Source organism: Lithobates pipiens, unplaced genomic scaffold, assembly GCF_037356315.1.
Source record: "Lithobates pipiens isolate NorthernLeopardFrog02 unplaced genomic scaffold, aLitPip1_a1.2 Scaffold_28, whole genome shotgun sequence".
Lineage (NCBI taxonomy): Eukaryota > Metazoa > Chordata > Amphibia > Anura > Ranidae > Lithobates > Lithobates pipiens.
The window spans coordinates 9,707,575-9,779,663 of NW_027507789.1; positions in this window are offsets into that span (position 1 = coordinate 9,707,575).

Below are 72,089 nucleotides of genomic sequence, written 5' to 3' on the forward strand. Positions count from 1 at the left end.
CCCCAGGAGGAAGTCAGCACAGCACAGGGATGGTGGGAGCCCCTCATAATAAGAACACCCAGGAGGAAGTCAGCACAGCACAGGGATGGTGGGAACCCCTCATAATAAGCAGCCCCAGTAGAAATATGACACCGCTCAACCTCTTCAAAGAGGAGGGTAGGGGCATATAGTACGGTGTGCTTTTTTGGGTCAGGGAAGTGAGCCAAATGAATTAAGAAGGTCTGTGTGCTTGATTCCAAAAATTGTTTATAGACATATACATGGTCTACTGATCACATGTGTTGAATTCCTCCGAGATCCATGCCTCATTCATTTTTAGAAATGTGAGGTAGTTAACACTGTGGTGAGCTAGGCGAGTACGCTTATCGGTCACAATCCCCCCTGCTGCGCTGAACGTCCTTTCGGACAGGACACTGGATGAGGGGCAAGCCAACAGTTCGATTGCAAATTGGGCAAGCTCTGGCCAGAGGTCAAGCCTGCCCACCCAGTAGTCTAGGGGTTCATCACTCCTCAGAGCGTCCACATCGGCCGTTAACCCAATGTAGTCGGACACCTGACGGTCTAGGCGTTCCCTGATGCTGGATCCGGATGACACCTGTCGATGGGTCGGCTGAAAGAATGACCTCATATCCGAAGTCACCAACACATCTTCAAACCGGCCTCTTCTTGCAGGCGCTGTTGGATTGGTACCCGCAAATCCTTCTCTGGGAGTGGGAATTGCTCCTCTGCCAGCGCACGCAAAAGCAGAATGCAGCATTTCTCGAAGCAAGGCCTGGAAGTGCTGCATTCTGACAGCCCTCTGCGACGGCGGTAACATTTCCGCCATTTTGTGTTTGTACCGGGGGTCTAAGTACGTTGCCACCCAGTACTGGTCCTTGACCCTCATGCTTTTTATACGGGGGTCCCTATTAAAACACTGGAGCATGAAGGCCCCCATTTGCACTAAAGTGGAAGCGGTGTGGTGGCCTGGCTCCTGCTCATCATCCAGGATAATGTCGTCCTCTTCATTCTCCTCTCCCCATCCTCGCACAACAGGGATCCCAGAAAGGTTTAAAGCATGCTCTTCTTGCTCCTGCTCATCCGCCCCGGCACCATCCTCCTCTGACTCCTCATCAGACTCCTGTTGTTGACTTGTCTCAGATAGAGTAGCCCCCCCTGGGAATTCATCCAGCATTGCGACTTCCTCATCTTCCCGCTCCTGCTCCTCCACAGCCTGATCAATGACACGACGCAATGCACGCTCCAGAAAGAAGGCATAAGGTACCATGTCACTGATGGCGCCATGGCTGCGACTGACCAGTTTGGTGATCTCCTCAAATGGCCGCAGAAGTCTGCATGTGTCGCGCATGAGCAGCCACTGGCGCGGTGAAAAAAAACCCAGCTCCCCAGAACCGTTTCTTTCGCAGAGTTCATACAGGTAGACGTTAACTGCACGTTTCTGCTGGAGCAGCCTATCAAGCATATAGAAGGTTGAGTTCCATCGCGTCGGGCAATCGCAAATAAGACGTCTGACCGGCAGATGGTGTCGCCGCTGAATGTCAGCAAGGCGAGCCATGGCCGTGTAAGATCTTCTGAAATGGGCCGAGATTTTCCTTGCCTGCCGCAAGATGTCCTGGACCCCAGGGTATTTGACAAGGAATCGCTGCACGACCAAGTTTAAGACGTGTGCCATGCACGGCACGTGCGTGATTTTGCCCTGTTTCAATGCGCTAAGCAGATTGGCACCGTTGTCACACACCACTTTACCAACTGTCAAATTGAGCGGTGTTAGCCACTCATCTGCCTGTGAACGCAAAGCTGAAAGGAGTGCCGGGCCAGTGTGGCTCTTTGCTTCCAGGCACAACAGACGCAGCACGGCATGGCAACGTCTCACCTGGCATGTGGAATAGGTTCTGGGGAGCTTGGGCGGTGCAGTGGAAGAGACGCTAGCAGCGGAAAAGGAGGAGGCAGCTGAGGAGGAGAGGGAGGAGGATGGAGTAGGAGGAGGAGAAGAAGAGTCAGGCCTGCATGCAATCCGTGGCGGTAAAACCAAATCTACACGGGTGCCACGGGTTACATGCTTGACGGCCGTCAGAAGGTTCACCCAGTGGGCAGTAAAACTGATATACCTTCCCTGCCCGTGTTTGCTAGACCACGTGTCTGTGGTCAGATGTATCTTGGCACCGACACTGTGTGCCAGAGATACATTCACTTGCCGCTGAACATGGCCATATAGCTCTGGGATGCCCTTCTCTGAGAAATACTTCCTTCCTGGGACCTTCCATTGTGGTGTTCCAATGGCCACAAATTTGCGAAAGGCCTCCGAGTCCACCAGTTTATATGGCAGTAGTTGGCGGGCTATGAGTTCTGACAAGCCAGCCGCCAACCGTTGGGCAAGAGGGTTATCCGGCGTCATCATTTTTTTACGCTCAAACATTAGGCCCACGGAAGCCTGCCTTTTTGCAGAAAAATGTGAGCTTGGCGTGATGGAAGGTGGAGTGGAGGACAATTGTGAGGAGAGAGGAGAAGGAGAAGTAGAAGACGAGGCTGGACGGTGAGAGCCTGCAGTGTGGCTTTGTGTGTTCCGTTGCTCCCACTGGGCTCGGTGATGGCTGCTCATGTGCCTTCTTAAGGCGGTCGTCCCTAGGTGAGTATTGGGCTTACCGCGACTAACGCGTTGACTGCAAAGATTGCAGATGGCAACGCTATTGTCAGCAGCGGACACGTTAAAAAAAGCCCACACTGCGGAGCCATGTGCCGGTGTCCTGGGAGCGCCAGATGTGACCGTACATGGTCGATGACTCGCTCCTGATACATTTGCAGTCTGCTTTGTCCCTGCTGTGCAATGTAAGTCATTGCTGCTTCTCCTCCCTATCTGCTGGTCCATATCTCCCTCTGAACTCCCCTCCTCTTCCTCTCTTGTGGGCACCCACGTGACATCACTAGACACGTCATCATCAACGTCACCTTCCCCACCGCTATAAGTAGAGTAGGCAGCAACACCGGGGACCAACCTCCTCCTTGGGCTGATCTGGGTACTGGCGTCAGACTGCTGAGTAGCGCTTGTTGCTACCTCCTCTTCCTGATCCAATACCAAGAGTGGCTGCGCATCAGAAATGTCCTCTTGATATGGATCGGAAAATAATTCCAGTGACTCAAGCGGAAGGTATGTGGTGGTGGTGGTGGTGGTCGTGTTGTTGGTGGTAGTGTCTTTGGGGGTGCACATAGCAGAGAGTGAAGAAGAGGGTGCAGATCGAGAGGATGAGGAGGGTGCAGAAGAGTAAGGCTGAGCGAGCCACTCAACCAAGTCTGGTGCATCCTTTAAAGTAATTGAACGCACCTTCTGCAACTTCCCACTTTGGCTCAAGCCTGTTGCTCCTGCCCTACCCCTACCACCCCTGCGGAAGGGCCTGCCTCTTCCTCTGCATGTCATTTTTTAAATGACCCTGTGACAAAACTCTTAGTCCCTATACCGCTGAAGGACTGCTGCAGTATAGGTGAGCGGTCAGCAGTGGTGCACGTCAACCCTATCTATTGTGGACCTATAGCGGTCCTTACAGAACAGCAGACTGTACCGCACTCAAGCCTATGTACCGTAGCACCCTATACCAAGTTACCAGTCCTTATAAGAACTTTTGTGGACCAAGCAGGTTGTGTGTTAGTGTTTAGCAGACTGTACGTCAGTCCCTATACCGCTGAAGGACTGCTGCAGTATAGGGCAGCGGTCAGCAGTGGTGCACGTCAACCCTATCTATTGTGGACCGATAGCGGTCCTTACAGAACAGCAGACTGTACCGCACTCAAGCCTATGTACCGTAGCACCCTATACCAAGTTACCAGTCCTTATAAGAACTTTTGTGGACCAAGCAGGTTGTGTGTTAGTGTTTAGCAGACTGTACGTCAGTCCCTATACCGCTGAAGGACTGCTGCAGTATAGGGCAGCGGTCAGCAGTGGTGCACGTCAACCCTATCTATTGTGGACCGATAGCGGTCCTTACAGAACAGCAGACTGTACCGCACTCAAGCCTATGTACCGTAGCACCCTATACCAAGTTACCAGTCCTTATAAGAACTTTTGTGGAACAAGCAGGTTGTGTGTTAGTGATTAGCAGACTGTACGTCAGTCCCTATACCGCTGAAGGACTGCTGCAGTATAGGTGAGCGGTCAGCAGTGGTGCACGTCAACCCTATCTATTGTGGACCGATAGCGGTCCTTACAGAACAGCAGACTGTACCGCACTCAAGCCTATGTACCGTAGCACCCTATACCAAGTTACCAGTCCTTATAAGAACTTTTGTGGACCAAGCAGGTTGTGTATTAGTGTTTAGCAGACTGTACGTCAGTCCCTATACCGCTGAAGGACTGCTGCAGTATAGGGCAGCGGTCAGCAGTAGTGCACGTCAACCCTATCTATTGTGGACCGATAGCGGTCCTTACAGAACAGCAGACTGTACCGCACTCAAGCCTATGTACCGTAGCACCCTATACCAAGTTACCAGTCCTTATAAGAACTTTTGTGGAACAAGCAGGTTGTGTGTTAGTGATTAGCAGACTGTACGTCAGTCCCTATACCGCTGAAGGACTGCTGCAGTATAGGGCAGCGGTCAGCAGTGGTGCACGTCAACCCTATCTATTGTGGACCGATAGCGGTCCTTACAGAACAGCAGACTGTACCGCACTCAAGCCTATGTACCGTAGCACCCTATACCAAGTTACCAGTCCTTATAAGAACTTTTGTGGAACAAGCAGGTTGTGTGTTAGTGATTAGCAGACTGTACGTCAGTCCCTATACCGCTGAAGGACTGCTGCAGTATAGGTGAGCGGTCAGCAGTGGTGCACGTCAACCCTATCTATTGTGGACCGATAGCGGTCCTTACAGAACAGCAGACTGTACCGCACTCAAGCCTATGTACCGTAGCACCCTATACCAAGTTACCAGTCCTTATAAGAACTTTTGTGGACCAAGCAGGTTGTGTATTAGTGTTTAGCAGACTGTACGTCAGTCCCTATACCGCTGAAGGACTGCTGCAGTATAGGGCAGCGGTCAGCAGTGGTGCACGTCAACCCTATCTATTGTGGACCGATAGCGGTCCTTACAGAACAGCAGACTGTACCGCACTCAAGCCTATGTACCGTAGCACCCTATACCAAGTTACCAGTCCTTATAAGAACTTTTGTGGACCAAGCAGGTTGTGTGTTAGTGTTTAGCAGACTGTACGTCAGTCCCTATACCGCTGAAGGACTGCTGCAGTATAGGGCAGCGGTCAGCAGTGGTGCACGTCAACCCTATCTATTGTGGACCGATAGCGGTCCTTACAGAACAGCAGACTGTACCGCACTCAAGCCTATGTACCGTAGCACCCTATACCAAGTTACCAGTCCTTATAAGAACTTTTGTGGAACAAGCAGGTTGTGTGTTAGTGATTAGCAGACTGTACGTCAGTCCCTATACCGCTGAAGGACTGCTGCAGTATAGGTGAGCGGTCAGCAGTGGTGCACGTCAACCCTATCTATTGTGGACCGATAGCGGTCCTTACAGAACAGCAGACTGTACCGCACTCAAGCCTATGTACCGTAGCACCCTATACCAAGTTACCAGTCCTTATAAGAACTTTTGTGGACCAAGCAGGTTGTGTATTAGTGTTTAGCAGACTGTACGTCAGTCCCTATACCGCTGAAGGACTGCTGCAGTATAGGGCAGCGGTCAGCAGTGGTGCACGTCAACCCTATCTATTGTGGACCGATAGCGGTCCTTACAGAACAGCAGACTGTACCGCACTCAAGCCTATGTACCGTAGCACCCTATACCAAGTTACCAGTCCTTATAAGAACTTTTGTGGACCAAGCAGGTTGTGTATTAGTGTTTAGCAGACTGTACGTCAGTCCCTATACCGCTGAAGGACTGCTGCAGTATAGGGCAGCGGTCAGCAGTGGTGCACGTCAACCCTATCTATTGTGGACCGATAGCGGTCCTTACAGAACAGCAGACTGTACCGCACTCAAGCCTATGTACCGTAGCACCCTATACCAAGTTACCAGTCCTTATAAGAACTTTTGTGGAACAAGCAGGTTGTGTGTTAGTGATTAGCAGACTGTACGTCAGTCCCTATACCGCTGAAGGACTGCTGCAGTATAGGGCAGCGGTCAGCAGTGGTGCACGTCAACCCTATCTATTGTGGACCGATAGCGGTCCTTACAGAACAGCAGACTGTACCGCACTCAAGCCTATGTACCGTAGCACCCTATACCAAGTTACCAGTCCTTATAAGAACTTTTGTGGAACAAGTGAGTTGTGAATGTTTAGCAGACTGCAGCAGAAGGGCAGCAGTCAAGTATAATATCCTTTCTATATTTGGAAGAAAGAATATTATACATGTACAAGCCTATTACTGTACCACTGATACCAGTCCTGAAAAGAACCTTTGTGGAACTAATAATAACAGCAAGTCTTTAAAATTACCCTCACTGCCTGACAACACTGCTTCCTTCCTGTCCCTATACAAATTGGCAAAAAAAGAGAACGATTAGTGGTTACTGGAACAGCTCTTTTGTGGACCTTGATAGTAACAGCTAATGATGATGATGATGATGATGATGATGAAAGACTAATCTGGCTGTCCCTGTAGCATACACCGTCCTTTCCCTTTCTCTAAACTAACAAAAGACACTCAGGCTGCTGCAAGAATCAGCAGCACAGCAAACCTATCAACACCTAACACCTATACCAGTCCTGAAAAGAACTTTTGTGTACCAAATAGCTAGTGGTTTATCTCTCCCTACTCCACACAGGAACCTGTCCCTATCTTAACAGAAGAAAGAATGTAAAATGGCCACCGGATCGGGTGTATTTATAGGTTAGGGGGAATGTACAAGTGTCCATGTGCTGTCATGTCTCAATTGGCTGTCCTGTATCACATGATAAACGTGTCACCAAAGGTTAAAGTTCTTGTATACATTAAACACGTAAGTCCGCCGCGGCGAACGACGGAAAAAGGCGTTCGAACGTGCGGACCGCGAATGTCGGAAATTCGCCGCGAAACGACCGCCGGGCGAACCGTTCGGCCATCACTACTGATGGCCATTTACTCCAAAATCTGTCCAGTCGTTTGTTAAGAGGGACAAGGTTTGGGAGGAGGCGGGTAAGCCGAGTTATGAAGGTTCCAGGTAATGTAAAACATAACACTGGGTTGAGTCCTACAGATGTCAAGGAAATCCATGTGATTGGACACAGCCGATCACAGCGGCCCTTTACCTCAATCACATAGCGTGCCCCATGCACACTCTGGGGGGGGGGGGGGGTTCTGGGAGGATGTCAATAGACACCTTCCCAGAACTGGACAACTACTCTGTAGCAGTCTTTTGGCTTTAGTGGTTGGCAAGATATCCACACACCAAAAGATATCCACACACCAATCAGGAAACAAGCAAACGTGAAGATACAAGTGAACTACAACCATAAAACCAAAAAATGCCTAACAGGAAGCCTAACAAACTATATATAATATGTACAATAGATATACAAGATGAGGAACCCGGGTAACAGGAAACACCAGGGATGCATAGAAGGGGGGGATCAAGACTGGGTACAGGAACAAAGGGAGAAAATGTAAGGCAGCCGGGTGCAGGGTACAGGATGCAGGACTAAAGCAAGGTCAAGATCAAAAACAGGATAAATGGCAACAGCATCAGACTAGCCCAAGAAAATCAAAACACTGACGCAAAGTGTAATGGGGGAGGAGGACTTATATACCCGCCCAGCAGCCAGCATCAGGTCAAAACTGCTGGCTGCTGGGAGACACCTGCTGGGTGTCTCCCAACAGTTTTGACCTGGGGGTTAACAGGAAACACCAGGGATACAAAGAAGGGGGGGGATCAAGACTGGGTACTGGAACAAAGGGAGCAAATGTAAGACAGCCGGGTGCAGGGTACAGGATGCAGGACTAAAGCAAGGTCAAGATCAGAAACAGGATAAATATCAACAGCATCAGACTAGCCCAAGAAAATCAAAACACTGACACAACAGGAAACAGTAGGGATGCAAAGAAGGGGGGATCAAGACTGGGTACAGGAACAAAGGGAGCAATGTAAGGCAGCCGGGTGCAGGGTACAGGATGCAGGACTAAAGCAAGGTCAAGATCAGAAACAGGATAAATGGCAACAGCATCAGACTAGCCCAAGAAAATAAAAACACTGACGCAAAGTGTAATGGGGGAGGAGGACTTATATACCTGCCCAGCAGCCAGCATCAGGTCAAAACTGCTGGCTGCTGGGAGACACCTGCTGGGGAACACTGGAACTACAACCATCCACTCTGGAAAGCGCCAGCAGGTGATTCAGGTCCTGACAGGTGTCCTCACATACTTTGGAGAGGAGGGTTATCACATACCTCCAGACTTTTTGAGATGGGAACGAGGGACACCTATTAGCAAAAGTATGTAGGCATAGGACACACCCCCTGCTATGCCCCCTCAAATGAGAATTCTACCAAAAAAGATTTGTTTAACCCACAAGTGCTTTTTGTTTTGCCACTACTATTTCTTTATACTGGCTATTGAAATTTACAAATGCAGAAATGTAGACATTGGATGAAAGGTTTAGCACTGGGAAACACCTTTTGAAGGATAAAGAGTGAATTTTATATACAACTTTATACATCAGACCAAAATGAGGGACAAATGAGGAGAAACGAGGGACAGAGGGACTTTGTTCTAACGCAGGGACAGTCCCTCGGAATCAGGGACAGTTGGGAGCTATGTTATCAGTATTTTCACCCTGTGCAGTGGCATTATGACATTTAGGAGGAGGGTTATCGTCATTACCCTGTACAGTGGCATCCTGACATACACAGAGGAGGGTTATTAGTGTTTTCACCCATATATTGTGAAGGAGGGTAATCAAGCATGGTGCCCGATGCCCTGTGCAGTGGCATCCTGACATGCATGGAGGAGGGTTATTTGTATTGTCGCCGTTGATGACGTTCCTGCCAGTCAGCACGGAACTGGCATCTAATAGGGCCTCCTCCTCCTCCATCTCAGGTCCAATGAAGTAAAGACCTTGACAACCCCAGAGATGACATCAGCAATGCAAAGGATTCCTTCACTTCATAAAGGAGATTTAAAAACAAAAATTAACAGCAAATTAGCATTATTGGGGGGGAGGGAGAGCTCTAGCACTGGCTCTAGAACTCTCTAGAACTGTCTCGCAGACTTTGGCTAAGCAATGAGATTACTCTCCAGCAGGGCTAGTGCAAAGATTTTTAACGCCCTAGGCGAAACCTCATTCCCCCCCCCCCCCGCCCCGGCTCCACCGCTGACTCCATCCCCTTTCCCTGCCCATGTAAACCCCACCTTTTTAATGAAGAACCCATCAAATGCAACCTACCAGCACCCATCAGATGCAGCCCCACCAGCGCCCATCAAATGCAGGCCCTCTTTGAAAAAAGTTTGGACACCCCTGCCCTACGCCAAAGTTTGGCATGGCTGTGAAGAGCAATCCCAATTAACTCTTTTTATGTGCATAGTCATAGGAGATGGCTTCCTATTATAAAGAACCACAAGGCAATGTTATATGGAGAGTTCTAAGCTATTGTGGATATTATAGAGACTGGATGTTAGCAGGTACAAGGAAATGGTTCTGGTAGCTGCCCAGGAATCTAGATAAAGGTGAGAGTGACACACGTGTGAATGTGGTTTAGCCATCTCTGCTTCGTTTTATCTTCAAGTATTAGGAAGCAGCTGCCTGCGATTATGAGGATTTGAAGGATCTAGCTGTGATTAACACTCAGCTGCTATTGGTTTGCCAAACTCCCAAATGGGGATTATCCTTCTGCTTCCCGCGAATGTAAGATTGTAGCAGATAGTGGAGGAATTGGGCCCACCCAGAAGGCAAGATGGCAGATGGCCTTATCAGCTGATCTTCGTTTTTTGTACTTGTAGTCTTGCCCCATGTAGAGAAATGGCTTTGAAGTGCTGAAGTGTAAGTAGATGTCGCTTTGCTTAGTTGCAGAGTAGGACCCCCCCTTTATCGCGCATGAGAACCTTCATATGTTTGGTGCTAATTATAGATAAAATTAGGCAGGGTCAGATTTCCATCTCCTGGATCCTGTAGGCACACAACGTTTGCCCCCCAAAGCAGCCCCCTTATAATGTAACTACGATTTCTACACCAAGAACTATCTTGTTGCACTGGTCTTAAGGCTTTCACACATGGGTGTTGTTTAGACAAGTGTTTGAAATGCCAATCTCAGATCAGCCCCAATGTGTGCACTTCAGATCTTGGATCAGCCCCATGCATGCACTTCAGATCCCAGATCAGTCCCAATGTGTCCACTTCAGATCTCAGATCAGCCCCATGCATGCACTTCAGATCCCAGATCAGTCCCAATGTGTCCACTTCAGATCTCAGATCAGCCCCATGCATGCACTTCAGATCCCAGATCAGTCCCAATGTGTCCACTTCAGATCTCAGATCAGCCCCATGCATGCACTTCAGATCCCAGATCAGTCCCAATGTGTCCACTTCAGATCTCAGATCAGCCCCATGCATGCACTTCAGATCCCAGATCAGTCCCAATGTGTCCACTTCAGATCTCAGATCAGCCCCATGCATGCACTTCAGATCCCAGATCAGTCCCAATGTGTCCACTTCAGATCTCAGATCAGCCCCATGCATGCACTTCAGATCCCAGATCAGTCCCAATGTGTCCACTTCAGATCTCAGATCAGCCCCATGCATGCACTTCAGATCCCAGATCAGTCCCAATGTGTGCACTTCAGATCTCGAATCAGCCCCATGCATGCACTTCAGATCCCAGATCAGTCCCAATGTGTCCACTTCAGATCTCAGATCAGCCCCATGCATGCACTTTAGATCCCAGATCAGTCCCAATATGTGCACTTCAGATCCCAGATCAGTCCCAATGTGTGCACTTCAGATCTCAGATCAGCCCCATGCATGCACTTCAGATCCCAGATCAGTCCCAATGTGTGCACTTCAGATCTCGGATCAGCCCCCTATCAGACTGCCACATTCAGCAGTCCTTCCCTTTGAAAGTCCCTGACAGTGTAGTAGCGCTCGCACTGTCCTCCTTGCTACCACTGCCTCTTGGGAAAGACTTCTTCCAAGCTGCTTCTGTGGTAGGATCCTTCCAGGCCAGCACCTGAGCCTCAGCCCGAGGCAGAGCACCCCCCCCCCCCCCCAGAGTAGGGGGTTCGCCTCAAAGTCTACCAACAGTCCTCTCAGCACTCCATCTCCATCTTTCCCCCAACTCCCCCTGCCAGCATGACTCATTCATATTAAGGCTGGGTTCACACTTGAGCGATGCGGGAACGCCGCGAATCCACTGCGTTTTCCCGCATCGCATGCCTCCCGCCGGCAGTTCACACTGCCCTATGCGGACTGCTGGGAGTGTCATTGTACCCTTAATGACACCCCCAGATCAGTTTGCATATCGCAGTGCGATCTGCAAACTCGGACAGGAATCGGATCGCATGGTGTGAACACCCATGCGATCCGATTCTGCTGCGGACCAAAAAAAGGGTCCCGTGCAAATTTGCGGCGGGTGCGATGCGAATTCAGCCATACTATCTATATGGCTGAACTCGCATCGCACAGAGATCGGATGTGATTTGCACTGCAGTGCGGTGCGAATCACATCCGGTTCTCGCTGCCACAGCAGTGTGAACCCAGCCTTAAGGGCTAGCCTGACCATCGTGCTATGCCTACCATCTGGGGATTGGTCAAGCTCCCCTAAGTATTCAGGACAGCCCTCCTAGCCTCTGCCCTCTATTTTCTAGAATGTTCTCCAACTTTTCAGATGCAGGGGGAGGCACCAGAGACCTGCCTGAATGAGTCACCCAGCCCTGACCTAAAGTAAACCCATGACCAGATTAAAGCTCACAGGTTTAAACATGAGCCAGCATAAATGGTCCTGCACTCACACTAGATGGATTTCTGATCTCAGTTCAGCTCCGACATGTGAACTTCAGTTCCCAAATCAGACCCAATGCACGCACTTCAGATCTTAGGTCAGCCCCAATGCATGCACTTCAGACCTCTGATCTGCTCCAATGAATGCATTTCAGATTCCAGATCAGCCCTGATGTGTGCACTTCAAATTTCAATTATGACCAAAATAATCTTTGTCCCTCCAGTATTAGGCTAAATGACCAACCCCGCTATCAAACACAATCATAGTAGGAGAGCGGGAGGGGGTTCTCTGCTGCCCCTGACAAGACTGGACCACAGGTGGTTTGGTAGGGCCCTAAATAGCTAACAGCTGTAATTTCAAAGGCCGTCATTTTTCATTAATCAGCACTAGCTGAGCGACTTGAATCTTCTGTCCACAGGTGGCCTTCAAAAACTAACATAACTAGTAGTCAATAAACCCCCCCCCCCCCTTCCGCTCATTTCATGGAGAGCTTTATGACCAGATCAGAGCCATCTCCATACTTAACCTCTCACCCAAAACTGCACACAACTACAATTCCCTATATGACCCCTAGGAAAAACCCATACTATTTGTAGTTGGAGATAAATTGCCTTTTATGAAACATAAGCTTATACAAACATAACAATAAACATATCAATCCAGGTAATAATGATTGCAGGTCCTTGATGGTACAATATAACTGAAACTTTGTGTCTGTGGTACCAGTTAGCTAAGTTATGGCCCCAGCCACCTAACACCGCCTTGGGGACTTACCCAGCTGACCTCAGACACCCACCAGTCTTACCACTACTTGGTCACTATAGATTGAACCGTACAACTTGAGAACGCCACACCTAGGATGGGTCCCTACCGTTTTACCAATAACACCAGATTTAGATCTCCATCAAGGACCCCCCAAACCGACAAAGAACAACGTCAAGAAGTGTAATGCCAGGTACACACGACCGGACATTACGTCAGACTAGGAATCAGTCCGTTGAACAATGCGTTCATGTTTGGGCTAATCCGATCGTTTTTCGAAAAAAAAAAAAAATCTGACGGATCTAGAAATAGAACATGTTTCAAATCTGTCTGACTGACTCAATTCCTATCGGGAAAACCGTTCATCCGTATGCTGGTCCAACGGACCAAATACGACGCAAGGGAAGCTTTTGGCTATTGGCTATTGAACTGCTTTTTTTAGTCCTGTCTTACGTCATCACGTTCAAAACTAACAGACTTTCAAACGGACTTAGTCCGTTCGTGTGTGGCCAAATCCATTCGGAAGTCCATCGAAAAGTCAGTCGGGAAGACCGTCGGACCTAGTCTGACGAAAAAGTCCGGTCATGTGTACGCGACATTACAGTACCACCCGAAAAAATAAGGCTGGAGGGAGGGACGTTCTTCTGACGATTTCTCTTCTCCAAGTGAACCTAAACCACTCCTCCTCAGCACTATACTCTACTGCTTCTCACAATCACATTATCTACTTGACCAATCAGATAAGTGTCAGTACATTTCATGTATGCCCTCTGCCTATATTGTTACTTATCAGCTCCAGACATACCTTTATTACTACAGCCCTTTCCATTGTTTTCCAAAGCAGGAGGAACCATCAAAGCCTACTAATTTCTCTCTTTGTAAGTTTCCTTTAAGGGTCCGGTGGCCTCAATTAATATTTGTTCCATCCTTTGCCAAGTTTGATGGCCACTTGAACCTTCTGTTCACACATGGTCTGCAAAAGCTAATACAACTACTAGCCAATGGCCCCTGTGCTCATCCCATGGAGGGCTTCCTTCATAGTATAGCCCTTTCCATTATTTTCCAAAGCAGGAGGCACAATAGAAGCCTACCCATTCCTCTCACTGTAAGTTTTCTTTAAGGTCCAGTTGCCTCAAATAATATTTTTTCTATCTTTTTCCAAGTTTGATGGCCACTTGGACCTTCTGTACGTACATGGTCTGCAAAAGCTAATATAACTAGTAGCCAATGGCCCCTGTGCTCGTCCCATGGAGGGCTTCATTATTACTACAGACCTTTCTATTATTTTCCAAAACAGGAAGAGCAATAGAAGCCTACCCATTTCTCTCACTGTAAGTTTTCTTTAAGGTCCAGTTGCTTCAAATAATATTTTTCTATCCTTTTCCAAGTTTGATGGCTACTTGAACCTTCTGTCCATACATGGTCTGCAAAAGCTAATATAACTAGTAGCCAATGGCTCCTGTGCTCGTTCCATTGAGGGTTTCATTATTACTATAGCCCTTTCAATTATTTTCCAAAGCAGGAGGAGCAATAGAAACCTACCCATTTCTCTCATTGTAAGTTTTCTTTAAGGTCCAGTTGCCTTAAATTATATTAGTTCCATCCTTTGCCAGGTTAGATGGCCACTTGAACCTTCTGTCCTCACATGGTCTGCAAAAGCTAATATAACTAGTATTCAATGGCCCCTGTGCTTGTCCCATTGAGGGTTTCATTATTACTATAGCCCTTTCCATTCTTTTCCAAAGCATGAGGAGCAGGTCCAGGTGCCTCAAATTATATTTGTGCCATCCTTTCCAAAGTTTGATGGCCACTTGAACCTTCTGTCCTCCCAATGTCTGCAAAAGCTAATATAACTAGTAGTCAATGGCCCCTGTGCTTGTCCCGTGGAGGGCTTCATTATTACTACAGCCCTTTCCATTATTTTCCAAAGCAGGAGGAGCAATAGAAACCTACCCATTTCTCTCATTGTAAGTTTTCTTTAAGGTCCAGTTGCCACAAATAATATATTTTCTATCCTTTTCCAAGTTTGATGGCTCCTCGAACCTTCTGTCCATACATGGTCTGCAAAAGCTAATATAACTAGTAGCCAATGGCCCTGTTCTCGTCCCATTGAGGGTTTCATTATTACTATAGCCCTTTCCATTATTTTTCAAAGCATGAGGAGCAGGTCCAGTTGTCTCAAATTATATTTGTTCCATCCTTTGCCAAGTTTGATGGCCACTTGAACCTTCTGTCCTCCCAATGTCTGCAAAAGCTTGTCCCGTGGAGGGCTTCATTATTACTACAGCCCTTTCCATTATTTTCCAAAGCAGGAGGAGCAATAGAAGCCTACCAATTTCTCTCACTGTAAGTTTCCTTTAAGGTCAAGTTGCCTCAAATAATATTTATTCCATCTTTTGCCAAGTTTGATGGCCACTTAAACCTTCTATCCACACATGGTCTGCAAAAGTTAATATAACTAGTAGCCAATGGCCCCTATGCTCATCTCGTGGAGGGCCTTGTTATTACTACAGCTCTTTCAATTGTTTTCTAAAGCAGGAGGGGCAATGGCAGCCTACATTTTGCTCTCTGCAGGTTCCCTTTCAGGTCCATGTGCCTTCAGATAATATTTGTTCCATTTTTTGCCAAGTTTGGTGTAGAAATTGATGACTTGGCTGGTATAGAGAAGAGATATTTAGAAGGTAGAATCCAGAAACCTTCCCTCAGGTCGGGTAATTTCAGTCCTTTTATCTCCGGCCACTTTTCGTGTCTGCAGCCTATAAATTATGCCTTGGAACCAAGCGTATATTCGTTTTATTTAATAAAGGCAAGAATAAACCAGTTATCTTCTGATAGCGTTACACATACGGGTGCACCAGTATCATTGAGAATTGGAGCGCCTCGGTCTGGCCCCCTGGAGTCTCTAAAACGTATTCTTAATCTTTAAACTACGAGGAACGTTTGAGATTTGGACGGCGCTAACGAGCCACTGAAAGGCAGCCAATAATTCGATACCCAAGGTAATGCGCAGGATAATTTAATTAAGAGTAACTCAAACTCTTTACACAAATGACTGGAGTCTAATGAAGCCAAGTTGAAAATGTAGCTGTGTTTTTCGCATAGCTCCTGCCCCACGTTTCGGTTATTTTGGACGGTCGTCAAGATTTAAAAGGAAGTTTTCTTAATTTTTTCGATTTTTTTTTTTTAAGAGGGAGAAGGTAGATACTGCGAAAGCAAAAAATGCAACACTTTATTTTTCTTAGTTTGTTGGATTACCGGAGAGATTTCAGGTCAACGTAAACAGCGAGAGTTCAAAGTGTCCTTATTTATGGCAACCGGAGTCAGAAACTGTATATTATCCTCCAATGGAAGGAAGTGGTAGTCTGCTGGAAGAGCCTGTGGGTGCGCTGGTCTCGATGCATGGACGTTTTTCGGTAATCCGTTTGCTGCGGGGTGAAGGGAGCATAGCGGGAAGTTGTGTAGGGTTCATTGTATCCCATGAAGAAGGGCAATAGGTAGTATGGTTGGGTTTTTGTATATAGATTAAGGCAAAGGTCAACCAGTTGGAACTACCCAGTCTAATGCCAGACAGGTAACGTAAACCTGCCATGGCATAACAAATATGGCATCCTACATATGTACACCTATCTCTACTTGGCTAACCCCTCCTGCTCTTCGAAGAGATCCTGTCATGCAGGTAAAAGAATAGAAAATTGAAGTATTTACCATGTTTTCCTTCCAATAAATGTTATATGTAGCTGCTAGGGAGGAGAGAAGGGGAATACTGTAGGACACTGGTCTCTAAACTGCGGCGTGGGGGCTAGATGTGGCCCTTTGCTTGCCTTTATCTGGCCCTTGGACACTATTCTTCCCACTGACACCAATGATGGGAAATTGTGCCTCTTGCTGAGACAACAATGTAGAACTTTTGCTCTCATTGATACCAATATTGGGGTACTCTTCCTCTCACTAAAACCAAAGATGGGGCACTATTCCTCCCACTGACACCAATAATGGGACAATATTCATTCCACTAATACCAATGCTGGGTCACTATTCCTCCCACTGACACCAATGCTGGGTCACTATTCCTCCCACTGACACCCATGATGGGGCATTATTCCTCTCAGTGATACCAATAATGGAGCACGATTCCTTCAACTGACACCAATGATGAGGCACTATTCCTCCCACTGATACCAGAAATGGGGCTAATTCATCCCACTGACACCATTGATGGGTTACCGTTCCTCCCACTGACACCAATGATGGGGCACTATTCCTCCCACTGACACCAATGATGAGGCACTATTCCTCCCACTGGCACCAATGATGGGGCACTATTCTTCCCACTGACACCAATGATGGGGCACTATTCCTCCCACTGACACGAATGATTGGACACAATTCATCTCAGCGATACCAATAATAGAGCACTATTCCTCCCAATGACACCAATGATAGTACACTGCTCCTTCCACTGACACCAATTATGGGGCAATATTCATTCCACTAATTCCAATGATGGGACACTTATTCCCACTGACACCAATGACTGGGCATAATACCTCTCAGTGATATCAATAATGGAGCACTATTACTCCCACTGATAGGGATGAGCCGAACACCCCCCCACAACCTTCGAACGGACCAAAAATTTGCACGAACTTTAGAACCCTATTAAAGTTTATGGGACCCGAACGTTCAAAATCAAAAGTGCTAATTTTAAAGGGTAATATGCAAGATTTGCAACAGACAACACCAGCAATAAGAGGTATTTTCAGGTGTATACTGTGCTGGAGGCACACAACACCCACTTTAATGCCTGCAGATGGCTGTATTAGAGAACACCAGCATAAAAGGGTATCTTCAGGTGTATACTGTGCTGGAGACACACAACACCCACTTTAACTCCTGCAGATGCCTGTATTAGAGAACACCAGCAGTAAAGGGTAGATACAGTTGTATACTGTGCTGTGCTGGAGGCACACAACACCCACTAACTCCTGCAGATGGCTGAGAAAAGAACACACTGTCCCTGCCTATCTTGCACTTTCCCTGCACGCCAGAACACACTACACAAGGCCGCCGCGCTGGCAGCCTTATATAGTGTGGGGCGTGTACTAAACCCCTTGAGCTATAATTGGCCACAGGCATCCTACCTGTGGCCAATTATGGCTCTCCTCGCTGCCGGCGCTGTGATTGGCCAAGCATGCGGGGTCACAGTGCATGCTTGGCCAATCATGAGCCAGCAATGCACTTCGATGGAGTAGTGCATTGTGGGCCAGTCGTGCCACACGAATTTGGTGTAAACGGTCCACAAAGTTCTGAATTCGCCGAACAGACGAACTGCCGATGTTCGAGTCGAACACCGAGCTCATCCCTACCCACTGATACCAATGATGGGACTATTTCATCCCACTGACACCATTGATGGGTTACCATTCCTTCCACTGACACCATTGATGGGTTACCATTCCTTCCACTGACACCAATGATGGGGCACTATTCCTCTCACTGACACCAATGATGGGGCACTATTCCTCGAACTGACACCAATGATGGGGCACTATTCCTCCTACTGACACCAATGATGGGGCACTATTCCTCCTACTGACACCAATGATGGGGCACTATTCCTCCCACTGACACCAATGATGGGGCACTATTCCTACCACTGACACCATTGATGGGTTACCATTCCTTCCACTGACACCATTGATGGGTTACCATTCCTTCCACTGACACCAATGATGGGGCACTATTCCTCTCACTGACACCAATGATGGGGCACTATTCCTCGAACTGACACCAATGATGGGGCACTATTCCTCCTACTGACACCAATGATGGGGCACTATTCCTCCTACTGACACCAATGATGGGGCACTATTCCTCCCACTGACACCAATGATGGGGCACTATTCCTCTCACTGAAACCAACGATGGGGCACTATTCCTCCCAATAACACCAATGATGGGACACTATTCCTCCCACTGACACCAATGATGGGACACTATTCCTCCCACTGACACCAATGATGGGGCACTATTCCTCCCACTGACACCAATGATGGGGTGCTATTCCATTATTAAAAACATAATAATAATAATTGGCTTATGCGCACACTTTAAACCAGCTCATCCAGCAATCTCTCATGTTCCGAGCAGGCATCGGTGCTGTTTTGTGGATGGTCATGGCAGGTTTTGTTTAGATTTACTGGTCCTTTAAGTCCTTGACATGCCGCATCAATGAAATTAAATGGAGCCGATCGATGGGAGTCTGGACCTCCCCCATGAAAATAATGGCCTATTAATTACACTGCTCATTTCATATATAATCTTTTATAGATTGTGGCAACGGCCCGGCAATTAGATTGCAATAACAACGTTAGCAGTTGAGAGCGACCCTGCTGATTGGCCCCCCTAATTAGTAAATGATTACCTGGGAAATGCTCGTTACGGGGGAACGACTGCATATTAATCATTGTCTGAGGCCATTGTAATTGGGCCGCCCAATCCGCGGCACATCCTGCTTGCTGACCGACAGCGCCATTATTTATGGCACGTGCTGCATTTTTTAAGACAATATTTACAGCGCCGACTGATGCCGCCAGGAAAGTAATGGCACAACGGGGAGGTAAAAGCCCTGATCTGCTTTCCATGTGGGGTTTATTTTTTTCACGCGTTTGCCAGGGAAAAAGAGAACCTGTGTCGCCAATTGTGGGGGCCGATTTTCATCTATTCAGTCCATCAGTTACATCAAGGAAGTCCTATTTATGATGAATGGTTTGCCGACAAACCTCAATGGCCGTGACCAATTTCCAGAGCACCGCGGTGCACCACAATGTACCGCTTGTGTGTTGTAGTACTCTGCGGTGCATTTTGCGTTGGTCCTTTGGCGCACTGCAATAGGGCAGGTGCATTAGTGCACATTTCGATAACTTGTGTTAAAGGGGAACTATGATAGGCAGGTTAGACTCTGTGGGGTCTATATATATATATATATATATATATATATATATATATATATATATATATAAAATTCTTAAGACCACTTTCAAAACTCCCCTCTCCATTGAAATGAATAGAAAGCGCTTCAAAAGCGCCTGAAAAGCTCTTCAAAAGCGCTCAGTGTTTTTACTGGCAGTTTAGAAGCGCCTCAGTGTGAAAGTGGCCCAACTTTGGCACAGCCGTTGCGAGAAAAAAAAAATCCAGCAATGTGTCTAATATGTGCATTTCCTATTATCGTCAACTCCATCTAGTGGCCATAATGCAGAATTTCCTTGATTGGTAGATATCATGTAAAATACTGTTTTATGGCCAGTAGATGGAGCTGATGATTCGAAAAAAAAAGAGAAAATATCCAGCGAGGCGGAAGTTGCGTGGAGGAAAATGCCTTGTTGATGTTAGAGGTCAGAGGAGAATGGGCAGATGATAGAGAGGCAACAGTAACACAAATAGCCACTCGTTACACCCAAGGTATGCAGAATACCATCTCTGAATGCACAACACATTGATCTTTGAAGTAGATTGGCTACAGCAGCAGAATACCACACTCCACTCCTGTCATCTAAGAACAGGAAACTGAGGCTACGATTCGCACAGGCTCACCAAAATTGGACAAAAGAATATTGGAAAAATTATGAGTTTCGATTTCAACTATGACATTCAGATGGTAGGGTCAAAATTTGGTGTAAACAACTTGAAACCGTGGATCCATCCTGCCTTGTATCACCGGTTCAGCCTGGAGGGGGTGTAATGGCGTCGAGGATATTTTCTTGACACACTTTGGGCCCCTTAGTACCAATTGAGCATGGTTTATACACCACGACCTACTTGAGTATTGTTGCTGACCATGTCCATCCCTTTATGACTACAGTGTCCCCATCTTCTGATGGCTCCTTCCAGCAGTATAATGCACCATATCACAAAGCTCCAATCATCTCACCACTGGACAATGAGGTCCCTGTCCTCCAATGGCCTCCACACTCACCACATCTCATCAAATAGATCACCTTTGGGATGCGGTAGAAGATTGGCATCATGGTGTCCCCATCTTCTGATAGCTCCTTCCAGCAGGATAATGCACCATGTCACAAAGCTCCAATCATCTCACCACTGGACAATGAGGTCCCTGTCCTCCAACGGCCTCCACACTCACCACATCTCATCCAATAGAGCGCCTTTGGGATGCGGTAGAAGATTGGCATCATGGTGTCCCCATCTTCTGATAGCTCCTTCCAGCAGGATAATGCACCATGTCACAAAGCTCCAATCATCTCACCACTGGACAATGAAGACACTGTACTCCAATGGCCTCCACACTCACCAGATCCACATGTATGGAAGACAAGTCACTCTAGGCCAGCCAGTCAAAGTGGCCGAGAACTCCGAACCTGGAAGAAGATCAATTCAAATGTTTTCGGGGACAACAACAGGATGACGAGGGGTATCATGGCTATTACAACACTGAAGCTGGACGCTTTGAAAGGTTCCGTGCAGATTTGCATATTTTTGGTAAATAGGCCAAAGAAGCCGAGGATGTTCACTAAGCCAAGGGAAAGTTAGTGAATATGGTGAAGCTTTGTTTAATCTGAATGTCCAAATGTACAAAATTGATAACAAAAAATACATTTATTTGAAGAGTATCAAAAAATTGGCATAAAGAATAACTGGCCTGATATTATCGATCAACGCACCACATCTTCAATTATTGATACATAGAAATATTGGTTACAAGTTGGGACAAGTTTGGACTTTACACGTGACAGTCAAATTCACACCACTTACACATTGGGGTGCAATGAAGGTAAAAAAAAAAAACTTCTGTGTGCAGCAGACCCCCTAATACTTACCTGAGCACCGTTGTGATCCAGTGATGTGCACAAGAGCCTCAGCTCTCCAGGGACTCTCCCTCCTCATTGGCTGAGACAGAAGCGGTGGGGCCAAGCTACGGCTCTGTGTGTGAATATACACGTAGAGCAACAGCTCGGGAGTGAGCCTGCTTGGGTGCCCCCCCCCCCACAGCAAGCTGAAAGGGGGGGCGTGCAGAGGTGAATTGTGGATAAGAGGTGCAGATATGATTTGCAGAAGGATGGGGGGTGCAGAGGAGAGCTGTAAAAGGGGGGTGCGTGGAGGCGGAGAGGGGCGTGCAGTGGTGAATTGTGGAAAGGGGGTGCAGAGGTAATTTACAGACAGGGGGTGCAGATGTGAGTTGCAAAAATGGGGTGCAGAGGTGAGTTGTGGACAGGGGGTGCAGAGGTAAATTGCAGACAGGGGGTGCAGATGTGAGTTCCAGACAGGGGGTGCAGATGTGTGTTGCAGAAAGGGGGTGCAGAGGTGAGTTGTGGACAGTGGGGGGTATAGAGGTAATTTATAGACAAGGGGTGCAGATGTGAGGTGCAGAAAGGGGGTGCAGAGGTGAGTTGCAGACAGGGGGTGCAGGGGTAATTTACAGACAAGGGATGCAGATGTGAATTGCAGAAAGGGGGTGCAGAGGTTATTTACAGACAGGGGGTGCAGAGGTGAGTTGTGGACAGGGGGTGCAGAGGTAGATTGCAGACAGGGGGTGCAGATGTGAGTTTCAGAAAGGGGGTGCAGAGGTGAGTTGTGAACAAGGGGTGCAGAATTAATTTATAGACAAGGGGTGCAGATGTGATTTGCGGACAGGGGGTGCAGAGGTGAATGGCAGACAGGGGGTGCAGATGTGTGATGCAGAAATGGGCTGCAGAGGTGAGTTGTGGACAGTGGGGGTGCAGAAGTAATTTATAAACAAGGGGTGCAGATGTGAGGTGCAGAAAGGGGGTGCAGAGGTGAGTTGCAAACAGGGGGTGCAGGGGTAATTTACAGACAAGGGGTGCAGATGTGAATTGCAGAAAGGGGGTGCAGAGGTAATTTACAGACGGGGGGGGGGCAGATGTGAGTTGCAGAAAGGGGGTGCAGAGGTGAGTTGCGGACAGGGGGTGTAGAGGTGAATTGCAGATGGGATGCAGATGTGTGTTGCAGAAAGGGGGTGCAGAGGTGAGTTGTGGACAGTGGTGGGTGCAGAGGTAATTTATAGACAAGGGGTGCAGATGTAAGGTGCAGAAAGGGGGTGCAGAGGTGAGTTGCAGACACGTGGTGTAGAGATGAGTTGCAGAACGGGGGTGAAGAGGTGAGTTGCGGACAGGGGGTGCAGAGGTGAATTGTAGACAGGGGGTACAGATGTGAGTTGCAGAAGGGTGGGAGTCCAGAGGTGAGTTGGAGAAGGGTAGGGGTGCAGGGGTGGGTTGTGGGTGGGTGGGAGTGCAGAGGGGAGTTGCACAAAGGGGGTGCAGAGGTAATTTACAGACAGGGGGTGCAGATGTGAGTTGCAAAAAGGGGGTGCAGATGTGAGTTGCAGAACGGGGGGGGGGGAGAGGTGAGTTGCGGACAGGGGGTGCAGAGGTGAGTTGCAGAAGGGTGGGAGTGCAGAGGTGAGTTGCAGAAGGGTGGGAGTGCAGAGGTGAGTTGCAGAAGGGTGGGGGTGCAGAGGTGAGTTGCGGACAGGGGATGCAGAGGTGGGTTGGGTGGTAGAGCAGATGTGAGTTATGGACAGAGGGTGCAGGTGAGTTGTGGATTGAGGTGTAGTAGTAAGTTGTGACTTGTGGCAGGGAGGTGCAAAGATGAGTTACGGACGTGAGTTGTAGATGGTGGGGTACAGAAGTGAGCTTAGGAAGGGGGGAGAGGTTTACAATGCCCCTTTATATATATATATATATATACACACACACACACACACATGCGTTTCAGCTTTAGGGTCCACACCCTAATGCAATAGGCTGCGCACACCCATGGTGTGCTCCATGGACGGGTGCTCCAAGGTTGGTGGTGGTGGTGGACACTCCTATAGGTCTGTCACATATGAAGTAGAGCTATAAAACGAGGATCTTGCCATAGGATACAATGTAACTATCATGGCGGCTCCCCATTAATTCCAGCAATCCCCAAGTCCAGTAATGCTACAAAATCTCTTTTTCTTTTCTCCCCTCTGAGGGAAACGTAATACAGAAATTCGACACGTTTTATCATTCGGAATTTTATCATTTCTTTGAGAGACGGAGGTTTCTGGCTGTGTGTGGCATTCATCCCTTAAGCTAGGTTTAGGAAAATCGCTACCTCCAGGCTCCGCGTTTCGACTTAATTTATGCATTAAAACTCTTAACCCCCTCCGCCCCGACCGTGTTGTCCCCGGGGGCGGCAGCATCGGCGCTGGGAAGGAAGCTTTTGTTAAGGCTTTGCGCACATTCTCACAGCTTGTTGTCCTTGGCTTCCTTCCTGGGTTTGGGAGGCCCATCTTACGTAACCTCTTGTAAGAAGTGAGGAGAAAGCAGCACACTCGCTCTGCCCCTGGCCCTTATCGATCGGTCTGTATTTTGATAGGTAGATTGAGTTGCCCCCCCCCCCCCCCCGTAGCCTATGTTGTTGTGATGGTCAGTTAGGTAAAAGCGTGTTTTGCTTGTGGTACTCGTGGTCGCCGTATTCAGCTCGTTGGGTCTCCTCATTGTGTTGCCCGTCTGATAACCCCCTCTGCATCCAGAGAGCTTGAGAAGTTTCCGGATGATAGATGTGGATAGGATTGTCACGTGTCCGGGATTCACCCGGACAGTTCGGGTTTTGTATCCCGTGTCCGGGTTTCAGACTGCCTGAAAGCCGGACACATTATTCAAACTGGACTATGGCTTCCCAGAAGGGTTACTATCTGCAGTTGTCTAAGCCGAGAGCGTCTGTTACACTTTTTCACACTGCCCAAAGCCGGCACTAACAATACTAACAATCCCCCCCCCCCACACTGACAGGAGAGGAGAGAGGGCTCGATCTGCTCCTCTTCCTCCCCCCTACCCCTCTGTGTCTGCCCACACACCAATCCCCGGGGAAGTGGGGGTCGGAAATCTGAAGTCCAGCAGCGAGACTGGAGTCTAACACCCCTTCTCTCTCCTTCCTCTGAGTGAGTACACTAAGGGAAATCAGGGTTCTCAGAGCACCCCTTACATTAGAGTTCCCCTTTACACCAGAGGCTGCAGTGTTCCCCCTTATATCAGGGTTCTCAGAGCTCCCTTAATGTCAGAGTCCCCTTACATCAGCGTCAGACTCTGCAAGTTAAGATATAAAGGGGGAACTCTGGATTCAGCGGTAAAAGGGGAACTCTGCGGATTCAGAGGTAAAAGGAGAACTCTGCGGATTCAGATGTAAAAGGGAAACTCTGGATTCAGCGGTAAAAGGGGAACTCTGTGGATTCAGATGTAAAAGGGGAACTCTGTGGATTCAGATGTAAAAGGGGAACTCTGTGGATTCAGATGTAAAAGGGGAACTCTGCAGATTCAGATGTAAAAGGGGAACTCTGGATTCAGATGTATAAGGGGAACTCTGTGGATTCAGAGGTAAAAGGGAAACTCTAGATTCAGCGGTAAAAGGGGAACTCTGCAGATTCAGATGTAAAAGGGGAACTCTGGATTTAGATGTAAAAAGGGAACTCTGCGGATTCAGAGATAAAAGGGGAACTCTGGATTTAGATATAAAAGGGGAATTCTGGATTCAGAGATAAAAGGGGAACTCTGGATTCAGATGTATAAGGGGAACTCTGGATTCAGATGTATAAGGGGAACTCTGTGGATTCAGAGGTAAAAGGGAAACTCTAGATTCAGCGGTAAAAGGGGAACTCTGCAGATTCAGATGTAAAAGGGGAACTCTGGATTTAGATGTAAAAAGGGAACTCTGCGGATTCAGAGATAAAAGGGGAACTCTGGATTTAGATATAAAAGGGGAATTCTGGATTCAGAGATAAAAGGGGAACTCTGGATTCAGATATAAAAGGGGAATTCTGGATTCAGAGACAAAAGGGGAACTCTACAGATTCAGATGTAAAAGGGGGATTCTGGATTCAGAGGTAAAAGGGGAACTCTGGATTCAGATATAAAAGGGGAACTCTGGATTCAGCGGTAAAAGGGGAACTCTGTGGATTCAGATGTAAAAGGGGAACTCTGTGGATTCAGATGTAAAAGGGGAACTCTGGATTCAGATGTATAAGGGGAACTCTGTGGATTCAGAGGTAAAAGGGAAACTCTAGATTCAGCGGTAAAAGGGGAACTCTGTAGATTCAGATGTAAAAGGAGAACTCTGGATTCAGAGATAAAAGGGGAACTCTGGATTCAGATGTATAAGGGGAATTCTGGATTCAGAGGTAAAAGGGGAACTCTGGATTCAGATATAAAAGGGGAACTCTGTGGACTCTGATGTAAATCAATTAATCACAAAACATATGTATAGTTTATACTATAAAAAAAATTGCTGCGCACCGCTAAAGTGTTCGGATTTAACTTGAAGCAAAGGCGGCAGCCCTAGGGGTGGAGCTATGCAGAGGTCAGCATGAATATTGATACAGCTCTGGCTAATCCCAGAGAGGCCGGCTCGGGTGGCATGCTGGGAGACTGGGTCTATGAGAAGATTGTCCTCACTTTTGTAGGATTTCCTATCACTTCCTGGTGTGTCTCTCGGACAGGAAGTGAAGGAACACAAATGTAAAAAAAAAAAAGAAGTCACTTTTAACCTATGCAGAGAGATTATAAAATGCTGCATGTCCTTCTATATCTGAAATCGATCGCAAATTTCTGGAGGTTTCATTAAAAAATGTAATATTTTTAGTGTTCTTTATAATGTTACATTTTGCGATAATAAGTCAAAGTTCTCCTGGATCTCCTGAACTTCTGGAAGCCCTCGGATCGTTTTTCTTTGGAGCTCCTCGTATCGATCAATCAGACATTTCCTAATGTGATTCCCGAGTGCCCATTACCGATTCCCCGGACTTTCTAAACTTAATGTCTTAATTGCCTGATTTGAATAAAATCCAGACGCCGATGGGGGTGGGGGGGGGACATCCGACACAAAGCAAGACAATCGGGACAAATACATCTCATACAACTTCTTTCCCTTTGTTACATTTTTTTTTTTCCCCCAGTTTCTTAAATATATACATTTGTTAAACTAAAATGCAACAGTTGCAACAATTTCCAGCTGCACTCGACATTCACACCTGACATTTCACCGACGTGTATTATTGTGCGCTATAAAGGGAAGTCCATTCATCTCAATGGGTTGTCCTATGAGTGACAAATGTGCCAAAGTAGCTCATGTACCGATTTGGGGGTGGAGCTTCACACGTTTGGGCGCACGCAAAAAAGTTTGAGGGACCGTCAACAGACAATACGCAACCGCGATACGCTTTTCTGTACGTTTCGTGGACGAAACACTCAGGTGGGAATGCCCCCCCTCCCCCCACCACCTACCAATCCCTTTTGATTTCACGACTGCCCCCCTGCACATCACCCCCCCTCAATATAGTGTCCTCCTTTGCTCCCCTTCACACGACCCCCCCAGAGTAGTTACCTTCTTTGCCTCCCTCACATCACTCCCCTTTCCCCAAAGTAGTGTCCTCCTTTTCCCCTTCATACCTCCACCAGTAATGGTCCCCTTCACACTATCCAAAGTAAAGACCTTAATTTCGCCATCACATTACCCCCTTGCCCCACCCTTAGTGGTCTCCTTTACCCCTTTACCCCCCCCCAACAGTAGTGTCCTCGTTTGCCCCCTTCACACACACCCCCACAGTCATGTCCCACTTTATCCCTTGACACCCTACCCACAGTTGTGTCCTTTGCCCCTTAAACCCCCCCAACCACAGTAGTGTCCTCCTTTGCCCCTTCTACCCTCCACAGTAGTGTCCTTCTTTGCCCCTCCACCCTCCCCCCACAATTGTGTCCTCCATTGCCCCTTCACCCCCCCTCCACAGTAGTGTTCTCCTTTACCCCTTGACACCCCCCACAATTGTGTCCTCCTTTGCCCCTTCACCCTCCCCACAGTAGTGTCCTCCTTTGCCCCTTCACCCCCCCTTCTCACAGTTGTGTCCTCCTTTGCCCCCGACCCCCCCACAGTTGTGTCCTTTGCCTCTTCACCCCCACAGAGTCCCCCCCCCTCCACCCACCCACAGTAATGTCCTCCTTTGCCCCTTCACCCCCCAGAATAGTGTCCTTCTTTCCCCCTCCACCCACCCACAGTAGTGTCCTCCTTTACCCCTTGACACCCTCCACAATTGTGTCCTCCTTTTCCCCCTCAACCCCCCCAGTATTGTCCTTGTTTCCCCCTCCACCCCCCCCCCCCCCCCACAGTAGTGTCCTCCTTTACCCCCTTGACACCACCCACAATTGTATCCTCCTTTGCCCCTTCCCCCCCACAGTAGTGTCCTTCTATCCCCCTCCACCCCCCCCCCACAGTAGTGTCCTTCTTTACCCCTTGACACCCGCACACATGTATACTTTGCCCTTAACCCCCCTCCCCACAGTTGTGTCTTTCTTCCCCCCCCCACAGTAGTGTTCTTCTTTTCCCCTACACACCCCCACAATTGTGTCCTCCTTTGCCCCCTAACCCCCCCCCCCCCACAGTTGTGTCCTTTGCCCCTTCACCCCCCCAGAGTAATGTCCTTCTTCCCCCCTCCACCCCCCCACAGTAGTGTCTTCCTTTGCCCCCTCACACCCCCCCCCCACAGTAGGGTCCTCTTTTGCCCCTTCACCCCCCCCCCAGAATAGTGTCCTCCTTTATCCCTTGACAACCCCAACAATTGTGTGCTCCTTTGCCCCCTCACCCCCCCCCACAGTAGTGTCCTCCTTTGTCCCTTCACCCCCCCCCCCAGAGTATTGTCTTTGTTTCCCCCTCCACCCCCCCCCCCCCCACAGTATTGTCCTCCTTTACCCCTTGACAGCCCTCACAATTGTATCCTCCTTTGTCCCTTCCCCCCACAGTAGTGTCCTTCATTACCCCTTGACACCCGCACAGATGTGTCCTTTTCCCCTTAACCCCCCTCCCCACAGTTGTGTCTTCCTTTGCCCCCCCCCCCCCCACAGTAGTGTCCTTCTTTCCCCCCTACACTCCCCCCTCCCTCAATTGTGTCCCCCTTTGCCCCATCCTTCACAGCTGTGTCCTAGCCACCTACATTCTCCTACCTTACAGGGGTACACAGCAGAGCAAGCAGCAGAAGGCACAGCATAATTGGATGGAGCTGCTGGAGTTAAGAATTCATTTATACAAAGTGGTGATTGGTTGCTAGGACCGCCCTGCATCCTAGCGCCAATCACCTGCCGGTTAACGTGAAAAATTAACTTGGGAAGCTCCCACTCCCACCCTCTGTCTGGTGCTGCTGTGCCTCCCCCTCTGCTGTGAGAATGACAGCGACAGAGGCCGGGGGGAAAGAACCGGCTCCTATGGTAGTGGTGCACCCACAGCGGTCCCAGCAGCAGTCTGAGATTTTGGATGTCTACACAAGGGAGGATTTTACATGAAAGTAACTAGAATAAAATACATGGTTTGCGCTGTGCCTCCATGTGGAGGCGGCCATCTTGGAAGAGGAAAGGCTTTGCTTTCTAATGTCAGAGCTGCTGATGACTGGAGGGGTAATGAACGATTGATGAAGAAGCAGGGAGATCCTTGCACTGCAGGTATAGCTTTCTCTCCAGCAAGGAGAACAGTGATCAGCACAGTATATCATCACCAAACCTCACGTTAAATCTGGTGAGACCGGCAGTCAGGGGCAGCAGTGCCTTAGATGATCTCACGCCTCAAATACAGTGCCTTGAAAAAGTATTCATACCCCTTGAAATTTTCCACATTTTGTCATGTTACAACCAAAAACGTAAATGTATTTTATTGAGATTTTATGTGATAGACCAACACAAAGTGGCACATAATTGTGAAGTGGAAGGAAAATTATAAATATTTTTCATATTTTGTTACAAATAAATATGTGAAAAGTGTGTGTGTGTGTGTGTGTGGGCATTTGTATTCAGACCCCTTTACTCTGATACCGCTAACTAAAATCTATTGGAACCAATTGCCTTCAGAAGTCGCCCAATTAGTAAATAGAGTCCACCTGTGTGTAATTTAATCTCTGTATAAATACAGCTGTTCTGTGAAGCCCTCGGAGGTTTGTTGGAGAACCTTAGTGAACAAACAGCATCATGAAGGCCAAGGAACACACCAGACAGGTCAGGGATGAAGTTGTGGAGAAGTATAAACAGGGATAGGTTATAAAAAAAATCTTCCAAGCACAGAGCTCTGTTCAATCCATCATTGGAAAATGGAAAGAGTATGGGCACAAATGCAAACCTACCAAGACATGGACGTCCACCTAAACTGACCGGGCCGGGCAAGGAGATCATTCTTTAGAGAAGCAGCCAAGAGGTCCATGGTAACTCTGGAGGAGCTGCAGAGATCCACAGCTCAGGGGGGAGAATCTGTCCACAGGACAACTATTAGTCGTCTCTCCACAAATCTGCGCTTTATGGAAGAGTGACAAGAAGAAAGACATTGGAGAAAGAAAGTCATAAGAAGTCCTGTTTGTAGTTTGTGAGAAGCCATGTGGAGGACACAGCAAACATGTGGAAGAAGGTGATCTGGTCAGATGAGACCAAAATTGAACAATTTAGCCTTAAAACAAAACGCTATGTGTGGGGAAAACTAACACTGCACATCACCCTGAGCACACCATCCCTACTGTGAAACATGGTGGTGGTGGCAGCATCATGTGGTGGGGATACTCTTCTTCAGCAGGGACAGGGAAGCTGGTCAGAGTTGATGGGAAGATGGATGGAGACAAATACAGGACAATCTTAGAAGAAAACCTGTAAGCCCCCGTACACACGGTTGGACATTCCGACAACAAAATCCGTCGGATTTTGTCTGACGGATTTTGTCCGAAACTGTTGCATACACACGGTTGGACAAAGTTGTCGGAAAATCTGATTGTTCAGAATGTGATGACGTTATTTCGTTATGACAGGACTACGTTCAGGCTAGTAGCCAATAGCTTTGGTGTAGGAATTAGATATGAGCATGCGTGGCACTTTGTCCGATCGGAACTCTCTACACATGATTGGACAAAGTCCGATCAGATCATGTTGTCGGAAAGTTTTATAGCCCAGCTCTAAAACTTTGTCGGTCGGATATTCCGACGAAAACAGTCCAATGGAGCCCACACATGGTCGGATTATCCGACAACACGGTCCGATCGGACATTTTCCATCGGAATGTCCGACCGTGTGTACAGAGTCTGCAAAAGACTTGAGACCGGGGCGGAGGTTCACCTTCCAGCAGGACAACGACCCGAAACATACAGCCAGAGCTACATTGAAATCCGGCGGCGGACTGATCATTGGGCTACTTGGGCACTGCCCAAGGGCCCCGAGCCACTAGGGGGCCCCATCAGGGTTGCCAGCCTCAGTAAAACCAGGGAAAGTATGTAAAAATCTGTGTGTTTTTTTTTACATCTGTCTCTGAAATGTCCCTTACTGACATCCTTTTGGTCTAAAAATCCTGAGATTATAGCTGCCCCACCTCTCCAGTACCTTCTCAACCAATAGAAACATGTCTGTGTATACTGTGTGATTGTATATTGTGTGTGTGTATACTGTGTGGCCCCATAATCTCAGATTGCCTGGGGGCTCTGTAATCTCCTATTGCCCGGGGGCCCCATGAGTTGTCAGTCCACCCCTGAATGGAATGGTTTAGATCACAGCATATTCATGTGTTAGAATGGCCCAGTCACAGTCCAGACCTAAATCCAATTGAGAATCTGTGGCAAGACTTGAAAATTGCTGCTCACAGACGCTCTCCATCCAATCTGACAGAGCTTGAGATATTTTACAAAGAAGAAGAATGGGCAGAAATGTCCTCTCTAGATGTGCAAAGCTGGTAGAGACACCCCCAAAAAGACTTGCAGCTGTAATTGCAGAGAAAGGGGGTTCTATAAAGTATTGACTCCGGGGGGCGCCATACAAATGTCCCCCCCCCCCCACACTTTTCACATATTTATTTGTAAAAAAAAAAATGAAAACCATTTATCATGTTCCTTCCACTTCACAATTATGAGCCACTGTGTGTTGGTCCATCACATAAAATCCCAATAAAATACATTTACGTCTTTGGCTGTAACATGACAAAACGTGCAAAATTTCGAGGGGTATGAATACTTTTTCAAGGCGCTGTATACAGCCATGAGAACAAGGAACAAGAGTGCCTAGGCACAGGAAGTGCTCTGATTTATTTATTTTTTTTCCAAGAGGGATTTAACCTCTAGCGATCCGCGCTATAGCCGAATGATGGCTACAGCGCGGACCTGCTTTGCTGGGACTACGTTTATTGACGTCGTCCCGTGCACGAGCGGCGCGCTCTGTGATCAGTGAGTCTATAAGACTCGCCTGATCACGGATCCGAGCAAGGGGTCGATCCCGACCCCTTACCACGTGATCAGCTGTCAGCCAATTACAGCTGATCATGTGACAAAACAGAGCCAGTAATCGGCTATTTTTCCTCCTTGCGCTGACAGCGCGAGGAGAAAAAAAAAAGCCGATCACCGGCGGCCGTGATCGGGACATCCGTCCCGATCACGGCCAGATCATCAGTGCCCACCTGCCCCCTGCCAGTGCCACCTAAGTAGGGGACAAAGTGAAACATTAGTGCCACCCATTAGTGCCCACAGTGCTACCTATCAGTGCCCACAGTGCCATCTATCAGTGCCCACAGTGCCATCTATCAGTGCCCACAGTGCCACCTATCAGTGCCCACAATCTGACGAAAAAACAGTGCTGCACCTCAGTGCCACATATCTGTGCCCATCAGTGTCATCTACCAGTGCCCATCAGTGCCCATCAGTGCCGCCCATCAGTGCCGCCCATCAGTGCCCAGCAGTGCCACCTATCAGTGTCCCCTATCAGTGCCACCTATCAGTGCCCATCAGTCCCATCTATCAGTGGTACCCATCAGTGCCCATCAGTGCCCATCCATGCCACTCATCCGTGCCACTCATCCATGCCATCCATCCACCTTATCATTGCCATCTTATCTGTGCCCATCTTTGCCCATCAGTGCCGCCTTATCTGTGCCCATCAGTACTGCCTTATCTTTGTCCATCAGTGCCACCTTATTTGTGCCTATTAGTGCCACCTTAACTGTGCCTATCAGTGCCCAACGGTGCAGCCTATCAGTGCCCACCAGCGCCGCCTCATCAGTGCATTTCAATGAAGGAGAAAAATGACCTGTTTGCAAAAAATTTTAACGAACTATTAAACATAATTTTTTTTTTTTGCATCTTTTTTTGTTTGTTTAGCAAAAAATAAAACTCCCAGCTGTAATTAAAAACCACCAAAAGAAATCTCTATTTGTGGGAAAAAAAAACGTAAAAATTTCATTTGGGTACAGTGTTGTATGACCGCGCAATTGTCATTCAAAGTGCGTCAGCGCTAAAAAGCTGAAAATTGGTCTGGGCAGGAGGGGGGTTTAAGTGCCCAGTAAGCAAGTGGTTAAGAAAGGGGTTGATTTGCTAAAACTAGGAGGTGCGAAATCGGGAGCAGCTCTGCATAGCAACCAATCAGCTTCCAGGTTTCATTTCCAAAGCCTAACTGAACAAGCCGCAGTTAGAAGCTGATTGGCCGCCATGCACAGCTGCACCAGATTTTTTTCACTCTCCAGATCGTTTTTCGGGGGGCGCGGCATTCATTTCTTGATGTTCCCCTATAACTGTGATGGCGAACCTTGGCACCCCAGATGTTTTGGAACTACATTTCCCATGATGCTCATGCACTCTGCAGTGTAGTGGAGCATCATGGGAAATGTAGTTCCAAAACATCTGGGGTGCCAAGGTTCGCCATCACTGCCCTATAACATAGTAAAACCCTCACATTTTACGTTCTGCTCCACTTTATGGTTGAATGTGGAAATCTGTATACTTTACGGAGACGGTCCCCTCCCCCCCTCCCCCCCCCCCAACCCTCCGCAGGTTTAATAATCGACCTCGTTCTCAGGACTGCGCTCCATACCTAGGAACGCCTTCCTGGGGCTCTGGCTCCTCTTTAGCTTTGCTCTTACGCCCTCCATCAGCCTAATCGTGCCCCGCGCAGAATTCTGCAGCCACTGACGGGTCTCAGCTAATAAAGCATGTCGTTAATTTCTGAGCCGTGCCCGACGTCTGCAGAACTTCCTCCCCGGGTCCCAGCGGCTAATGATTTAGGAAAAAATTATTTCAGATGATCGCTCAGGCACATCACAAATCAGCCGCAGTGTCATAACTCTTAAAGGAGCGCCGCAGCCGCCGTATCGTGTTCTGGTAACCGGATTATACCTGAGAGACGGCGACGGTGTTTGCTGTACTGGTCCCTGTTTGAATGTTTTCCGTATTTTTTTTAAAGGTGGGCCAAGCTGTCCGGATGCCGGTGACAGTGGTTGGCACAAACCGTCTTACGTTGGAGGTGTGCTTAGAGAGGGCTACCCCCACAGGTGCCGCTGGATAGGACGGGTCCTCTGGTTTTTGTTTTTTTTGCCTCGACCTCCCAAATGACTTCAGCCCCTCTGACACACCGGGTTAAGTGAACGGAGCCGGCAAAATCAGAGATATGGTCAGGGAAGGGACCGATGTGAGTGTGCAATGTACAGGGATAGGGACAATTGTAGACACTCACTCCGGTTAAACTGGATGGACTGGTGTCTTTATTCAACCTTACTAACTATGTAACTATATCACTGAAGGCAATTTAAAGCGTAATTCCACTTTTGTTGAGACAAAAAAAAATTCCCCTCTGGGCAGGGCCGGCCCTACCATGGGTCCATTGGACCCAGGCAGCATTTTGAGAGGGGCAATAAATTGAATCGCGGCCGCCTCTCCTTCTCTTCTACTTACCCAGTCAGCTGATTTTTTTTTCTGGTAGTTGTGTGTCACAACGACAACTGCCCCTCCGAGCCACCCCACCTGCCCATATACTGCCCTAGGCTGTCCATATACTGCCTTAGCCTGTCCATATACTGCCCTAGCATGTCCATATACTGCCCTAGCCTGTCCATCTACTGCCCTAGCCTGTCCATATACTACCCTAGCCTGGCCATATACTACCCTAGCCTGTCCATATATTACCCTAGCATGTCCATATACTGCCCTAGCCTGTCCATATACTACCCTAGCCTGTCCATATATTACCCTAGCATGTCCATATACTGCCCTAGCCTGTCCATATACTACCCTAGCATGTCCATATACTACCCTAGCCTGTCCATATATTACCCTAGCCTGTCCATATATTACCCTAGCATATCCATATACTGCCCTAGCCTGTCCATATACTACCCTAGCATGTCCATATACTGCCCTAGCCTGTCCATATACTACCCTAGCCTGTCCATATACTGCCCTAGCCTGTCCATATACTGCCCTAGCATGTTCATATACTACCCTAGCCTGTCTATATAGTGCCCTAGCCTGTCCATATACTACCCTAGCCTGTCTATATACTGCCCTAGCCTGTCCATATACTACCCTAGCCTGTCTATATACTGCCATAGCCTGACTATTTACTGCCCTAGCCTTTCTATATACTACCCTAGCCTGTCCATATACTACTCTAGACTGTCAATATACTGCCCTAGCCTGTCCATATACTACCTTAGCCTGTCCATATACTACCTTAGACTGTCCATATACTACCTTAGCCTGTCTATATACTGCCCTAGCCTGTCCATATACTACCTTAGCCTGTCCATATACTACCTTAGACTGTCCATATACTGCCCTAGCCTGTCTATATACTGCCCTAGCCTGTTTATATACTGTCCTAGCTTGTCCATATACTACCCTAGCCTGTCCTTATACTGCCCTAGCCTGTCCATATACTACCTTACCCTGTCTATATACTACCCTAGCCTGTCCATATACTGCCCTAGCCTGCCCTTGGGATTGAACATAATGGTATGTCATATAATCAAGGTGCTGTTACATGTAATTCTTCCTGATAAATTACATTTTAGTTTGAATTATCATGATATAAAATAATGGGGGGAGGGGGGGGCATTGTTGGACCCAGGCAGCACAATGTCTTAGGCCAGTCCTTCCTCTGGCTGATCTCTGTACATTGCAAGGATTTTAACAAACTTTGTAGCAGATTCCTACCTTTTTGTTATTCTGAAGAAATCCCAGTTTGTTCCTCTGTGCCCCTTTGCTGTGAGTGAGTGAGTCTAATGGGAGTGGTTTCATAATTATCAACCAGCTGTGCACCTGCAGGACACTAATGAGGAAAGTGGCAGGATCTGCATCCCTTTAGATGTGATTTCCAGTTGGGAGTATCTCACCAAAAATAACATTTTTGTTGCAGGGGATGCCTGAAATCTGACTTGCAGCATCTCACAAATGTGAGTACACCCCTCAGATTTTTGTAAATATTTTCTTCTATCTTTTCATGTGACAACACTGAAGAAATGTTCAAAGCGAATGGATAATATCCCGAAACAGTCCATCTTGAAAAAAAAAAAAAAATCTGAAGAAATGACACTTGTCTACAATGTAAAGTAGTGAGTGTGCAGCTTGTATAACAGTGTAAATTTGCCGTCCCCTCAAAATAACTCAACACACAGCCATTAATGTCTAAATTGCTGGCAACAAAAGTCAGTACACCCCTAAGTGAAAATGTCCAAATTGGACCCAATTAGCCATTTTCCCTCCCCGGTGTCATGTGACTCGTTAGTGTTACAAGGTCTCAGGTGTGAATGGGGAGCAGGTGTGTTAAATTTGGTGTTATGGCTCTCACTCTCTCATACTGGTCACTGGAAGTACAACATGGCACCTCATGGCAAAGAACTCTCTAAGGATCCAAAAAAAAAAAAAAGAATTGTTGCTCTACATAAAGATGGCCTAGGCTATAAGAAGATTGCCAAGACCCTGAAACTGAGCTGCAGCACGGTGGCCAAGACCATACAGCGGTATAACAGGACAGGTTCCACTCAGAACAGGTCTCGCCATGGTCCAGTCGAAGAAGGTGAGCGCACATGGCTCAGTAGACATGTACAATTCATTTAGTTCCAAATTCGTTTTTTAATTAATTTAGCCAAATTCAATAATTTGGAAAATATCCAAATTTCCGAATTTTTCCGAATATTTGGAAATTGAAAAAATTCGGATATGCGAAATTTTGACTTTTCGGGAATCAAAAAAATTCGGAAATTCGAAAAATAAGAATGAAAATCCGAGGATTCAAAAACGGGAAAATTCGAAAATCTGAAATAATAACTAGCTAATAATAACTTAAAGGGGTTGTAAAGGTTTTTTTTTTTTTTTTTCTAAATAGGTTCCTTTAAGCTAGTGCATTGTTGATTCACTTACCTTTTCCTTCCATTTCCATTTTAAATGTTTTTATTTTTTTCTTTGTTTTCTTTGTCTGAATTTCTCACTTCCTGTTCCTCCTCAGTAAGCTGTTCTGGCTGACTAAACACCGCTCGGATGATGGTGTGAAGTTTACTGAGGAGAAACAGGAAGTGAGAAATTCAGACAAAGAAAAAAAAAACATTTAGAAGGGAAATGGAAGGGAAAAGGTAAGTGAACCAACAATGCACTAGCTTAAAGGAACCTATTTAGAAAATAAAAAACAAAGCTTTACAACCCCTTTAACTATTACTAAACAAAACAAGGTGTACTATAACAGTAAACTTAGGTCGGACCTTAAAGGCATAGGAAACAACGAAGGGGTATGAAAATAAACACTATTTATTGAAAAATACACAACACAAGGGCTCACTGCACATTATGTATTAGTATACGTGATTTTTTATTTTTATGTACTGTTCTATTCATGTTGTGTATTTTTCAATAAATAGTGTTTATTTTCATACCCCTTCATTGTTTTCTATGCCTTTAAAGTCCGACCTAGGTTTACTGTTATAGTACACCTTTTTTTGTTTATTCCCTCAATTTAGGGATGTGGCTATGGAACTGCGCTTCTTTTCTGTTTATTAACTATTAATAACTATTAAATTATAGGTATTGGAATTTCCTTTCAAATTTGGCTGTTAGTGAATGTAACAAATACGAATTTATCCGAAGTTATGAATTATCCAAAATAACAAATTCCGTATTAAAACGAATGGAACATAACAAATTAATAATAATAATAAATAACAACAATAATAATAATGATATTAAAAACTTATTATTATAATATTTTATTATTATTTCGTTCCAATCCATTTGTTTAGATGCGGCATTCTTTATTTTGGACAATTCTTAACTTGGGATAACGAACAAAATAATAATAAAAAAATAATAATAATACGTTATTATTATTATTTTTATTTATTGTTATTAATTTGTTATGTTCCAATAACAAATTCTGTATTAAAACGAATGGAACATAACAAATTAATAATAATTATAACAACAACAATAATAATGATATTAAAAACTTATTATTATAATTATTATTTATTGTTATTAATTTGTTATGTTCCAATAACAAATTCTGTATTAAAACGAATGGAACATAACAAATTAATAATAATAATAACAACAATAATAATGATATTAAAAACGTATTATTATAATTTTTTATTATTATTTCGTTCCAATCCATTTGTTTAGATGCGGCATTCTTTATTTTGGACAATTCTTAACTTGGGATAACAAACAAAATAATAATAAAAAAATAATAATAATACGTTGTTATTATTATTATTTTTATTTATTGTTATTAATTTGTTATGTTCCAATAACAAATTCTGTATTAAAACGAATGGAACAAAACAAATTAATAATAATAAATAACAACAATAATAATGATATTAAAAACGTATTATTATAATTTTTTATTATTAATTCATTCCAATCTATTTGTTTAGATGCGGCATTCTTTATTTTGGACAATTCTTAACTTGGGATAACGAACAAAATAATAATAAAAAAATAATAATAATACGTTATTATTATTATTGTTATTTATTGTTATTAATTTGTTATGTTCCAATAACAAATTCTGTATTAAAACGAATGGAACATAACAAATTAATAATAATAAATAACAACAATAATAATAATAATGGTATTAAAAACGTATTATTATAATTTTTTATTATTATTTTGTTCCAATCCATTTGTTTAGATGCGGCATTCTTTATTTTGGACCATTCTTAACTTGGGATAATGAACAAAATAATAATAAAAAAAAAATAATAATACGTTATTATTATTATTATTATTATTATTATTATTATTATTATTATTATTATTATTATTTATTGTTATTAATTTGTTATGTTCCAATAACAAATTCTGTATTAAAACGAATGGAACATAACAAATTAATAATAATAAATAACACAACAATAATAATGATATTAAAAACGTATTATTATAATTTTTTATTATTATTTCGTTCCAATCTATTTGTTTAGATGCGGCATTCTTTATTTTGGACAATTCTTAACTTGGGATAACGAACAAAATAATAATAAAAAAATAATAATAATACGTTATTATTATTATTTTTATTTATTGTTATTAATTTGTTATGTTCCAATAACAAATTCTGTATTAAAACAAATGGAACATAACAAATTAATAATAATAAATAACAACAATAATAATAATAATAATAATGGTATTAAAAACGTATTATTATAATTTTTTATTATTATTTTGTTCCAATCCATTTGTTTAGATGCGGCATTCTTTATTTTGGACCATTCTTAACTTGGGATAATGAACAAAATAATAATAAAAAAAAAAAAATAATACGTTATTATTATTATTATTATTATTATTATTATTTATTGTTATTAATTTGTTATGTTCCAATAACAAATTCTGTATTAAAACGAATGGAACATAACAAATTAATAATAATAAATAACACAACAATAATAATGATATTAAAAACGTATTATTATAATTTTTTATTATTATTTTGTTCCAATCCATTTGTTTAGATGCGGCATTCTTTATTTTGGACCATTCTTAACTTGGGATAATGAACAAAATAATAATAAAAAATAATAATAATATGTTTTTAATATTATTAATATTATTTATTGTTATTAATTTGTTATGTTCCATTCGTTTTAATACAGCATTTGTTATTTTGGATAATTCATAACTTTGAATAAATTTGTATTTGTTACGTTCACTAACAGCCAAATTTGAAAGGAAATTACAATAACTATAATTTACTAGTTAGTTATTATTAGTCAGTTGGTTAGTTATTATTTTGAATTTTTGGATTTTCGTTCTTTTTAATTTTCCGATTTTCCTTTCCTTATTTTTGGATTTCCAAGTTTCCAAATTTATGAATTTTCAAATTTTCAAATTTCCAAATTTCCGAATTTCCGAAATCCGAAACTTTGAATTCACAAATTACGAATTTATGAATTTATGAATTTACGAATTTACAAATTCCGAAACTTCAAATTCATGAATTCCAAAATTTCGAATTCACGAATTTATGAATTCCAAAATTTTCGAATTCACGAATTCCGAATTTATGAATTTACGAATTCCGAATTTTGGAATTGACAAATATATGAATTTTCGAATTTACGAATTTTTCTAATTTTCAAATCTACAAATTTTCAAATTTACAAAAAAAAAATTAAAAATAATTTGGCAGTGCACATGTCCAGTGCTCATATTCAGAAGTTGTCTTTGGAAAACATCAGTGCCCATCATTGTTGCCTATCAGTGCAGCCTCATCAGCCCACATCAGTGGAGAAAAATTACTTATTTACAAAATTTTACAACAGAAACTTAAAAAAAAAAAAGTATTTTTTTTCAAAATGTTTGGTCTTTTTTCATTTTTTTTAAACAAACCCCCCCCCCCCCCCCCCCAAAAAACCCAGTAGTAGTTAAATACCACCAAAAGAAAGCTCTATTTGTCAAAAAAGACAAAAATGTCATATGGGTACAGTGTTTCATGACCGTGTAATTGTCATTCAAAGTGTGACAGCGCTGAAAGCTGAAAATTGGCCTGGGCAGGAAGCGGATGAGAGCGCCCTCTAGTTAAGTGGTTAAAGGAAGTGGAAAAATAAAGTACCTGGCAGGATCAACGGGTTATGTTTTGTGACTGATACTTGTATCCAGTGACAGACGACATCCTAAATGTCATTACAATGTTTCATTGTAGCGCTTTGCGGCGGGAAACTTCCGTTTTCTGGGCGCCGGGCATGGCACGAGCCAGAAAAGCCGTAGAAGATTGCACTGAGCGATTGTAGCGATTTTTGTCACTTTTTTTTTTTTTTTTTTAATGATGAAAATAAACTGCAATGATTTTTATAGGATGAGAATGTCAGAGCTCAGGGCGCGGAATCGCCGCCAGCGCACGGTCCGGGAACATTTTATAGTTGTAAATCAGAATGAACCAAATAAAAAATCCCGGGACTTTACCACCCAGCCCGTCCTTTTCCTACCTGCCATAAAACGCCGTGTTTGATCGCAGACCTGTTTTCATAGTCGGCTTTTCTCTAACGTTGTAAAACTGAAAGGTGTATTCATGGCGAAGGTTTGAACGTCATGTTGGGCCCCTTTAGACCTCGGCGTGCCAACGGACATTTTTTACAGTGTTGACGTGCCCGGCGCTATTATGAGGCTGGGACATCTTATACGGGTTCACCAACCTACTGAGCCTTCGATGTGAGGACGCACACATATCACGCCTCACACAACACGTATGTCATGCCAATCTCCGCCTGGTGCAGGCAGGGCTTTCTTCAATGGCAATGTGGGGGAACGCTGTTTCTACACCTCCAGCACTGAATGTATGTAATGGCGAAGGGTGCTGGGGTGTGCTTGAAGGTCTACCGATGCTTGCTGCTGGGGGATCTATTGTTGCTGCTGGGGAATGTATTGTTGCTGCTGGGGGATCTATTGTTGCTGCTGGGGGATCTATTGTTGATAGGGAGATCTTGATCTAATATTGCTGGGAATGTCTATTGTTGCTGGTGGGGAATCTATTGTTGCTAGGGGGGCTCTTATGTTGCTAAGGATCCATTGGGATCCATTGTCCACTGGGATCCATTGTTGCTGGGATATCTATTGTTGCTGGTGGGGGATCTTTTGTTGCTGGGGGAGGGTCTTATGTTGCTAGGGGCCAATTGTTGCTGGGAGGCATTTACTAATGAAGGATAGATATATTGTTGCTGGATGCTGGAGGGTCTATTAATGCTGGCTGCCGGAAGAAGTATTGTTGCTGGCAGGGAGTATGTTGTTGCTGATGGAGTCTATTGTTGCTGAGGGGATCTATTGTTGCAGGGGAGGTCTATTGTTTCTAAGGAGATCTATTGTTGCTGAGGGGCTTTACGTTGCTGAGGGGATCTATTGTTGCTGGGGAGTCTGTGGTTGCTGGCTGCAGGGGATCTATTTTACAGATTTTCTTGTTATCATTATCAAATTCCATACAAAATTATACTTCTGTGTTCTGTATTATCTGAAGGGGGGAGGGTGGGCACTGGAAGGTGGGTAGGGGGTGGAGCCCAGGGATGGTGCTCGGAGGTGGGTAGGGGGTGGAGCCCAGGGATGGTGCTCGGAGGTGGGTAGGGGTGGAGCCCAGGGATGGTGCTCAGAGATGGGTAGGGGGTGGAGCCCAGGGATGGTGCTCGGAGGTGGGTAGGGGTGGAGCCCAGGGATGGTGCTCAGTGGTGGGTAGGGAGTGGAGCCCAGGGATGGTGCTCAGAGGTGGGTAAGGAGTGGAGCCCAGGGATGGTGCTCAGAGGTGGGTAGAGAGTGGAGTCCAGGGATGGTGCTCAGAGGTGGGTAGGGAGTGGGGTCCAGGGATGGTGCTCAGAGGTGGGTAGGGGGTGGAGCCCAGGGATGGTGCTCAGAGCTGGGTAGAGGGTGGAGCCTAGGGATGGTGCTCAGAGGTGGGTAGAGGGTGGAGCCCAGGGATGGTGCTCGGAGGAGGGTAGAGGGTGGAGCCCAGGGATGGTGCTCGGAGGAGGGTAGGGGTGGAGCCCAGGGATGGTGCTCAGAGGTGGGTAGAGGGTGGAGCCTAGGGATGGTGCTTGGAGGAGGGTAGGGGGTGGAGCCCAGGGATGGTGCTCGGAGGTGGGTAGGGGGTGGAGCCCAGGGATGGTGCTCGGAGGTGGGTGGGGGGTGAAAACAAGAGACAGGGCAATTAGGTGGGCAGGGATAGAGACAAGGGACGAATTGGAAGGAGGGGGTACCTGTACCTATTCTCTAAGAACCTAAGTTGACCTAAAGCAAAACGAAACAAAAAATCAGCACAAGGGACATTACTTACCTTCAGTGTGAGGTGTCCCATGTGCTGTTGTGTTCTTCTTGTACTGAACTCTTACTCCTCTGATATCCCTACCCATAATCTTTCAGTGCAGCGGAGGTTAATACACCTGAGGGGCTCTCATCAAGAGTGCTAAAAACTCTGCCCCCCTTTCCACCCGGCTGCTCTGTTCATAGAACTCTAAGCCCTTGTACACACGGGTCGGACATTCCGACAACCAAATCCATCGGATTTTGTCCGTCGGATTTTGTCCGAAACTGTTGTATAAACACGGTCGGACAAAGTTGTCGGAAAATCCGACGTGATGACGTTATTTCGTTACGACGGGACTACGTTCAGGCTAGCAGCCAATAGCTTTGGTGTAGGAATTTGATCTGAGCATGCGTGGCACTTTGTCCGATCGGAATTCTCTACACATGATCGGAGTATGTCCGATAGGAGCATTTTGTCGGAAAATTTTACCAACAAGTTGGAAAACTTGGTCCGTCGGATACTCCGATGGAAACAGTCCGATGGAGACCACACACAGTCGGAATATCCAACAAAACTGTCCGATCGGACACATTCCGTCGGAATCTCCGACCCGTGTGTACAAGGGCTAGCACTACCCATGCAGGAGCTGCTGGTATGAAGGTTCCCGTATCCCCACTTGGATCAAACACAGCCAGGAACACAGCATTATCGTCTCTCTCTCTGTCTCAATACAACAGTCTAGGTCAGTGATGGCGAACCTCGGCACCCCAGATGTTTTGGAACTACATTTCCCATGATGCTCAACTACACTGCAGAGTGCATGAGCATCATGGGAAATGTAGTTCCAAAACATCTGGGGTGCCAAGGTTCGCCATCACTGGTCTAGGGGTATCGTATAGGGAGGCACCTGCGATTTGCCAAGCCCTGGTATCATGTATGGCCAGCCTTAGTGTTAGAAAATAAAGAAGACCAACTGAAGGTTCTGCTGAGAATGGCCATGTGGACCTGTCTACTGCCTTCTATCCATACCCCCCCCCCCCCCCACACTGAGTGGAGGTCTTCACGGTTTAAAAGTCCTCCTTTCTGAGAAGCTTCTCCTGGGCCTCCTCAGTCTCAGTGGTTCCTACGATTCCCCCCCCCCCAGCCCTTTAAATATTAAAGTAAAAATAAAAAAATCCACATTTCATTCTTTGTGGGCACGTTCCTGTGCAGCAGCTCCAAGCTTTGCGAGCTCGAAAAATTAGCATTCACGAGAAAAACCAGCTCGTAAGTTCCAGTAACCGCTGCGCAAACTTTGGCACGAGCGCCATGGGGCAAGTCTGCGACTCTTGAAAAGCCTCGGAAACAGAACACACATAGAAATTTTATCACTTCTCACCTTCCCGGGGTCTGCCCTTCCAAAGTGTGATGTGAAGACACTGGCGGGAACGTACGGCCCGGGCCAGAGGCTCTTCCCATGTCCCGTCTGGCCCCGGCGGCGCATAAAGGCCGCGTTTCTTTGCGGCTGCCAGATTTCTAACCTTTTTTTTTTTTTTTTTACAAAACCGCGTAGAGGAGAGATTAGAAAAAATAGGTGGTACTGGCACATGGAGTTCAGAGGGCTTCAATGGGCTCATTAGACCTCATGGAATTCCCTTGGACCCCTTCCTAATGATGGAGGTCTTGTTAGAGGGTTTGGCACCAGGGCGGCCATGTTCACTTAAAAAAAAAAAAGATGTGATGACCAGTAATATGTACTTAGCACCTCACTAATCTCCAAGGTGGTGGACGTCCCCCCCCCGTGAGTTTTGGAGGATCTGGTTTGCTACTCAGTGCCTGGAAAAAAGTTTTCCAAAAAATGTTTCTCTAGGATAAAGTTTAAGATTTCTTTTTTTTTCTCTTCGACTCACAGAGGGCGCCGTTCATTAATGTTAAGGCTTCAGCTCATTAACTTCCACAGGAGCAACCAAAGTCCGCGTGATGTTTGGGACCTTACCTGAAATAAGTCACGTGGAGATACACTGGCTGGTTATCTACTGTAGGTAATCATGAACCTCAATAGATATCCATGGCAGCACCTCTCCCCTACCCAGGGCCGTTTTTAAGGCAGGGCAAAAGGGGCAGCTGCCCTGGGCCCTGTCATTGTTGTGGGGCCCAAAGCAGCTGCCTCATACTTGCCAACTATCCCAGTTTAAATTCCCTTGTCCTTTGAAGTTTTAGTCCCGTGCTGTGTCCCGATATCTCAAGTGTGAAGTGCTGGTACTAATGCTGCCCAGCTCTGCCCTATTGTTGTGTACAGATGACTCACCTGCAGACCCTGTGTTTACATGTAAATAACAGACATTCATATGTAAATAGTGGTGGCATTCATAGGTAAATAGCTGTCGCTGGCGGCATTGATATGTAAATAAAGGCGGCATATGTATATCAGGCACCCCTGCATTGAGGAGATGATGTGCTCTAACCTCTAGCAACCAATCAGTGAGCGGTAATATTGTACAGTAATCTCTAGCAACTAATTAACAAGAAGAAATAATTTGCTGTAACCTCTAGCAACTAATCAATGAGCCGAAATGTGTGCTGTAACCTCCGGCAACCAGTCAGTAAGCAGTAATTATACGCTGTAACCGCTGGCAACCAATCGGTGAGCGGTAATATTGTACAGTAATCTCTAGCAACTAATTAACAAGAAGAAATCATTTTCTGTAACCTCTAGCAACTAATCAATGAGCCGAAATGTGTGCTGTAACCTCTGGCAACCAGTCAGTAAGCAGTAATTATATGCTGTAACCGCTGGCAACCAATCGCAATTGCTCCCTGATCTGATATAGTAAACTGATTTTAAGTCTAACTGCTATTTATTGTATGTCTCAGAGCAGGTGGAGAGTGAAATTGAATGGGGGGGGGGGGGGGGGCAAGAAATTTTTTGCCCAGGGTCCAATCAATATTAAAGATGGCCCTGCGCCCACCCAGCCTTTCACAGTACATCTGATTTCAGATAATGCCTCATATGCAACACAGCCCTCAGAGCTTCCATAGAAGATAAAGAGCAACTCTAAACCAAAAGGGAAACTAATTGGTCAACTGCTGGTGGCTGGAAAAGCCCTGGGGGGGCGCGCGGCGCGCTTTGTGATCGGCGAGTCTATGAGACTCGCCTGATCACGGATCCGAGCAAGGGGTCGATCCCGACCCCTTATCACGTGATCAGCTGTCAGCCAATGACAGCTGATCATGTGATACAACGGATCCGGTAATCGGCTATTATTCCTCCTCGCGCTGAAAAAAAAAGAGCCGATCACCGGCGCCCGTGATCGGGACATCAGTCCCGATCACAGCCAGCCCTGCCAGTGCCTACCTGCCCCCTGCCAGTGCCCACCTGCCCCCTGCCAGTGCCACCTCAATAAAAAGTAAGTGCCCCCCGTCAGTGCCACCCAGCAGTGCCCACAGTGCCACCCAGCAGTGCCCACAGTGCCACCCAGCAGTGCCCACAATCTGCCTCAACAAAGGTGCTGCACCCCAGTGCCACATATCCGTGCCCATCAGTGTCATCTACCAGTGCCCATCAGTGCCGTCCATCAGTGCCCAGCAGTGCCACCTATCAAAGCCACCTATCAGTGCCACCTATCAGTGCCCATCAGTCCCATCTATCAGTGGTACCTATCAGTGCCCCTTAGTGCCACCTATTCGTGCCACCCATCCATTCCACCCATTCGTGCCTTATCTGTGCCCATCTTTGCCCATCAGTGCCGCCTTATCTGTGCCCATCGGTGCCGCCTTATCTGTGCCTATTAGTGCCGCCTTAACTATGCCTATCAGTGCCCACCAGTGCAGCCTATCAGTGCCCACCAATGCAGCCTATCAGTGCCCACCAGTGCAGCCTATCAGTGCCACCTCATCAGCACATTTCAATGAAGGAGAAAAATGACCCGTTTGCAAAATTTTATAACAAACTATTAAACATGATTTTTTTTTTTTTTTTTGCATCTTTTTTGTTTGTTTAGCAAAAAATAAAACTCCGAGCTGTAACTAAATACCACCAAAAGAAATCTCTATTTGTGGAAAAAAAAAGATAAAAATTTCATTTGGGTACAGTGTTGTATGCCCGCGCAATTGTCATTCAAAGTGCATCAGCGCTGAAAGCTGAAAATTGGTCTGGGCAGGAGGGGGGTTTAAGTGCCCAGTAAGCAAGTGGTTAATGTTCAGGCTTCAGCTCATTAACTTTCACAGGAACAAACTAAAGGATGTGTGATGTTCGAGACCTTACCCAAAATTAGATACTCTGGCTGGTTATGTAGGTATTCATACAGCCGAATAGCCACCGGCTGGTTATGTAGGTACTCATAAACCCAAATAGACACCGGCTGGTTATGTAGGTACTCATAAACCCAAATAGACACCGGCTGGTTATGTAGGTACTCATAAACCCAAATAGACACCGGCTGGTTATGTAGGTACTCATAAAGCCGAATAGACACCGGCTGGTTATGTAGGTACTCATAAAGCCAAATAGACAACCGGCTGGTTCTGTAGGTACTCATAAAGCCGAATAGACACCGGCTGGTTATGTAGGTACTCATAAAGCCGAATAGACATCGGCTGGTTATGTAAGTACTCATAAAGCCGAATAGACACCGGCTGGTTCTGTAGGTACTCATAAAGCCGAATAGACACCGGCTGGTTATGTAGGTACTCATAAAGCCGAATAGACACCGGCTGGTTATGTAGGTACTCATAAAGCCGAATAGATACCCGGCTGGTTATGTAGGTACTCATAAAGCCGAATAGATATCTATGGCATCGCCTCACCCGCCAGCCAGCCTTTTACAGCGTGTCTGATTTCAGATAAAGCCTCAGAAGCCACACAGCCCTCAGAGCTTCCATAGAAGATCAAGGGTAACTCAAGACCAAAACGGAAACTGATCAGTCAACTGCTGGTGGCTTGAAAAGTTTTCCAAAAATGTTTTATTTTTAGGATAAAGTTTAGGATTTTTTTCTCTTTGACTCACAGAGGGCGCCATTCATTAATGTCCAGGCTTTAGCGGATTAACTTTCACAGGAACAACCAAAAGGGTTGTATGATGTTCGAGACCTTACATGAAATGAATGAGGTGGAGATGAACTGGCTGGTTATCTGGGTACTCACAAAGCTGAATGTGGCAGCATCGCCCCCCCCCCCCCCTCCCTCGCAGCCAGCGTTACACTGTGCCGCTGATTTCAGATAGTGCCTCAGAAGCCACAAAGCCCTCAGAGCTTCCATGGAAGATAAAGAGCAATGCTAGACCACAAGTCAGCTGGTGGTTGGAACTTTTTTTCCATAAATGTTTTTTTTTTTTGTATACATTTGAAGATTTTTTTTCTCTTTGACTCACAGAGGGCACCACTCATTAATGTTCAGGCTTCAGCTCATTAACTTTCACGGAAATGACCAAAGGCTGTGTGATGGTCGAGACCTTACCTTGAAATTATATACACTGGCTGGTTATCTAGGTACTCATAAAGCTGAATAGATATCTATGGTGACACCTCCCCTGGCCCCCAGCCTTTCACTGTGTGTCTGGGAGTTTTATTTTTTGATAAACAAACAAAAAAGATGCAAAATAAAAAAAAAAAAAAAAATCATGTTTAATAGTTTGTTCTAAAATTTAGCAAACAGGTCATTTTTCTTCTTCATTGAAATGCGCTGATGAGGCGGCACTGGTGGGCACTGATGGGCGGCACTGGTGGGCACTGATAGGTGGCACTGGTGGGCACTGATAGGCGGCACTGGTGGGCACTGATAGGCACAGTTAACGCGACACTAATAGGCACAGATAAGGTGGCACCGATAGGCACAGATAAGGCAGTACTGATGGGCACAGATAAGGCGGCACTGATGGGCACTGATAGGTGGCACGGATGGGTGGCACTAAGGGGCACTGATAGGTACCACTGATAGATGGGGCTGATGGGCACTGATAGGTGGCACTGATAGGTGGCTCTGATAGGTGGCACTGCTGGGCACTGAAGGGCGGCACTGATGGGCACTGGTAGATGACACTGATGGGCACGGATATGTGGCACTGAGGTGCAGCAATGTTGTTGAGGCAGATTGTGGGCACTGATAGGTGGCACTGTGGGCACTGATAGGTGGAACTGTGGGTACTGATGTATGGCACTGTGGGCACTGATGTATGGCACTGTGGGCACTGATGTATGGCACTGCTGGGTGGCATTATGGGCACTGATGGGTGGCACTGCTGGGTGGCACTTTTTTAATTCTCTGGGGGTCACTGGCAGGGGGCAGGTGGGCACTGATACACTGGCCGTGATGGGGACTGATGTCCCGATCACGGCCGCCGGTGATGGGCTTTTTTTTTTCTCTCCTCGCGCTGTCAGCGTGAGGAGGAAAAATAGCCCATTGGCTAACAGCTGATCACGTGGTAAGGGGTCGGGATCGACCCCTTGCTTGGATCGGTGATCAGGCGAGTCTCATTGACTCGCCGATCACAGAGCGCGCCGCGCGTGCACGGGACGACGTCAATAGACGTAGTCCCGGCAAAGGAGGTCTGCGCTGTAGCCGTCATTCGGCTATAGCGCGGATCTCAAGAGGTTAATGTTCAGGCTTCAGCTCATTTACTTTCACAGGAACAACCAAAGCCTGTGTGATGTTTCGAGACCTTACCTGACATGAGTTACATTGGCTGGTTATCTAGGTACTCATAAAGCTGAAGAGGTATCTATGGCAGTACCTCCCAGCCTTGATTTCCGATAAGGCCTCAGACATCACCACAGCCCTCGGTGCTTCCATAGAAATAAATAAGATGCACTGTAAGATTTTTATCGCTGTCTCTATTCCCATACGGGACATTTCCAGATGGACTATTGTCAGGGAAGGGAAATTAGGAATTTGTCACCAGACAGCTGGGAAATCTCCTTGTTCTGTAGACAATCATCAAGGCGAGGATGTTCCTGACTTTGAGGGAAAGTCCTCCTTCCTGGTGTGTCTCCTGGTACGGGAAGAAGAACAACATCTCATTCGAGGGGAGATGGCTCCCCCCGATGCACACTGCAGCAAGAACCCAGAGAGCACCCCACAGGGCCTCCCGGAGCGTACTTCCTAAATCCTGGGCTGTATTAGCTCTTTGTATGCTCACCGTTTTCCCAGTCATTTGTCACCAACTCCCAAGGAAAGTTTGGCTGAGCTGAAGGAAGTCATTGTGTGACCACACAACAAAAAATATTTAGCCCGTGGGACCTTTAAAGAGTCACACCTCAAACCTAATATATAAAAAAATATGAAAAATGTATTGACATACATTTAAAAACATAATTTTTTTTCTTTTTGATGAACCTCAATAAATGAATAATATTTCACTTGAAACGTGTAGGAAGAACCTTCCCATGGAACCTATATATACCATAGAATATCCGACCACTGAGCTACTAGTCTCGACTCGTTTCGCAACAAAAATCTTGCTTCTTCAGGAGAGGCACAGGTGAGTATAATTAGTTGCAAAGTGCTGGCCAAATCACAACATCATGGTGGTCGGGCTGCAAGGTACAGTGCCTTGCGATAAGTATTCGGCCCCCTTGAACTTTTCAACCTTTTGCCACATTTCAGGCTTCAAACATAAAGATATAAAATTTAAATTTTTTGTGAAGAATCACCAACAAGTGGGACACAATTGTGAAGTGGAACGAAATCTATTGGATTTTTGAAACTTTTTTAACTAATAAAAAAATGAAAAGTGGGGCGTGCAAGATTATTCGGCCCCCTTGCGTTAATACTTTGTAGAGTCACCTTTTGCTGCGATTACAGCTGCAAGTCGCTTGGGGTATGTCTCTATCAGTTTTGCACATCGAGAGACTGAAATTCTTGCCCATTCTTCCTTGCAAAACAGCTGGAGCTCAGTGAGGTTGGATGGAGAGCGTTTGTGAACAGCAGTTTTCAGCTCTTTCCACAGATTCTCGATTGGATTCAGGTCTGGACTTTGACTTTGGCCATTCTAACACCTGGATACGTTTATTTGTGAACCATTCCTTTGTAGATTTTGCTGTATGTTTGGGATCATTGTCTTGTTGGAAGATAAATCTCCGTCCCAGTTTCAGGTCTTTTGCAGACTCCAACAGGTTTTCATCCAGAATGGTCCTGTATTTGGCTACATCCATCTTCCCCTCAATTTTAACCATCTTCCCTGTCCCTGCTGAAGAAAAGCAGGCCCAAACCATGATGCTGCCACCACCATGTGTGACAGTGGGGATGGTGTGTTGAGGGTGATGAGCTGTGTTGCTTTTACGCCAAACATATCATTTTGCATTGTGGGCAAAAAGTTTGATTTTGGTTTCATCTGACCAGAGCACCTTCTTCCACATGTTTGGTGTGTCTCCCAGGTGGCTTGTGGCAAACTTTAGACCAGACTTTTTATGGATATCTTTGAGAAATGGCTTTCTTCTTCTTGCCACTCTTCCATAAAGGCCAGATTTGTGCAGTGTACGACTGATTGTTGTCCTATGGACAGACTCTACCACCTCAGCTGTAGTTCTCTGCAGTTCATCCAGAGTGATCATGGGCCTCTTGGCTGCATCTCTGATCAGTCTTCTCCTTGTCTGAGCTGAAAGTTTAGAGGGACGGCCAGGTCTTGGTAGATTTGCAGTGGTCTGATACTCCTTCCATTTCAAAATGATCGCTTGCACAGTGCTCCTTGGGATGTTTAAAGCTTGGGAAATCTTTTTGTATCCAAATCCAGCTTTAAACTTCTCCACAACAGTATTACGGACCTGCCTGGTGTGTTCCTTGGTCTTCATGATGCTCTCTGCGCTTTCAACAGAACCCTAAACTATCACAGAGCAGGTGCATTTATACAGAGACTTGATTACACACAGGTGGATTCTATTTATCACCATCAGTCATTTAGGACAACATTGGATCATTCAGAGATCCTCGCTGAACTTCTGGAGTGAGTTTGCTGCACTGAAAGTAAAGGGGCCGAATAATTTTGCACGCACCACTTTTCAGTTTTTTATTTGCTAAAAAAGTTTAAAATATCCAATAGATTTCGTTCCACTTCAGAATTGTGTCCCACTTGTTGGTGATTCTTCACAAAAAATTAAAATTTTATATCTTTGTGTTTGAAGCCTGAAAGGTGGCAAAAGTTTGAAAAGTTCAAGGGGGCCGAATACTTTCGCAAGGCACTGTAGATAAGGAGCTGGAATATGACCAAAAGAAAAAAACAAAAAGAAGAAAAAGAAATTGCCAAGAGGTCCACTATTCTTCTTCCCCGGGAGCTGTGAAGGGACGAGGGGGTGTAGAAAAAGTGATAAGCTCACAAACAGGAACTCTGGTAACGGATTTTGTATCCAGCACGGGATAAGGATACGCCACACACCCTTGGGGGAAGACAAACAAAGGTGGTCTTTTCACATAGCTTCTGTCAGAAACCATGAAATCAGACCGAGACGGGAAGTACGGTTAAATCACACCTGTTTACTAAATAAAGTAAAAAGAACAAACATAGTCAAAACATAGCCAAAGTTTAGTAACCGGAATGGATAGTCAGCCAAGCCAGAAGTCAGGGATCAAAGTAGTGGAACAGCAAGCAGGATCTGGAGCCAGAAGGGATGTCAGCAAAGCCAGTCTTTTTAACAGGAACGCAGGAGAGTTTCTTGTGATGTGACCAAGGCGAAAGCAGAGCTCCTCTGGACTGGACGGCTTAAGTAGGCAGGACTGACGAGCAGGATATCATCAACAGCTGAGTAACTGTGGAGAGATAGGGGCTGGCAATTAGCCGACAGCTGAGTGGCCAGACCAGCCCTGACAGCTTCACTTTCTATGTGAACAGACCACTGGGCACCTTTATCTTCCCCCAAGGGTGTATGGTGTAGCCTTATCCCTTGCTGGATTCAATATCCATTGTTTGTGATCTTATCATTTTTTCTACTCCTCCTCGCCCCTTCACAGCTCCCAGGGGAAGAATAGTGGACCTCTTGGCAATTCATTTTTCTTCTTTTTGTTTTTCCTTTTTTACTATATATATATATATATATATATATATATATATACATATACATAGTCATATACCAGCTCCTTATCTACCTTGCAGCCCAACCACCATGATGGTGCGAGTTGGCCAGCACTTAATTGCAACTAATTATACTTTCCTGTGCCTCTCCTGAAGAAGTGAGATTTTTCTTGCGAAATGCGTCAAAACTAGTATCTCAGTGGTCAGATTGATGGTTATTTCTATGGTATATATAGGTTCCACGGAAAGGTTCTTCCTACACGTTTCAAGTGAAATATTATTCATGTATTGATGTTCAGCCGACCTTAAAGTGGACCTCTGCTTTACCCGTACACGTTCATTCTCTCTGAGCCCCATCCAATAGCATAGACTTGCCTTCCTTCTGCTCCCCCCCCCCCCCTCATTGCTCCATTCAGTCACAGGAAGCAGAGCGCCTCACAAGAAGAAGTTCCATGTCATGGTCTCGGAGCGGTGGGACACTCAAGTTTATGTATTGATGTTCAGCTGACCTTAAAGTGGACCTCTGCTTTGCCCGTACAGGTTCATTCTCTCTGAGCCCCATTCTCTCTGAGCATAGACTTGCCTTCCTTCTGCTCCCCCCCCCCCCCATTGCTCCATTCAGTCACAGGAAGCAGAGTACCTTACAAGAAGAAGTTCCATGTCATGGTCTCGGAGCGGTGGGACACTCTATCTTCCTCTTTTTCTTTAATTTCACGTGTAATGTTGAGGTGTCAAACCGTACTCCATCTCACCCCCCTGGCTCCTCACCCATAATATTCCCTCCGTTTTAATATGTTAAAAGCAAAAAACTCTCTGAAAGCTGAAGCCTTGATTCGTCTTCCTCAGCCGTAATTACCGACGACGTATTGTTTTAAACTCGGATTCTTGGCAATGGCCCGGCGACGGTTATAATAATTGTTTGCTTTCGATTGGAAATGAATTGGCCGCTCTATGATGGATGTGATAAATGGAGGCGGCAATCCTAATGACACCGCCTCGCTGTCAGCTTGTTTTTACGCCGAAGTTCAGGTTACCTTTTTTTTTGTTTCCTGCGCAAAACACCGACCCTGGAGCGGCTAAATTAGAAACCAGCCGAGGCTTTAAACCCTTCTGCTGCTGGCAAGTATTATGTTATGTTCTTTTGGCCTGCAGAAGCAATCCCAACTGCTGAAGTGAAGAAGACAATGGTGGATGACGTTTAGTTTGCACGACTGTCCTGCAATTTTTATATTTATTTTTTTACACAATATTTCTGCATTTTTTTTTTTTTTGCACAATAATTCTGCATTTTTTTTTCTTTTTACACAACAATTCTGCAATTTTTTTTTTTTATTTTTTTATATTTTTACACAATAATTCTACAATTCTTTTTTATCTTTTTACACAACAATTCTGCAATTTTGTTTTCTTTTTACACAATATTTCTGCAATTTTTTTTTCTTTTTACACAATAATTCTGCATTATTTTATATATCTTTTTACACAAAAATTCAGCATTTTTTTTCTTTTTACACAATAATTCTACATTTTTTAAAAATCTTTTTACAGAATAATTCTGCATTTTTTTTCTTTTTACAGAATAATTCTACAATTTTTTTATCTTTTTACAAACAATTCTTCATTTTTTTCTTTTTACACAATATTTCTGCAATTTTTTTTTCTTTTTACACAATAATTCTGCATTATTTTATATATATATCTTTTTACACAACAGTTCTGAATTTTTTTTCTTTTTACACAATAATTCTACAATTTTTAAAAATCTTTTTACACAAAAAATCAATTTTTTTCTTTCTTTTTACACAATAATTCTACAATTTTTTAAAAATCTTTTTACACAATAATTCTGCATTTTATTTTTATTTTTACACAATATTTCTGCAATTCTTTTTTTTTATTTTTACACAATAATTCTGCATTATTTTATATATATCTTTTTACACAACAGTTCGCAATTTTTTTTTATTTTTACACAATAATTCTACAATTTTTTAAAATCTTTTTACACAGTAATTCTGATTTTTTTTTTTTTTTTTACACAATAATTCTGCAATATTTTTTTTATAATTTTTTTGCAGTTTGCAGTTCACCCATCCTTGAATTCGGAACATATTTTGCTTAATACATTGACCTCTCACCATCTTCAGCGCCATCTAGTGACCATAATCCAGTAGTGTTCCTGAAATACTGTATCTCAATCAGAAAAAAAAAAAAAAACACTTTATGGCCACTAGATGGAGCTAATGATCATAGGAAATCTTTGTATTAAGCAAAATATGGCCTAGATTCATCTTACATGGGTGCTCACCCTGTGGCCCTCCAGCTTTTTGTGGAACTACAAGTCCCATGAGGCATTGCAAGGCTGACAGTTATGTCTGCTGATATATTGACAAGCATGACTTCAAAAGGCAGAGGCATGATGGGACTTGTAGTTCTGAGACAGCTGGAGGGCCACAGGTTGAGCGCACCAATGACTGGAGGAGTGAATGCTTGTCACATTTGTCCGACAGATTTCCTATAAATAGACCCCTTTAACCACTTGCTTACTGGGCACTTAAAGAGGAAGTAAACCCTGATGAGTTTACTTCCTCTTTCATTCCCTGCAAAGGTAAAGCATAACGGACTACTATGCATCGCATCGCATCGCATCGCATAGTAGTCCATTATGTGTCACTTACCTGACACAGGAGCCAGCGAAGTCACCGCTGTCCCCTGTAGTCCGCCGCATCCATCTTGTTGGTGGGGTCTCGCAGCTCCGCCGCTGTCATTCGGTGAAGCCGCGATGACGTCACTCACGCGCATGCGCACGGGAGTTGACACGCGCGGCAGCTCCATTCTTGGAAATGCCGCGCTCAGTGCGCCTGCGCGCCGCTGTCTACGGCGCATGTGCCGTAGACAGCGGTGCCCGTTTTCGGGGAAATATCTCCTAAACCATATAGGTTTAGGTAAACCATATAGGGTAGCACTAAGGGGCACTGATAGGTACCACTGATAGATGGGACTGATGGGCACTGATAGGTGGCTCTGATAGGTGGCACTGCTGGGCACTGATGGGCGGCACTGCTGGGCACTGATGGGCACTGGTAGATGACACTGATGGGCACAGATTTGTGGCACTGGGGTGCAGCACCTTTGTTGAGGCAGATGGTGGGCACTGCTGGGTGGCACTGTGGGCACTGCTGGGTGGCACTGTGGGCACTGCTGGGTGGCACTATGGGCACTGCTGGGTGGCACTGATGGGGGGCACTTATTTTTTAATGAGGTGGCACTGGCAGGGGGCAGGTGGGAACTGGCAGGGCTGGCCGTGATCGGGACTGATGTCCCGATCACGGCCGCCGGTGATCGGCTGTTTTTTTTTCTCCTCGCGCTGTCAGCGCGAGGAGGAATAATAGCCGATTACCAGCTCTGTTGTATCACATGATCAGCTGTCATTGGCTGACAGCTGATCACGTGATAAGGGGTCGGGATCGACCCCTTGCTCGGATCAGTGATCATGCGAGTCTGATAGACTCGCCGATCACAGAGCGCATAGATCAATAGACGTAGTCCCGGCAAAGGAGGTCCGCGCTGTAGCCGTCATTCGGCTATAGCGCGGGTCTCAAGTGGTTAAGTAAAACTAAAGGAAATTTTTTTTTTCCCAAGGCGTCTTTCAGGACAGCACCTGATAGATAGTGACTCCTCCCACCGGACCTCAGGAAACACCTTCTTCCTCCAGAACTTTAAAGGGAGGCACCTCCCTACCACACCTCAGTTTTTGTGTTTCCTCCGGGTGGGAACATCTTTTGGAAGGGAGGCAGGATCTCTTGGGTGCTCCTGAGAGACAAGGTCTCCTCTCTTTTTCTTTTTCCTCTTTTCTAAGAGACCTTCAGCCCTCCCTTCTTACCAGGGCTTTGACAGTGGTAGATTCAGGCTCCTCTTACCCACTAGGTGCTCGGGGAGAGCTGCAGTAGATCTGGTGACCCATGCCAGTGTCCAGGCAGCGTCTTTTGCGTTGGCCGAGAGGAGTTCTCGGCCGTGCCCGGAAGTAACACTTCCTATTAGCAGGTCACCGGGTTTGATGTAATTTCCAGCGGCAGATGCAGGGGGAGGAGGCAGGGCAGAAGCTGGTGCCTATTTTGATCACTTTATCTCTGCTAGTACCAGGGCTTTGGCAGGTGAATCTCCCTAATGGGGACACTGACAGCAATAAAACCTGACAGGGGTTCTAATCCATCTCCACTCTATCCAAAACACACACAAAAAAAAAAAAGTTTCCTTTAGTTACAGTATACTTTAACTTCTCTTCCCTCCGATGTTCCGGGTTGTGGGCGGGCTCTCAGCATCCATTCTTACAATGCAGGTCTGCTGGTCCTGCACTGTACATGATGACATTAGAGGACAGCTCAGGATGGAGGGCTGATGAGAGGCATGTAGGCGGGGCCTAATGAGTGTATCCAAGAGTTCAGTAAACACACAGGGATGCTTAACCTTTGTCTATAATATAGAAATTGACTGTATGTTACAGGTCAGGCAGTAGGGGGGCGCTGTTTACCCACAAGGCATTTTCCAATAGTAATATTACAGCAATAGCACTGAATGGGCTGCTGGCCATACACTTCTTCAGGCAGAAGGCGGCGCTATTTGGCCACAAAGCGCTTTCCTATAGTAATATTACAGCACTAGCACTACATATGTTGCCAGTCATACACCTCTTCAGGCCGAAGGGGGCGCTGTTTATGCACAAGGCACTTTCCAATGGTAATATTACAGCAATATCACTATATATGTTGCAGGTCATACACTTTGTCAGACAGAAGGGGGCGCTGTTTATTCACAAGGCGCTTTCCAATAGTAATAGTACAGGTGGATGCTTAAACTTTGTCTATATTGTAGAAATTGACTGTTCACAGAAAAAAGACAACATAAAGCAATGGCACCACATACTGTGTGTTACAGATCAGGCAGAAGGGGGCGCTGTTTATCCACAAGGCACTTTCCAATGGTAATATTACAGCAATAGCACTATATAAGCTTCCAGTCATACACTTCATCAGGCAGAAGGGGGTGCTGTTCATGCACAAGGCACTTTCCAATAGTAATATAAACAGCAATATCACTACATATCTTGCAGGTCATACAGTTATTTAGGCAGAAGGGGGCGCTGTTTACCCACAAGGTGCTATTCTCTGCCGGTCATACACTTCTTCAGGCAGAAGGGGGCGCTGTTTATGCACAAGGCACTTTTCAATGGTAATATTACAGCAATAGCACTACATATGTTGCAGGTCATACACTTCTTCAGGCAGAAGGGGGTGCTGTTTATTCACAGGGCACTTTCCAATACTAATATTACAGGTGGATGCTTAAACTTTGTCTATATTGTAGAAATTGACTGTTCACAGAAATAAGGCAACATAAAGCAATGGCACCACATACTGGGTGTTACAGATCAGGCATAAGGGGACGCTGTTTACCCACAAGGCACTTTCCAATGGTAATATTACAGCAATAGCACTATACAAGCTTCCGGTCATACACTTCTTCAGTCAGAAGGGGGCGCTCTTTACACACAGGGCACTTTCCAATAGTAATATTACAGCAAAAGCACTACATTCTTTGCCAGTCATACACTTCTTCAGGCAGAAGGGGGCGCTGTTTATGCACAAGGCGCTTTCCAATACTAATATTACATTATTAAACTTTGTCTATATTGTAGAAATTGACTGTTCACAGAAATAAGGCAACGTAAAGCAATGGCACCACATACTGTGTGTTACAGGTCAGGCAGAAGGGGGCGCTGTTTACCCACAAGGCACTTTCCAATGGTAATATTACAGCAACAGCACTATATAAGCTTCCGGTCATACACTTCTTCAGGCAGAAGGGGGCGCTGTAGCTGCAGGCTAAGCAACGTACTGGTACATTGCTCAGCCCATGCGCACTGGCACGTGCCCCCCACCCCCCCATGGCTGCTATAATTAGGGGGCTGTGAGCGGCCAGGTATCATGTGAATGCTATGACCAATCATAGCGGTCACATGATTAAATGTAAGCAAAACTGTCACGAATGGCTTCCATTTTTGGTAGCTTGCTTACTATTGTGATGCTGTGATTGGCCCACAGCTATCACATGGTACCTGGGCCACTCACAAGGCCCTGTACCATGTGATAGCTGTGGGCCAATCACAGCATCACAATAGTAAGCAAGCTGTCATAAATGGAAGCCATTCATGACAGTAAAACTACTGCTTATAACAGTGATCATCATTGATATAAACAATACCAGTGTAAAAAAAATAAAAAATAATAATAATATAAAATAAAATAATTGTCAAAAAACGTAAAAAAAGGAAATACATCTTTAAAAATAAAAGAAATGTAAAAAAAAATTGAATAAAAAATTAATAATTTTTTTTTATTATTACATACGGTCAACAGTCAGTATCCCTGATCACCGCCACACCAGTCATATGATGAAGATGTACTGCACTGGTAAAGGTATTTAAAAAAATATATAAAAATTGGAGGGAAAAAAAAAAACTTAAAATGCATTTAATTCTATTTAAGCTCTATTTATGTGGAAAAAAAAAATAATACAAGTTTAATTTGGGTACAGTGTTGCATGATCGCGCAATTAACAGTTAAAGTAACGCAGTGCCGAATAGCAAAAAATGCTCTGCTCATGAAGACGGTAAAACCTTCCAGCGCTGAGGAGGTTAATATACACTTATTGATTGGGATTTTTTATTTTTTTTACCAAAGACATGAATCAGAAAACGTTTTGACCTAAATTTATAAAGAAATTCATTTTTTTTAATTATTTTAATTGGATATGTTTATAACTGAAAGTAGAAAAAAACAAAAATACAATAATATAAAATAAAATAATTGTCAAAAAACGTAAAAAAAGGAAATACATCTTTAAAAATAAAAGAAATGTAAAAAAAAAAAAAATTAAATAAAAAAATAATTTAGTTTTTTTTTAATTACATACTGTCACCTGTCAGTAAGTATCCCTGATCACCCCCACACCAGTCATATGATGAAGCTGTACTGCACTGGTAAAGGTATTTAAAAAATATATAAAAATTGGGGGAAAAAAAAAAAATTAAAATGCATTTAATTCTATTTAAGCTCTATTTGTGTGAAAAAAAATGATATAAATTTAATTTGGGTACAGTGTTGCATGATTGCGCAATTAACAGTTAAAGTAACGCAGTGCCGAATAGCAAAAAATGCTCTGCTCATGAAGACGGTAAAACCTTCCAGCGCTGAGGAGGTTAATATACACTTATTGGGATTTTTTTTTTTTTTTTTTTTTTTTTACCAAAGACATGAATCAGAAAACGTTTTGACCTACATTTATAAAGAAATTCATTTTTTTTAAATTATTTTTATTGCATATGTTTTATAACTGAAAGTAGAAAAAAAAAAAATATATATATATATATTTGGTCTTTTTTGTTTACAGAGCAAAAAATAAAAAAACCCAGTGGTGAATAAATACCACCAAAAGAAAGCTCTATTTGTGTGGGGAAAAAAAGTATATAATTTCATTTGGATACAGCATGAACAAATAATAAATAATAAAAAATAGCAAAAAAATGCCCTGGTCATGAAGGAGGGAGGGTTCCGGGTGCAATTGGTTATAGAATCTTTAGTCAAGCTGATTGGCAAAATCTCGCAGGACTTGGGTATTAAATAGGACTGCTGTCCTCTCCAAGATGGCTGCCTGGAGCCCATAGTAGGAGACAATTATTCCTCAATGGGTTCCCGCCAACCTAAAAAAAAATGGCACAGTGCCACCATCAGCTTGGAGGATATACTGCAGCCTCCACCTGCCCCACATTTAATATACGATTAACCACTTGCCGCCTGCCCACCATCAAATGACGGCGGAGCGGTGCGGCTCTTGTTCTGGGACAACGTCATATGACGGCACCCAGTTTAGCTGCGATCCTGTGCCCACGGGGGGGGGGGGGGGGGATGGGGGTGTTACTGGGACATGGCACGACCCCAATCCTGACAAAGAGCGACGGCCGCAGCTCCTTGCCCATGTGATCGGCTTTGTGTCCAATCACAGCTGGTCTGTCTGGCCAACTGGGGGGTCTCGCGGTCGTTCGGTCATCCAGCCCCACACTTACTCCATTTAGGTTGAGGGCGGGCAGAGCTCCTACAGGCGAAGGGCGCCGGCTTCTATCGCGTCTCCTCCTCCTCTGCATCATGGCGGCTTCCGCCATGCGTGTCCTCCCTTCTCCTCTTAGGCACCCAATAGGATCCCCCGTCCTTTTCAGCCAATTGGGTGACAGGTCTCAGGACCCGCTTTCTGATTGGCCGGGAGGAGGATCAGTGTGGCAATAGCAAATATTCATTCGCTATTGTCACACACCTGGGTGGGCTTGGATGGCAGTGCTCTGCGTCCCGAGCCCCCCCCCCCCCCATTTTTGAAGCATATTAGAGGCTCTGATCATGTGCTTAAAAAAGAACATCCCCCCCCCCATTAGAATCCATGCCTCCAGCACCCTGCATGTACATTAGTGGGCCTGACGGATGGATGGGGGGCAGCGCCCGTGCACCTCTAATGGATGGACCGACACTGGTGCCCCTCAGTAACACCAGTCTGTGCTCATCAGTGATACCAGTCTGTGCTCATCAGTGAGGCCAATCAGTGCTGCCTAACAGTGTCCATCAGTGCCACCTATCAGTATTGCATATTAGTGCCTCCTCATCAGTGCCCTTCAGTGCTGCCTCATCAGTGCCCATCAGTGCTGCCTATCAGTGCCCATCAGTGTCACTTATCAGTGCTGCATATTAGTGCATCCTTATTAGTGCCACCCCACCAGTGCCCTTCAGTGCTGCCCATCAGTGCCTGTTAGTGCTACCTATCAGTGCCCATCAGTGCCACCTATCAGTGCTGCATATTAGTGACTCCTCATAAGTTCCATCCCATCAGTGCCCTTCAGTGCCACCTCATTAGTGCCCGTCAGTGCTGCCTATCAGTGCCACCTATCGGTGCTGCATATTAGTGCCTCCTCATCAGTGCCAACCCAACAGTGCCCATCAGTGCTGCCTATCAGTGCCACCTATCAGTGCTGCATATTAGTGCCTCCTCATCGGTGCCACCCTTTCAGTGCTGCATATTAATGCCTCTTCATCAGTGCCACCCCTTTAGTGCCCTTCAGTGGCGCCCATCAGTGCCTGTCATTGCTGCCTATCAGTGCCCATCAATGCCACCTATCAGTGTTGCATATTAGTGCCTCCTCACCAGTGCCACCCCTTCAGTGCCCATCAGTGCTGCCTATCAGTGCCGCCTATCAGTGCTGTGTATTAGTGCCTCCTCATCAGTGCCACCCCATCAGTGCCCTTCAGTGCTGCCCATCAGTGCTGCCTATCAGTGCTGCCCATCAGTGCTGCCTATCAGTGCTGCATATTAGGTCCTCCTCACCAGTGCCAACCCTTCAGTGCCCATCAGTGCTGCCTATCAGTGCCGCCTATCAGTGCTGTGTATTAGTGCCTCCTCATCAGTGCCACCCCATCAGTGCTGATCAGTGCAGCCTATCAGAAACTAAGAAAAACATTTTTTTTTAGCAAACAATAAAAAATGCAGTGGTGATGAAATACCATCACATTTGTGTGAAGAAAGTACTAAAAATGTCCTATGTGTACAGTGTTGTCTGACCGCATAATTGTCATTCAAAGTGTGACAGCGCCGAAAGCTGAAAAATGGCCTGGGCAGGAAGGGGGTGAAAGTGCCCCCCCCCCCCCCCGGTATTGAAGCAGTTAAAAAAAAAAAAAAATTCACTTATTGATAATTGCATTTTTTTTTTTTTATAATTCACCCGCTTGGCGATTCTCCACATTCAGGCTCATCATTTAAAGACAGAACATTGATGGATAATAATTCTGGCTGGTCCTGATGCTGTCCAATCAGCAGGCTGAGGTCAGACGGGGACGCGCGCGGCGCTGAGGGGAGGGCGGTGTGCGCCCGTCGGATTTGCACTTCTCAGCTCAGGTTGGCATTGGGTGACTGGATGGCCTAAATCCTCCTCTGGGCCTGAATTTATGCCCCAGCACCTGTCATTAGCGGGTGAGGATCTTTACTTAACTTCTTATTTTAGGCTGCGGCCCAGAAAAACTTTTCAGAAAAACAACCAAAACGTAAAACGCGGAACGTTATAATTTAAATCCTCTTAAATAGAAATCGGTCTTTTTTTTATTATTTACAAGGATTTGTAGAAACCAAAAGTCTTCTCTGTGATGCCAAGTACCATCAAATACCCGCAGCAAAATATTCCCCTGTAATTAAACTACAGCAAAGACCGAGTCCGGCTTTACACACTTTAACCATTTGCCTTCCCGGGGGGCACTTTACTCCCCCTTCCTGCCCAGGCCATTTTTCAGCTTTCAGCACTTTGGATGACGATTGCGCGGTCGTGCTACATTATACTCTTATTACATTTTTATCATTTTCTTCACACAAATAGAGCTTTCTTTTGGGGGGATTTAATCACTGCTGGGTTTTTTATTTTTTTACATAAAATGAAAAAAAAAAAAATGTTGAAAAAAAAAATGTTTTTCACTTTTTTTCTGTCAGTAAATTTTGTAACTAAGTAATTTTTCACCTTCACTGATGTGCGCTGATGAGGCGGCACTGATGGGCACTGACAGGCTGAACTGGTGGGCATTGATTAGGTGGCACTTATGGGCACTGATTAGGTGAGACTGATGAGGAGGCACTAATATGCCACACTTATGGGCACTGATAGGTGGCACTAATGAGCACTGTTAGGCGGCACTTATGGGCACTGATTAGGTGGCACTAAAGAGGAGGCACTAATATGCCGCAATTATGGGCACTGGTAGGTGGCACTGATGAGCACTGTTAGGTGGCACTTATGGGCATTGATGAGGCAGCACTTATGGGTACTGATAAGGTGGCACTGATGAGGAGGCACTTTTATGCCACACTTATGGGCACTGATAGGTAGCACTGTTAGGTGGCACTGATGGACACTGATGAGGCGGTTATTATGGGCACTGATTAGGTGACACTGATGAGAAGGCACTAATATGCCACACTTATTGGCACTGATAGGTGGCACTGATGAGCACTGTTAGGTGGCGCTGATGAGCACTGTTAGGCGGCGCAGATAGGCGGCACTGGTGGGCACTAATAGGCGGCACAATGGACACTATTAGGCGGCACTGGTGGGCATTGATAGGCGGCATGAATAGGCGGTACTGATGGGCACTGATGGGTGGCACTGATGGGTGACACTGATGGGCATTGATTGACAGCAGTGATGGGCATTGTTAGGCAGCAATGATTGCTGGCACTGATTGGCATCACTAATGGGCACTGATTGGTGGCACTTGTGGGCAGTGGTGGGCACTGATTGCTGGCATTGGTGGGCATTGATTTATGACACTGTTTTTCACTATTGTAATCAGGGCACTGATGATCAGTGCCCTGATTACATTCCTAAATGTCCCCCTGTGTGGAGATGCCACTGATTGACTCTCCTCGCCACACACCTCCCCATCCCCCATCCCAAATTCAACCCCAACACCTTTCCCTTCGCTTCTTCCCCCTCTCCCCCCCCCCTTCTCTATCTTTCCCCCCTATCTCCTCCCTTTTCAACCCTCCTTCCCCACCCCCCCCCCCCTTTTATTCCTCTTCTTCCCATCACAACCTTCCTCTTCCTTTCCTCCTCCCCCTCCCCCCTTCAACTATCCCAACCCCCTCCCTCTTTTGCTTTTTCCCACCGTTTTTCCTTTCCCCTCCCCCTCCTTTTTTCATTTCTTCCCCCCTCTCTTCCCTCCCTTCTCTGTTTCCCTTCCTCTTTTCGTCCCTTTTTTCCTCCTCTTCCTTTTTTTTCCCTCTCCCCTTCTCCTTCTCTCTTCGTCTCCAACTGTCTTTCTACTACTATATTTTACTTATGTTATTATTCAATGTAGATATACGTCCATTTTTGCACGTCCCCAGTAGCCGCCGCGGCGGAACCCCAGTGACGCTCTTGCTCTGGGCTACGGGTAAGCAACACTGCTCAATCCCCCCCCTTTTTACTTTTTATTGTTAAATATATTCCCCATGTTTATAATGTTATGATATTTATTGTTTAATACTTTATTAATTCAATTGAATATTTTTTCTCCTGATAAAGCGGTGTTAAGGCCGCGAAACATGTTGAGAACAATGATATCCGTGGGCATTTATCATAGTGTGTCCCAATTTAGAGGACCATAATGCTCTATCTTCCCCCCCCCTTTTGCTTTTCATTGTTAAATACATTTTTTATGTTTATAATGTTATGACATTTATTGTTTAATACTTTATTAATTCATTTGCAGATTTTCTCCTGATGAAGCAGTGTTAAGGCCGTGAAACATGTTGAGAACAATGATATCCGTGGACATTTATCATAGTGTGCCCCAATTTTGGGGACCATAATGCTGGTGATACACGTGGATTGTTACTATGAATTTTTATAATGTACCCAACAATGTGTTTTTAATTATGTATTAATAAAATTATCTATTTACCTATTATAAAGGTTGAGATTATGCTGTTAAAGCCAGTACCGAGATAGTCCTTGTTATCTCCTTTAGGCGACTGGTTGGGGACTGATCTCCTAGTTTCCTTATAAATCTAAAAATTAAAAAAAAATGTAAAGTCTGAATCTAAAAATGTAAAAAAAAAAAAAAAAATATCAAATGTAAAGATAAAAAAAAAATATAAAGTCTATATTAAAAAATGAAAAATCTTAAGTCTTAATCTAAAAATGTAAAACATCGAAAGTCTAAATTTAAAAATGAAAAATCTTAAGTCTCAATCTAAAAATGAAAAACATCTAAAGTGTAAATCTGAAAAAAAAAATAATAAAGTCTAAAAAAATCTAGAAAAAAAATAAAAACCTCACACATATGCTTGTCCTGTCATTAAAACCTAACTGGGGAACCACATTTGAGAGTAGAATGTACTGGATTTGTACATGTGTTTGTTAATGTGGTGTATTTAAAAAAAATATATATATATTTTATTTAATTTATTTATTTATTTTCAGGTTTACTTTTACATTATTCAATCTGCATTTTGATTAGACTGTAAGCATGTTTTCATCCACAGTTTGCCTAAACTTTCTGATAAAGTAGAAGAACATTATAGAGATCTAAAATATATTATTTTTTTAAATATATGAACGTAATATTTTTCTTATACAGTAAGTGTTCTTTTGTTTGCCCTTCTATTTAATTCATAAATAAAAGTGATATTAAAACATAATTCATAAAAATAAAAAAAATCATAAAAAAGAGATATTAAAACATAAAAAAAATTTTTTGACAAAATACATTATAAAAATTTACTATTTTTAGATCCAAAAAGCAAACCTCTTACAAAAAAAAAAAAAAAAAAGATGTATAAAAACAGACATCCTTGGAACCGTTCCTACTATGAGCCATTTATTTTGAATTATGCAATTTTTCATTTTCGTTCAATATCGATTTGGTATTTTGCAGAACCCTTCAGATGACAGTCGCAGTCGAGCTCTGCAAAAAAAAAAAACAACTGCAATAAAAAAAAAAAAAAAGTAATAACAAATTAACAAAACTAATTGGGTTAATAGCATCCTTCCTTTGGCTATGACGCAAGTCAGTGAGTTTATAATAAAACATGATCCGCGCGCTATGAATGTGGCAGCGGCAGCCAGCAGCGAGCGGCGGTAGAGGTAACAGACGCCCTGTCTGTGCTCTTGTGTACATTAGCAAGTTGTCTGACGGGCTGCTCGCACTTCCTGAATAACAATCATGGAGGACGTGTTGGCATATGAAGGCCTGCTGGAGCTCTCTCCCTTCCCCGTCACCTCGGGGACGGGCGAATTGAACCCCCTTGCCCTGATAATTTCTAATTTTGCTGACACTAATGGATTGTGCTTGGGCTAATCGTATGCGCCGTTATGGAAATGGCGGCACAAAACCAACAGTCAGGCGAGGTCCCTCGTGAAGTACAATGGGCTCATTAGCATCAAAGCTTCTGTTTTCCCTTCAGAAAGACGGGCCGGGGCTGGACATTCAATAGGGCCGTCATTTACCGAAAGAGAATGTGCAGTGGATTTGCATATATTTTCTGTCTTTATTTTTTTATTTATTTTATTATTTATTTATACTTTCTATTGTGTTGGCCTGCCTATGTTTATGTTAAAAACTTGGAATAGGCTAAGTAGCAAAAAATAAAAAGGATTTGAACCAATATTTTCTGTCTTTATTTATTAATAAATACATTTTAAAAAGGTTTTTTTTTTTGGTTAGGAAATCTGAAATATCGAAAATAAATGTATGGGTATTTTCAATGCAGTGAGGTGGTGGCGCATTAAGTTCCTTTATACAGGCTTTCCTTACCTGTGCTTTAGACTCTGAGAATCCTTCGTCCTATATCCTTCTTTTCTTTTTATATATAATTTATTTATACTTTTTCTCACTTTCTATTGTGTTTGCCTGTCTATATTTTTATGTATCCATTTTTTTTGGCATATCCTTCTGTTTTTATTTATATTTGGAAAAAAATGATTTTTTTTTTCCTTTTTCTTTTAGTTAGGCAAATAGATATGAAAGTATTGTGTCTAACCTTATATGGGCTGTAAAAAATGTTGTTCACAGAGCTCAGAAGCTCAAGTTGAAATTTACACACACACACTGTATATATAATTTATTTCTACATTTTCTCACTTTCTATCACTTTCTATTGTGCTTGCCTGCCTATGTTTATGTCAAAAACTGCAAAAAATAAAAAGGATTTGAACTAATATTTTTTCTGTCTTTATTTATTAATAAATACATTTTAAAAAGTTGTTGTTTTTTTAGGTTAGGAAATCTGATATATATAAAAATTAAATTATTGGGTATTTTCAATGCAGTGAAATGGTGGCGCACTAAGCTCCTATATACAGGCTTTCCTTATCTGTGCTTTAAACTCTGAGAATCCTTCGTCCTATATCCTTCTTTTCTTTTTCTTTTTTTTTATCATTATTTTATTATTTTTATGTATCATTTTTTTTGTCATATTCTTCAGTTTTTATTTATTTTGTTCACATTTAATTTGAGAAAAGGATTTTTTTTCTTTTTCTTTTAGTTAGGTAAATAAATATGAAAGTATTGTGTCTTACCTTATATGTGCTGTAAAAAAAAAATTGTTCACAGAGCTCAGAAGCTCAAGCTCTATTGTATATATATATATATATATATATATATATATATATATATATATATATATATATATATATTTATTTACTGTATATATAATTTATTTATACTTTTTCTCACTTTCTATTATGCTTGCCTGTCTATGTTTCTGTTGAAATCTGGGAATAGGTTAGGTGGCAAAAAATAAAAAATAAAAAGGATTTTAACCAATATTTTCTGTCTTTATTTATTAATAAATACATTTTAAAATGGTTTTGTTTAAGTTAGGAAATCTGAAATATTGAAACTACATTCATGGGTATTTTCAATGCAGTGAGGTGGTGGAGCACTAAGCTCCTTTATACAGGCTTTCCTTACCTGTGCTTTAGACTCTGAGAATCCTTCGTCCTATATCCTTATTTTCTTTTTATTCCTTTTTTATTATTATTCTATTATTTTTTTATCCGTTTTTTTTTTCTTGTCATATATCCTTCTGTTTTTATTTATTTTGTTCAAGACTAAAAAAAAAAAATTTGAAAAAAGGATTTTTTTCTTTTACTGTTTTTATTTATTAACACCAGGAAATCTAAAATATTGAATATGACTTTATAGGTATTTTCAATGCAGTGAGCAGTGAGGTGGTGGAGCACTAAGCTCCTTTATACAGGCTTTGCAGGCTTTCCTTATCTGTTCTTTAGACACTCCTATATCCTTCTGTTCTCTTTATTCTTTTTTTTTTTTCATTATTATTTTATTATTTTTTATTCATCTGTTCCTTTGCCATATCCTTCTGTTTTAATTTATTTTGTTCAAGACTAAAAATTTTAATTTGAAAAAAAGGATCTCTTTAGTTAGGTAAATAGATATGAAGTATTGTGTCTAACCTTATCAGTGCTGTAAAAAAAAAAAAAAAAAGTTCACTTTTTCATATACAGTGGTGTGAAAAAGTGTTTGCCCCCTTCCTCATTTCCTGTTCCTTTGCATGTTTGTCACACTTAAGTGTTTCGGAACATCAAACCAATTTAAACAATAGTCAAGGACAACACAAGTAAACACAAAATGCAATTTGTAAATGAAGGTGTTTATTATTAAAGGTGAAAAAAAATCCAAACCATCATGGCCCTGTGTGAAAAAGTGATTGTCCCCTAAACCTAATAACTGGTTGGGCCACCCTTAGCAGCAACAACTGCAACCAAGCGTTTGCGATAACGTGCAATGAGGCTTTTACAGCGTCCTGGAGGAATTTTGGCCCACTCATCTTTGCAGAATTGTCCTAATTCAGTTACATTAGAGGGTTTTCGAGCATGAACGGCCTTTTTAAGGTCATACCACAACATCTCAATAGGATTCAGGTCAGGACTTTGGCTAGGCCACTCCAAAGTCTTCATTTTGTTTTTCTTCAGCCATTCAGTGGTGGACTTGCTGGTGTGTTTAGGATCATTGTCCTGCTGCAGAACCCAAGTTGGTTTCAGCTTGAGTACACGAACAGATGGTCGGACATTCTCCTTCAGGATCTCTTGGTAGACAGCAGAATTCATAGTTCCTTTTATCACGGCAAGTCTTCCAGGTCCTGAAGCAGCAAAACAGCCCCAGACCATCACACTACCACCACCATATTTTACTGTTGGTATAATGTTCTTTTTATGAAATGCAGTGTTCCTTCTACGCCAGATATACTTGGACACACACCTTCCAAAGAGTTCCACTTTTGTCTCATCGCTCCACAGAATGTTGTCCCAAAAGTCTTGGGGATCATCAAGATGTGTTGTGGAGAAATTGAGACGAGCTTTGATGTTCTTTTTGCTCAGCAGTGGTTTTCTCCTTGGAACTCTGCCATGCAGGCCATTTTTGCCCAGTCTTTTCCTGATGGTGGAGGCATGAACGCTGACCTTAACTGAGGCAAGTGAGGCCTGCAGTTCCTTGGACGTTGTTATGGGGTCTTTTGTGACCTCTTGGATGAGTCGTCGCTGCGCTCTTGGGGTAATTTTGGGTGGCCGGCCACTCCCGGGAAGGTTCACCACTGTTCCATGTCTTCGCCATTTGTGGATAATGGCTCTCACTGTGGTTCGCTGGATTCCCAAAGCTTTGGAAATGGCTTTATAACCCTTTCCAGACTGATAGATCTCAATTACTTTCTTTCTCAATTGTTCCTGAATTTCTTTGGGTCTCGGCATGATGTGTAGCTTTTAAGGATCTTCTGGTGGACCTTACTGTGTCAAACAGCTCCTATTTAAGTGATGCCTTGATTGTGAACAGGTGTGGCAATAATCAGGCCTGGGTGTGGCTAGAGAAATTGAACTCAGGTGTGGACAACCACAGTTATAGTATGTTTTAACAAGGGGGGCAATCACTTTTTCACACAGGGCCATGATGGTTTGGATTTTTTTTCACCTTTAATAATAAACACCTTCATTTACAAATTGCATTTTGTGTTTACTTGTGTTGTCCTTGACTATTGTTTAAATTGGTTTGATGTTCCGAAACACTTAAGTGTGACAAACATGCAAAGGAACAGGAAATGAGGAAGGGGGCAAACACTTTTTCACACCACTGTATCCGTCTGTCCTTTTTATTCTTTTATTTATTATTATGTTATTCCTTTTATTTTGTGCAGTGTATTATTTTGTTCTTTTTGTCATATCCTTCTGTTTTTATTTATTACGTTCAAGACAAAAAATTTAGATTTGAAAAAATTCTTTTTTTTCTTTTTCTTTTAGTTAGTTAAAGTGGTTGTAAACCCTCCCCCACAACTTTGTCCCATGTAAATTAGCACAAAAAACCCTAATGAACACTGCTTGTAGATATCTCCTTACTTGCTTAGTATTGTTGTAATCCTTGTTGTTCTGTATAATGAAGTCACTGAGCATGCCCAGATCTCCCCTGATTTAAGGCACACTCTCTATGTGCTTATCTATCTGTTATCAGGACTTCCTACGGCACACCACTGAGGCTGCTAATCATTCAGAGCTTCCTCCTATACACCATGTGACCATGTGACCTCACATACAGTTTAAACTTGGCCATTACTGCAGTCTTATCAGCTGAAGCTGATAAGTCTGACAAAGGTAATCATTAGACATCGGCACAAGTAAATACTATGAAATAAACAAGTAAGCTATGAACGGGGAAGCAGGGTTGCCATAGAAACTTTGGATTGAGAAGGAGGCTTGGTTAACAGTACAGGAAGTGCTCAATGTAAGGGCGGAAATACACTCCACTGTGGACTCAGAAAACAATACTTAACCACTTCAATACAGGGCACTTAAACACCTTCCTGCCCAGACCAATTTTGAGCTTTCAGCGCTGTCGCACTTTGAATGACAATTGCGCGGTCATGCTACACTGTACCCAAATAAAATTTTTATCATTTTTTTCCCACAAATAGAGCTTTCTTTTGGTGGTATTTGATCACCTCTACGGTTTTTATTTTTTGCGCTACAAATAAAAAAATACCGAAAATTTTGAAAAAAAAATGTTTTTTTTTGTTTCAGTTTCAAAACTTTGTAAATAAGTAAGTTTTCTCCTTCACTGATGGGCACTGATGGGGCTACACTGATGGGCACTGATAAGGCGGCACTGATGGGCACCAATGTGGCACCAATGAAGTGGCACTGATGAGGTGGCATTGATGGACACTGATATGTGGCACTGATAGGCGGCACTGATAGGCGGCACTGATGGGCGACACGGATGGGCGACACGGATGGGCGACACGGATGGGCGACACGGACGGACACTGATAGGTGGCACAAATTGGCACTGATAGCTGGCACGGATTGGCATGGATGGTCGGCACAGATGGGCATGGATAGGCAGCACAGATGGGCATGGATAGGCGGCACAGATGGGCATGGGGTGGCACTGATAGGCGGCACAGGTGGGCACTCATAGGTGGCACAGGTGGGCACTCATAGGCGGCACAGGTGGGCACTCATAGGCGGCATTGGTGTTATACTATAGTAATGGATGCCAATCAGTGCCAAATAATATAGCATGCCAATCAGTGATGCCCATTGTGGGCACTGATTGGCATCCATTATGGGCACTGATTGGCATCCATTGTGCTGACTGGCATCCCTGGTGGTCTAGGGAGGATTACCTTTTCCCTGGTGGTCTGGTGGCGTCCCTGGTGGTCCAGTGTGGGCATCCTCGGGGGGGCTGTGCTGATAATCGATCAGCACAGACCCCCCCTGTCAGAGGAGCAGCCGATCGGCTCTCCTCTACTCGCGTCTGACAGAC